This window comes from Siphateles boraxobius, unplaced genomic scaffold, assembly GCF_051911475.1.
Source record: "Siphateles boraxobius isolate OS27281-9 unplaced genomic scaffold, OSU_SipBor_1 19, whole genome shotgun sequence".
NCBI lineage: Eukaryota > Metazoa > Chordata > Actinopteri > Cypriniformes > Leuciscidae > Siphateles > Siphateles boraxobius.
The window spans coordinates 27,832,626-27,891,106 of NW_027508799.1; the positions used below are offsets into that span (position 1 = coordinate 27,832,626).

Genomic DNA, 58,481 nt, shown 5'->3' on the forward strand with positions numbered 1-58,481 from the left:
CCCCTAGGCGACCCAGCCGGGGTGATCAAGTCCCAGCTTATGTCCAGGTAGCGCTACTACCCTACACGCCATGCCTCTCCTCTCCTGATCCACAGCCACCTTGATGCTACTTCTGCAGCATCAGTGGCCAACTTGATGGCCCTTCGCTGACTCGCCCCTGTGATGCCAAGCATTTTGTAGGCCCTGCAGAGGGAATGGCCCACAAACCCTCGACATCCCACTTCGACAGGTTGGCATATTGCCCGCCACCCATTGCTCCGGCAACCCTCCACAAGCTGGGAGTACTTTGCCCTTTTTCTTTCATTGGCCTCCTCCATACGGTCCTCCCAAGGCAACAATATTCTGAGAAAATATTTTAAAATATAATTAATCGCATATCAACTTCTTGTTTATTGAACTGTTATATAAAATATAACGGCCTATCACATTTGCAATCATGCTGATATTCGAGAAAACAGCACACTTGATTGTTGGGTATTGCTTAACTATATTCTGTCATAAATATTAAAAATAAGAACTTTTGCCCCATATCTTGAATTCCGAGGACATTTTTGCTCCAAGCCCCCCTTAATTTTTTTCCCTGGTGTGTGCACAGAATGATTTTTTTCGAGCACAAGCGGAGGCCCCTTCTGTTGCGAAGCCCGTTCAAGTGAAACGAGTGAAACCGAGCAAACGCCGCTAATGGTTGCAAAATGATGTAACATCTGTCGATTTTTTTTAGTTTACACTCTAAGCTACAAATAAAGCAGCTTCAATATACAACACAGTGTAAAATACACTTTAACAATTTATTTAATTAAAATACATTTGAAACATCCAGTAAAATTATATTTCAAATATTTACTGCTTTTTTCCCTTTTTTTTCCCCCTTTTTTTTTTTTTACAAAAGTTATCACAAACTGTACACATCATAACAACATACATAGCAATCGTTTTAGTTGTCTGGTGCAAATATGACAAAAAAATCACTGAGAAGCAGTTCATCAATAGGTCAACAAGAAATCATCTCAGGAAGTTGAGTGCTAATCAAAACAGTTGTACAATTTTTAGAAGCCATTACACAATATATGCAAATTGTGTATAAAGTTATTCAAGATCACGAGCCCATAGTACAAACCAACCACCAAACGATCCATAGAAATGCACTTCAACAAGATAACAATCTGAAGAAATTCTCAAGTATATACACACATGCCAGCAATGGCAAGTAAAATTAAATAAAAATACTACCTCTCAGAAATAATAGGAGTCTACATTTCTAAACCATATTTAGTGTACTGGTATCAGCATGCTACAAGAATACTTGATCTTTGTTCTATCACTCTGACCGATCTCTGGGGCAGAAGCACTGTCTTCATGTGCAAATCAAAGTTAACAGTACACAGCCATTTGTGTAATTGCCATGATTGCATTATTACTTAATGGACACACCAGAAAACACTCAGAATACCAGCTTTAAAAAGTTAGGTGTGCAATTACCATGGTATACAATATTATTTGCATACTGACTGAATAGATGCTGGATGATTTAATTAATCAACAGTTAATCAACAGGAAAATTTCTATTGTCCATTCATTTTTAAATGACCACAACATGTAAATATTGTATCAGTTGAGCCTGTAGTTTGTGTGGATGGCAGTGCTTCACCTGTTATTTCACAGTTGAAAGAAAGAAAGACGTTTTAGTGGCTTTAATTGCTTTAGATGTTATTAATTTGGTTAAAAAATAATATATTTTTTTCCCCTGAACCAATTTATCTATGAAGAATGCTAATTTTCTGAAATCATTGTAAGCACCGACAGTCCAATAATACATCAATGACTCTAGGACGGGAGAACAGGAGTGAAAGAGGGATGATTGATTAATTTTAGATTTGAGAATTTGATGTTTAGCAAGTGTTTCATATATTTAAAAATATTAAAAAATCCTAATGTGAATTGATATGAATATTATCTTACATGTTGGTTATAGGGCATAATCAACAATTGTATTATTATGTTTGTTCTACTCTGACTTGAGAGAACCATCCTTCTAAACAACAACAAAACACGCTACAACTTTGGCTACTGTGTGAGTCCCTTTTGAACATAATTTTCAGCACATGCTAGCTAAGAAAAGCATTTTTTGTCACATTATGACCTCTCTTAAGTTAACTTTTAGTGACCTTCCAAAACATTTGCCTACTAGCTTTCAGTGCCTTTATGTACAGTATCTCATTTTTATGTCAATCGCTTCTTATCCTGTGTACATGTACAGTATTACAGCAATTAGAGTATTGATTCTTTTCCATTTATTTAACAAATTTGAGACGTTCAAGTACAATGAGCATATCATTAAATATTTATTAATGCATAATTTAAGTATAAGTTTAATTCAATTTTAATGTCTTTAAATCAGTATACCACAGCAGTTTTATTCAAATAAAGATTCTTTAGAAGCATCAATTAACAAGCAAATTAGGTAAAAACAGGTCTTGATTTCATATACAAACACCTCTTCTTTTCACTCCCCTAACCCTGCATCAAATTTGTCAAATATTTTCACCAGGCAGGGGAATATATAACTGAAACGTTCAAGAATATGAAATGATAAGCACTGTCATTTCATGTGTCTGTAACATGTCATAGCATCATTATACTGTCAAACAGCAAGAAGCTTCACATTATTTCACTGTCAGCTTCAAAGTGACCTGAAAACGATTGTTTTAGGAGCTCATAAACTCAGCACCAGTAAAAGCAAAATGTCAGAGAAATTGTGAGATTTGGATACATGATTGTGTCTGTAGCAGAAATACCAGTACTGTTTAATCTTCTTTTTTTTCAGATTAAAATGCAACATTAAAGGCTACAACTAGAGAAAAATATACCGTATTAATTATACAAACCAAATGTGTTTTGCGGTTAGGATTGTGTGGATTCCAGGATATTATGGGGTCAGTGGGGGTTTTGGGGATGGACATGATCCTTGACTCTCAAAACTGGATGCTCTTCCTGGCCACTGCAGGGACAGATGATACCAAAATATTACAGAAGAGTATAGGACATATTAGACTTGAATGCACTTGGCATATGGATCCAAATGAGCCCAAAGCACCACATCCGGGCTCAATCTACATAACATTGGCCCTGTTTACACCTGGTATTAAGATGCAATTTGGTCTGTTACATGGAGTTGTTATCTTATCTTTTTAAATGAACAATATTGAACAAGTCGAAATGTTTAAATTTTTCATGGTGTAAAAACAGCAAAATATTGCATCACTTTCCTTATGGGCAAGTGGCATTTGCGCCCTGCTTTCTCCTCGGATTTCTAGTCTCTCACCTCACAAAGTGCATGCCAGTGGGTGATGGGCTTGCGTGGATAAGCTAGCATTTCGTTCCAGTGGTCCCTTCCAAGACCCTCCGCATCCGGTCCTGTCCTGCACACCCCTATCACTTCATTGTGTCCAACTCTGAGAGAGAAACAGATCGCAATACTTTGTTTTAGAAAAAGTTTTCATTGGTGAGTGGCTTGCTAGCCTGAAAAGGATGTACATTTTAGATCCAGATGCAAAATAATGGATAAACAAAGACTGAGGAAACCAGTGGAACTATAAGCGATCATACTTGATCAACAGGACCATTGCTTAAAATGCTCCCACATTCACCAGCATATATATTTTACCTCTTCATGGCTCAACAATGTTTTACTGGCATAATTTGTCTTTAATTACACCGTAGCTGCTGTCTGTCTGGTTTAATAAAAGTGCACAGCAGAGTTTTCAGACTGTCACTTAATGTTCTCAATTGAGATGTTTTCTGCAAATATTTAAATACCAACTTCCAAGCATGTTATCTGACTTAATATTATAATTATCATCATCTTTCATGTCAGAATAATTTATCTTCAGCATGAGTTTACACTGGGATAGGCTCTAGTATCGCCTTGAGGGTACATAGGACAAGCGGTTTGGAAGATGAATGGATGGAGGTTTTGAGTTTGAATGGTAATTGTTTTGATATTATCTTAAAAGGCAGGGACTGACCTGTCGTAATCCATCACCGTGATTGACAGGCTGACCTGCTCCACGTTCTCAGGTGGGATGTCGAAAATGATGGCCTCATTATAGACGGGGTTGAGTGTGTTCTTCTTGGTGGTTGTCTTCCGCTTCTTCAGTCTCCGACCGTCACATATGAGGGAGACTTTAACATATGGATCTGTTGGGGGGGGGCAAAAGAAAATCAGTTTGGAGCTTTTCAGATTCAGAACACACAAAAAATAAAGCTGGCAATTTATCATATTCCACCACCGATTTTTTTTTTTAGACCTAGGTAATATTTTATGCATAGAAGAATTACATTTACATGTCTTTTCTTTTTTGCTGTCTTAACCCTCATGTTCTGTTTGCGGTCTGACAGACCCCACAGGCGTTTTAATATCTCAAAAAAACATATTTGCATTGATGTGTCAGGTTGATGACTTTGCCTCCTCTTATGCAAACTGATTATGTACAAAATTTTAACTTAATAACATGCATCATATGTCCTCTATGACAAATGTTACATATTTTTGGGGTTGCATAGACCCTAGGCATAAAACAAAATGCAAATAAATTTCACATGAGATTTTTTGATTTATGTACACAGTGTAGAAGGAAACTCTTGCCAATAGTCTAATTTATTTTATTGTGTTTTTCTACAATACATTTTTGTATTTAAAATACTAATATATTCGATTTCAGTGACAATTTTAAATCTACCGTGTGATACAATGTTAAAGTTTCAAAAATGTTTGTTTATATAACATGAGAAAAAAGTGGTTAAAACATTACAGTTATTGTTTTCATCATCATTTAAGTCAACGGTGTCCAATCCTGCTCCTGGAGGGCCACTATATCCTTCAATCCTAATTAAATACACGTTTGCCCCATAATAAAAATTTACTCGTAAGTTCACAGTAAAAATAAACCTAGAATATACTTAATAAAAGTGACACACTTAAAGGAATTAGGTAAAGCCTATCAATACATTTACATTATGCAACTAATTACTGATAGAAAGGGATATTACTTGATAGTTGCTTGACTCTTTAAAGTTACTGTGCATTTTAAATAGCTTCTGTAACTAGCATAACACATGTTTGCAATGAACAATTAGGAAGTTACTTGTTACATGGAGATGAGCAACATACATTAGAAACTTAATTAATGTAAAGGTGCTGTATGTAATTTTTAGACTGTAGTAAAGCATAAAAATACCATATGTTTGCATAATATGTTCTTTAGCAAACATGCTAAGCGCATATTCTTTTTTTCTCAGAAAGACAATTCTACTGCCAGTTATTCTATTTCAAATGTGCGTTAGAATGTCTGTTTTTGTTTTGGTCTGTGAGATCTCACCCACTGCCAATTTACCCAATAGTATTTGGACATCCCATGTTGCCAGTTGGTGGAAAACACAGCGTATTGCAGCCATGGAAGCCAACAAATGAACTGGGTCAGAGATTGCAGATTCTCCCCGACCTAAAAAGCCTCGGTATCCATCTAAAAAGCTCTATGACCAGAGGCAAATTAAAACCCAGTTAAATCAACTTATCAACTAACATGGACTTGTCACCTTCCATTGTCAATTGCGCTCATTCCTGTTGTATATCCTCAATCTGGCAACCTCCGTGAACTTTGAGTTTAAGGAAGAGGGGGCAGGGCAAACAACTCTCTAATATTTTGAATTGGGACTGCAGTACTCATTTCAACCACTAGCTGTCAATGTTACATACTGCACCTTTAAGTAAATTGAGGAAAAGTTCAGTTTTACATATTTAGATTGGACCCCCAAAAATCTAAGAAAATACATGTTTAGCAATTGTGTTGCTTTTAAACTCATTTTAATCACATTTAAGTAAATATAACAAGCAGCAAATCTCAGTTTTACTGTGTGTTTTGGGGTAGGTTGGAGCGAAACTGCAGGACATTGGCCCTCTATTGGAGCCGGATTGGACACCCCTGCTCTAAGTGCCCAAACATTAAGATGGTAAAGTCGTTCTCGACAGATTATGAGGGTTAACACTGACCAGAGTAGCCAGTTATGTCCATTGCTTTTAGATTGCGACATTTGATAACGGTGAGGGTCATGCGTCCAGCCGTGGGAAGATAGCAAAGGGAGTACATAATTTCTCCCAGATCCACACTCTCCTGAAGGAAGGAAGGAAGATATGAAGGTAGGAAAGTTAGATATAAAAACAAATAGAAAACAAGTAGATTGCAAACTATTGATTAAATGATCTGCAGGTATCATCCTTTTTAGCAAATAATGTAATATGATTTTCCTCGTGAGAGTCTTTCATAGAGCCCTTGATACGACTTCAAACAAAACCCTTATTTACTGACCAAATAGACTTCTGTTTGCCTCGCCAACAACAACTAATGTGAAATAGCATGTGAAATATTGGACTAATGTTTGCCCATCAGGCATAAACATGATCTACTCTTTATTAGATCTAGAGAGTGGATATAAAACTCATTCAAAAACATTAGTGAAAAAATTAAATAAAAATAAATTAAACAGTGACTCAGAAACAAAGTTGTGTACAGAAATATGGCTCTTCTAAGAAATTGAGCTGTTTCCAAGAAGACTTTCATAACAGCTGTGTTTGTGTGGAAGTGTTACTGTAGGACGTATGTTTTGGGTGGCTGGTTCTTTTTCTCAGTTTTGAATGAGACAAATCTAGCTTCCCTGACCTTTATTAGCTTTGCAGAGGCGGTAAAGATTATTCTAAAAGGCCAGTGTATATTTTGGTATTTACAGCCTCTCAGTACTGGAATAAGACGGCCATTATTCTTTCAAAGGCAACTAAAGATAGTGATTAATCTGTCCAAGTAAAGATTAAAAACAGATTGCGTAATAGGGAGAAACGTACATACTTAATCACTGTCGTACTGTAGTTACTGTGTTTAAATTTCAGGTGTACCACATGCCTATTTTTTAGCCCTCCAAATCACATGTCATTTCTCAATAACATTAATTAAATACAGTATTATTTTACACAGTTTATTTTTTGTGTGATCTAAAGGAGTGCAATATCCGTTAATTGAATTTAATTAATATTTCATCAAATGTATTCATTTTACTCAATGTTACTCTACAATTACACTGCTGATCAAAGTATTGTTTTTGAAGTGTCTTGTGCTCATCAAAGGTTGCATTCATTTGATCAAAATACAGTATTAATATTGTAATACTGTGAAATATTGCATTTTTAAATAACTGTTTTATATATTATTATATTTTAAAATAAAATGTATTCCTGTGATGCAATTTCTCCAGTCTTTAGTGCCACGTGATTCTTCAGAGATCATTCTAATATGCTGATTTAGTGCTCAAGAATAATTTCTTATTAGTTTTGAAAACAGATTTTAGTGGAAACCGTGATTCCCTTTCGTAGTCACTCCGAGTTACGTCGGATGACGACAAATGGGGGTTTCGCTTAGAACACCTATCGACTTCGAGTATTACAAAACGAGCCAATGGCGATGAAATGCCATGGGTCTGCGGAATTTGCATGACGTATAAAGGAGAGACGCCGGCAAAGGCAGATCATGTTTTCGCTTCGGAGCCAAGAGTATTTCTTCACTCCACAGCCATCTCTGACTTCGCTCTACGAGACGAGCTTCTCTCTCCGGTGTTGGTGTGACGGCGATCTGCAGCGAGCTCACAGTGCCTGCTGATCTGTGCAGTGATCTGCCAGTGTGTATGTGTCTCCCTGTGCGCTTCAACATCGCGGAGTTATTTCTCCTCTCATAAAAGAGCACGCACGCGGCACGTATTTTTAAAGACGGCTCGCCCGTGCATTTCTGGTTGCAGCGGACTGGCATCGGAATCTGATGGGAACGAGCGCTGTCTAGTGTGTTTGGGCTTTGATCATGCTTGAACAGCGCTCGTGGATGACTCATGTTCTCTCTGGGAACGTGATCATCGCGTCATATATAGGTCGAGACTCGGTGAACTCACAAGAGTGAGAGTCCCCTCATCCACCACCCGATCTTCGGCTGGTGGCCAGGGTGACCTGAGGGTGTTGGTCTGGAACAAGGCGCCGACTCTGTGTCTATAGCCCAGCCCCCCCTCTTTAATGACGGTGCCCGCTAGCGAACTGATGATTCCACGAGTCTACCCTCGGTAGGCCCGTGTGTTTTCATTTGAAGCTACAGAGGACTATGCTGTGTCTGTAGCAGCATCACTAGGTGGGCTTGATTCTTCTGGAAATGACGACTCGTCACAGCTGCCACCCTCTGGTGTGCATACGGCTGTACATGAGTCTGATCCGGAGATGACGGCCATGCTTTCCCGGGACGATTGGTTTTGGGTAAGGCCGCCGACGCGTCCACGGCAAACCCCAATATCTTTCTTCCCGGACGTGCATGATGAGATCACGGGTCCTCTCGTCGGTCTCATCCGCCTTTCCTCCCCTCAGGGGCCGCTGCCCATGGGTACACTGGGGTCCCCCCGGTCTCGTGTACTCGCTTCAGTCAGCTAGTACTGGACCCGCTCAGGTGTCTTCGCTTGCTCGCCATTCCACTCCACGGACTGGATACGTGCGATATTCCTCAGGTGAGCTTTCCTCTCTGAAGCCCTGAGTTCCTCCAGCACTGTTGACGCTGGAGCCAGTGTCTATTGCCTGTGCATCGGCTAGGTGCCTCCGTGTGCATGGTTCCTCCCCTGAGTAACCCCCACATGTGTATTTCCACTGTAAGCCTCCTTGAGCATGTGTCTTTCCCTCGGCAAGCCACCTTGCCACTTCTGGAGTTGAAAGTTGCCACCCCTTGGGCTGGTTACTCCAGCGTTCCTCCATATGAAGCCCTCCGGTCATATGTGTGTTCTTAAGTCCTCCCTACGGGTAGGCATGCTGCGGCATATTTCCTCTGAGATATGCTTCCCAGTGTACCTTGGTATTCCTGTGTTAAGTAGGACTCCTTCGTCCGTGCCAGTATCACGACAGGGGGATCAGACTTTCGCAGGGCACTGGAAGACAGCTGTGAAGGTGGCGTGATTTCACGGGGACCCCCATTCGTCGTCATCCAACGTAACTCGGAGTGACTACGAAAGGGAACGTCTCGGTTATGTATGTAACCCTCGTTCCCTGAGTAGGGAACGGAGACGTTACGTCTCCCTGCCACTTCCGCTGTACCGCTGGGTAGACGCCTGAGTTCAGTCTCGCCTCCTCAGCGAAGACATGATCTGCCTTTGCCGGCATCTCTCCTTTATACCCACGCGGTGGGGCGGAGATACGCTATCCAAATTCCGCAGACCCATGGCATTTCATCGCCATTGGCTCGTTTTGTAATACTCGAAGTCGATAGGTGTTCTAAGCGAAACCCCCATTCGTCGTCATCCGACATAACGTTATTATTTTTTTCAGGACTTGATGAATCCTGAAAAAAAAAGACAATAAAACATTCCCACCTTTACATTTACTGTTCAGCTTTAGCTCTAGCAGGTCAATGGCTGACATTTATTGCTTTTTTTTTTCATTGATTCATTTGAAAAATATAATTAATTACAGATTTGTTTTCTTTAAAAATATTCTTTAGTGTGATATTCATATATTGTGGTGCAGTGTTTTTTTTTCTCTTATATTCTCATCAACAGTATATTTTAATTCTCATATTCATGTTGCACATTTCTTTATCCAGTCTTTATGTTTTACATTTTTGTGAGAAATTTCGTTGACGAGATTAACCCCGATGTGGTACCGACTCTGTGTAGTCTGATGCCAAAACCCTCTCTGTCACATCCTATCCTCTCCTTCCACGCCTCTTCTTATCCGCACCACAAATGCTGAGTACAGAGAGCCACGGGCTAGTTCAGGAGTCACGTCTCCTATTGGCGTTTGTGTCCCAAACCATTCACAAATCTTTTTGGGGAAATAATACCCTTCCTGTTTTGACTGTCCAAGTTCCCCTCCTCCAGATCTGAATGGCCTTACCACCACAGCAATGTGCTCCAAAAACAGAGGACAAAATTAGACCTCCAAACGTCAGAGTAAGATAAAATAGAGGGTTTCAATGTGCAGTCGGAAGTGTAACGGAGCAAGCCTGCAATCTATGGCTCCGACTATTTTAGGAATTGAGAGTTACTAGCTTCTTTCCACAGTCGGGGGCCTAAGACCAGCTGGTCTGGTTCTGAGTGAGTTTTTGTCCCTTAAGGGCAGTTTTGATACTCTCATAACTGAGAACAACAGGTCGAAAACTACCCTACTGCTGTTCCAACACTACACATCAATACTTTTATATTGTAGCTATGAGTGAAAGCTATAGTCAGTGGAGGAAATGAGAAGGAAATAGCATGAGAGAGATCCAAATGTTATAGCAAAACACAACATGAGTAACTTGACAGGTGCAGATATGTCAACCACACAACAGGAAAATGAATAAATATGCTGAAAACAACACAATCAAGAAATTAATGAGCCTGAAAGAGACTATTACGTCAAACAAGTAGGAGGAAGAGATTGCTTTTCCCAAGCAGGAATGACTCACCACAGAATCTCTGTGGTGAACAAAATGAAACGCTGTCACCATTCACTTTTATTTTTGTAGCAGGAAGCCGGTGGAAGGTCATTTTTAATGCAGCCGAATCACTGTACGTGAAGTGGGTATGACGGACAATGTCTTTAACCTCTACAAATCGTCTAGTTATTGAACAAGTGTGCAGATTAACTAGCATTATAGTTTGATGTTCCAGGTCCTGTCAGAAATCAAAGATATAGCTTTTTCACTAAGTACACATTCCTTTTTTCTTTATCCTCCAATCAGATATCTTAAAGTATATTCTCAACTTAAAGATAAAGTGCTCAATATTCACACAAAAATGTATTTCATTCTATGATACGATTGAAACATTCTTTAAATATCTTATTTGTTCTGCTGAAGAAAGTCCTACAGGTTTTGAATGACTGTGAGTAAATAATGACTGATTTTTTGGTGTACTGTCCTTAAAAATCCCCCATAAATACCATGACTGGTGCAGTCAAATAAGCTCTGATATATTAACTGAGGCATAATGAGTGGGTGTCATTAACATGAGGGCCAATCTGACTAAGAAACCTAAAAAAGGGCGGAAATTACTAATGTTCTTTTGTCATAGTCCTGAAATGTAGTGCCGGTAACATTTTTTTAATTGTACTCTGAAGTCAGTGGGACGGTAGGACAAACTCAATTCCACACCTGTTGTTTGAAGGCTCTGGCTTGATAATCATGCTTCCTGTGCGTCTGGAAACTGGCAATTGGATCTATTTTTGGAAGGGGGGTATGTGGGTGCCCTGAAAGGGTGAGTCAGTTTAGAGATGAGCCCTCCCGCACACCTGGCTTTACATAACAGATCGATCTATCCTGTTAATGAGATCTTCACACTCATGCAGTCAATTTTTCTGTTTGGTTTGAAGTACATGACCAGTTAGTAAATATGTGAATACAAATGTCCTTGTACTTTCGATGATATAATAGACAGTTGTTGGCACTAATAATACTTAAGCCATAGTTTTTAATATTCAGCCCTGTCTATCTCTCTATCTCTCTATCTCTCTATCTATCTATCTATCTATCTATCTATCTATCTATCTATCTATCTATCTTTCTATCTGTCTATCTATCTATCTATCTATCTATCTATCTATCTATCTATCTATCTATCTATCTATCTATCTATCTATCTATCTATCTATCTATCTATCTATCTATCTGTCTATCTGTCTATCTATCTATCTATCTATCTATCTAGTGTTCTATTGTTCTATCGTTCTATCTATTGTTCTATTGATTGTTCTTTCGTTCTTTTTATCGTTCTATCATTCTATCTATTGTTCTGTCGTTATATCTATCTATTGCTCTATCTATTGTTCTATCGTTCTATCTATTCTATCTATCATTATATCTATTGTTCTATCGTTATATCTATTGTTCTGTCTATTGTTCTATTATTCTATCTAGTGTTCTATCATTCTATCTATCTATTGTTCTACCGTTCTATCTATCATTCTATCAATCGTCCTATCTATTGTTCTATCATCCAATCCATCGTTCTATCTATTGTTCTATCATTCTATCTATCATTCAATTGTTCATTCTTAAACCTCCAATGCTTTTTAAACAAGACTTTATACTTGTCAAGCCATCATTCAAAGCTTCACCTCAAATTCAATTCAAATTCAGAAATTGACTTTAAAGAAGGTAATTTAAAAGGCATTCTAAATACAACCCTGCCAGAATCTGGTCTTATTGAGGTATCTGAGGGAAAGTATGAACTATGCTTTCTATACACACAAGGACTGTACTTACTGTAGTAGCTGCGAGGATGTCCTTCCAAACCACAGCTTCACGGGAAAGGTCAGACAGCTCAAACAGGTTGTCAACCACCACCTCACCAATCATGTCATGACTTGTAAAGCGGTCAAAGTCGTACACGCTGAAGTGCAACTTGCGATTGCACAGCTCACTGTACTCCACAGGGAAGCGGAACGCCTCGTCGAACGTGGGGTTGAGCGTCTTGCGGTGGACCCTCGTCTGAAACTTCTTTTTGCGGTCTGGAAGCAGGTAGATCTTCACGTAAGGGTCGGAGGTGCCTGTGAAGTCTTTGGCGGGCAGATCCAGGGCCTTTAGAATGCGAACCATAAGAGCTTGTTCCTCATAGTCGTAGCTCAGGGCAAAGCTCAGCTTTCCGCACGTCTCCACCGGCTCCTTGTTTCCTTCTTCAGAGTCCACAGACTTCTGCTTGTACAGCTCAGGTTTGATCCGGCCGATACTGACTGTAGAAGACTGACGCACGGGTAGAGTGTCCATGGTGAAGTCCACACTGGTCACATTCATCTGCCGCGGCAGGTGTCGGCGGAAAGAATTGTGCCTATGAAGAAGGAGAACTTTTATAGCTACTTGTGAAAAAAATAAATAAATAAAAATATTAGTTTGGTCTTGCCCCTTGTGTTGGGGAAATTACTCTAAAGCTATACTAGTCAAACTGCTCTTTTAAAAACTTAGAATACATGCTACTATCAAAAAGTAGCTACGAACAATGCATTTTAAAATATATCAGTTTATATAATTTAAAATTTAATCAAAGCAGTATTTATGAGGGATTTTGAATGAATTGAATGAATGAATCAATCAATCAATGAGGGTATTAGCATTACATTTAAACAGATAAACATTAGTAAACACGTTAAAAAATAATAATATTGCTGAGGCACTTGAATCAGTGAATCAATTTGATTCTTTTTGAATTAAATAATTTACAGGTTCATCTCAATTAAGTGACTCACTAAAATGAATGGGCACATACAGTATACTGTATGCAAGAGAGGGTGTCACTACTGAAAAATGTTAAGTTAGTAGCAGTGCTTCTTTTAGTTAAAGTTACTCCTCAGAACTTTAGTATGGACCCTTTTCACACACTGTGAGAACACGATTCCACAGTTATCAACATTGCAAATCTTGTTTTTCAGTTTTTCACATATTCATTTTTATTAAATTGAATATAGGCCTACATAACTGCTAATGACTGCTGCAAGGGACCTTTTAGGGAGTGATGGCAAATTTCACATTATTCTCTCTTCTGACCGCTGTTATCAGTCTCTCTATTTTTGCTGTCGTCTCTCGATCATTCACCGCTAAATAAAGTTAACTGTGAAGACTTCCGCTTCTGAAAACCCTGGAAATGTGGGAAAAGGGTCCATCGTGTTCCTCTTCAAACTTTTTTATTCCCTTTTTAGCAACTTTTATTTTTGTAGACTTCACAATAGAATATCACAATAGTTAGGCCTGGATCTTTTTTTTATTCTAGAAAACCTATTTTGAACACTCTTCATGACTCCTGAGGAAATCATAGTTCTCTACTTATCCTTGGTGTTTCCTAGCAACTAGCACCTTTAGGAAGATGACAACAAACATATGACAATGACATTGTGTTAAAAAAAAAAAGTCATGGATTGTATCATTTAACTGACTTAAATTTAAAAAAAAATTAAAAAACTCTAAAATTAAAATTTGCTAAATTATGATTAATATATTCGTTTTTCCAAATTAATCTTTCCACCATTTTTTTCACTTGGTCTCTTATCATCACTGTCAGTCTGTCTCTCTCTCTTTCTACTTTGTCCAACTCTGTCTGTCACCTGCACATGTATGCTGCACATTACGCCTTGCAATTTGCACAAACGTCCCAGAACAATGTGATGATAAATTAAAGAGAGACAGAGTAATTAACTGCTGTCTTCAGATGTTTTGAAGAGCACTTCTTTCGAAATCCAGTATTTGATGGCAGTGGTCCTGAAATATCTTGCCAAGCGTAATGAATGAGTCTGCAAGTCAATGCCAGTATTCACAATTTGTATTTCTACTCTCCCATATAAGAGATTACAGAAGATGAAGGTGGAAATGTTCAAGTCTTATTAGCCAGTCACCTGTTGCAGAATACACTGAACTACAAACTATTCTCTCAGCTCAATTGATCTTGGTTTTAGTTCATGTAAGCTATCTAACAATAGTGTTTTATCATATTACAGCAGAGGGGCGTTCATTTTTGCAGGCATGTCATAACACGTGCTCATGCATAGTTAAATTGTGCATTCTTCAATAAAGCTTTTGAGCACTTTAGAAACGAATCTGAATTCCAGCTTAAATACTAAAGGCATTTAAAGCTCCAGTAGGTAGCTTTTGTAAACAAATATTTGTTAAAACTGTTATTATGTCCTGAAAGTAGAATATGAGACAGATAATCTGTGAAAAATATCAAGCTCCTCTGGCTCCTCCCTGTGGTCCTACTGCCATTTGCAGAAATACACCGCTCCCGGTCAGAAACAACCAATCAGAGTCAGGAGGAATGTCTTAGCAGTGTCAATCACGCTCGTGTACGCGCTGATCACCCCTCTCTTGCACAGCGCGAGCATTTCCCGTCGTTCGTGACTCTCCTGTTCAAACTCGTTCATCCAAATGAACGAATATTTTTTCGAGTCATTTCGTTCATTCAACGAACGAAATGACTCAAAAAAAGATTCGTTCATTTGGATGAACGAGTTCGAACAGGATCACGAACGTGCATCACAGAACAGAGCAAGGCGAGCATTTGTGCTTATAAAACGTAAAGTTTTTTATTTATTTTTGAAATGACTGATCGTTTCACTAGATAAGACCCTTATTCATCGCCTGGTATCGTTTAAAGCCCTTTGAAGCTGCGCTGAAACTGTCATTTGGTCCTTGAAACGTTTGTGTCCTATTGAAAGCCATTATATGGAGAAAAAGCCTGGAATGTTTTCATCGAAAACCTTAATTTCTTTTCGACTGAAGAAAGAAAGACATGGACATCTTGAATGACATGGGGGTGAGTAAATTATCAGCAAAAGTTTTTTTTTAAAGTGAACTAATCCTTTAACGTTATCTTAGTAGCTATTTATTACTTATAGAAAGAGTGCAACCTTATACAGTTATATGTATTGCAAAATACATAATGATTTGAGGACCAAGTTTGTAGACAAAGTATGGGCAGGCCATAGTCAATGTAAAGCATATTGTTGATGTTTCGTCCCTATTAGTGAATGTTCCATAACTGTTTATAATCGTCATCGGTGGTCCTGCTTACTAGCCTGCGCGTTCACGGCAGGCTCTGCTGTGGGGGAGGAGCTGTGGAGGGAGGGCTGTAGCGCAGCAGAGAGCAAGGGGGTTGGACCTGTAAGTTGTGCTTCTTCAAATTTTCAGGCTAAGTCAACATTTTCAAAAAACTCCCTACTGCAGCTTTTAAATGGATATATTACTTTGATATGTGGAAAATAATGCACTGTATTACTGCACCCAATGGTTTGTGGCTGGAAACCGTTTCTAAGACATCTTCACTTGAGGCACCGTAAAACATTAAAGAGTTATATAATTATAATAGCGTTTCATATATCCTCAGTTTCTTCCCCAGAAAGCTAAATGATTTAAAAACCTCTTAGTAGTGCATTAACTCGTTAGCAATAGTTTAACTATCCTCTCTTCAGTCTAGTTCAGCTCACTTTAGTGATCAACCTACCATGAAATGACCATTTCTGAGAAACTAGCTTCACATTTTAGCCTATTTTAAAGACATTTGATCAAGGTTTGCCATCATCTCATGGCATATTCGCCTACTTATTATTCAATTACTATATTTCTTAATAGAGGGAAAATAGACAAGTCAAAGTGATGTACTTCCAAAATGATATAGTGGAAGTTATATAAGAAGGAATGAAGGAAGAATAGAAAAAGAAAACAGAAAATGTGCCAACCGAAAGTACACCTAAACGGTCTTTCACAATGACATTTAGGCAGCTTTATTTGGCCTTTCCGTGCAACTCATTAACATGAAGACACCTCATTTGTTACGCTGCATTGAAGTTTTTTAATGATATTTCTGTAGCTTGTCAATAATGGATTCTACTACGAAGAATTGAGCACAGCTGTTCCTCCTTTCCCCAGTCGGACAAACAGTCGCAGCATGTCAGTGCTATTGCGTGGCAACACTAATTACATCCCTGCTTACTTTAAACATGGTGCCACGCGAAACAAAGAGAAGAAGAGCTGATTGTTTAATTGCTAAGATCACTTAATGTTGTTGCCATGGCAATGTGACACAAGGGCTCTGATTGGTGAGCTGCAGTGGTTAATTTGCGTATTCAATTACCAGGAGATGTGCCATAACCCTGTCAGCGGGTATGTGAAAATAAGTGATTTATGATAATAGTAACACCAGAAATATAGAATAATGAAAATTTTAAAGCCCTAATTAATTCCCATTAATTGAAATGCTGGACATTATTATTATTATTATTAATTGTTATTATTGGTAAATTGTTAATTGTATAAAATATGGACATTTTTTATTTGTTTTTTAATGTGCATTTAATTGCGCAATGTGCATTGTTAAATTGTTAAAATTTGGGGAAAATAATAGTATATACGCTGTATTTTTCTTTTGTTTTTATAAATATAATATATAAACGCTCTATATTGTACATGTTGGTGGGGCTTAATCTACTTTGTAGGTGTGCATTGGCTTAGATCCGGTTGATTTATTTCTAGCTGGAATTCAGCCATGGAAAACATAAATGTGGATATTTCATAAAAGAAAGAAAAAAATAGCAGCTCTATCATTTCCTGCATTTAAAGGCACACACTGATAACAAATCATTCAGTATGTGTTTATCATTCAGTAAAGGCAGCCCATCATAAGCACATCCTCTCAATTGCACCAAGTATATGTTCTGTTTTTTAAACTAGATATGAGTTAACTCGAATAGTACTAATGAAATTTAGTGTCAATCAACATGCAATCAAGCATCAAAGGTAGATGTAATTCATCATGTAATTGGCGTATCACCTGGAGGACGAGGTAGGTTCAGTGGTCTGCCTCTGGATTTTGGCCTGTTTGGTCAGACACCCACGCAGAGCCTGCTGCACCTCAGCAGGGATGTCTGGGGACGTCTGGCTGATCTTCATGGCCGCCTCCAGGATCTTAACCGAGCTGCGGCCATTGACCTTCACTTCTGGTACCTTCCTTCTTTTGTCGTCCTCATCCTCTTGCTGGACTTGCGATGGCTGTCTTCCCACCATTGCAGTTGCCTTGGTCTCAGGATGAGGAGAAACAGAACGAGACAGTGGAGGTTGGCCCGGGGGGGCCTCAGGCAGCACCCCCGGCGGGCAGCGGTCAGCATTGGACGAGAGCGCCTTGCTTCTCCAAATGGGCCAGCACAGCTTCCAAAAGACAAAGAGTGAGACTACCAAAAGGGCGAGCCCACAGAAACCTACGACCACAGCTAGGAGACTTACAGAGATGTCTACAGGCAACAAGAGGAAGAGAGAGCAAAGAAAAAGAGGCAAGTATGTGAAGATTGGAAAGAGATAGAGTGTGTTGAGGAGATCATAAAGAACAGAGGGTGAGGGAAAAAGGAGACGAGGATAGGTAAAGAGATAAATGAACATCAGACGGGCAGACAGAGAGCACCAGCAGCAATAAATGATGCATGACAGACAAACAGGAGAAAGAGGGAGAGAGAAAAAGAAAAGAAAGAGAGGGCAAGGTATAAGAAAAGGAAGACTGAAATGTGCTTGTTTAGTAAAGCAGAGTTCAGAGTAATTTTGCTCGCCTTTTCATACAACCAAAGTTAATATAGAATGAAAAATAGAGCATAAAAAGTAAGTTCACCTGCACTCAACCAACCTGATTCAACTTTTTTTTTTTTTTCTTTTTTTTTTGCTTAAAAACATTAAGTATATCACAGTGTTGATGCTGAAAAAGGTCTCTTAATGAGTGGCACTGTTGAACTGTCACGTGTTCAACAGGTGCAAGAGTTTCAGCTGCCTAATGCACTGCACAATGCAATACATAATTATAGTTGTTTGCTGTATCATTGAGTGAGTTTTAACACCATACTGCTATTGGTGATACTAACCAATAAGAAATGAACTACAGGGATGGAATCACTCTCATATATGACCACCACCCCCCTGAGATGACTGTACAATGATAAAATATCATCTGCATCAGCATGTGGTCATTTCATTTAATTAATTTATGGTTTCTGCTGCACTCAAGGCCATTATGACTCTATCACACAATATAGCACAGCCTGTACTGTGTGATATGTTTTGAAAGTTGTTAGCCTATGACATAGGTATTTCTGTATTTGTTTCATTTTCATTTTCTCTGGATTAGGCTACATGTAAAAAACAAAAACATACTGACAGATTTAAACCGATTTCAACAATGAATTAATGCACAAAATGTCCATGGTTTGCATTAGTGTTACTTGCAAACTAGTTTTGGAAACTACTTTAGTTAACAATTTATTTTACAGTGTCCTACGTTACATGTAGTTAATAACTAAAAGTATGCATAATTACATGCGACTAACCCTAAAACAAACCCTAACCATAGTAAGTACATGATTACTCAGTACTTAAAAAGGACACCTTAAAATAAAGCGTAACCCTTCTTTATTTTGTTGCCAACAAATACGAGCAAAAACCCTGAGTTACAAACGTTGTAACAAAATGTGTATGCACGTTTCTGTCGATTAAATGTGTGCCTTATTCTAACGTCTCCATTTGTAGTACAGTTATGCATTTACTGTGTTTTATCGGGAAAACTCGCGAGTTTTGCTACAGTATTTCATGAAAACGTCTTGCGCGTAATATTATATTATTGAAACAAAACTCAGTAAACGAACAGAGTTTCCAACTTGTTGCGCATGATACGCTACAAATAAAACCATCTCCTGATTGTATGCTGGCTGATTTCAGGTAATGTTATGAATATGAAAAATGTTTCTGTGACTGCGAGCGAACTATTCAAACTTTCAGTGCTCTGGATTCATGCACTCGTGCTTTGAAAAAGTTTTCTCGTTAACTGGCTAACCAAAGTTCCTGGAGAAAATATATTTGTGAGAGAATAATAGATTGTCGTTTATGTTAAATTTACCTGAACTTCCTTTACCTGGTATGTTGCTCTCCAGAGGAAATATATCCGCGCATTTTTCCCTGTCGACGTGCCCCGCGAGACACAGCTCCGTCACTATTTGGAGAGCCCTTTGGCACAGGCTGACGCCGTCCTCTGTGCGGACATTCATGTCTTTCCTGTTAATCCATTGTATGTTGGACGATGCGTGAGGGCGAGGGTTCATTGGGGCACCATGTGAGCTGCTGAGTGCAGCTGATGCGTAAGGGAATGAAGAGAGAGTGACGCGTTCAAGTCCATGTCCTTCGCGCAAAGGCGCACCAGATTCTTTGGCGCAGTGGAACATTGTAGGGGCACATCTACACTGCCCAATAGGAAACACGCGTTGTCTAGAGAGGGAGGATCATACTTTCTAATTATTTAGGAAAAAACAAAGTTTTTATAGGCTACAGTAGAACATGGATTTGCTTTATCGTAAAATGACAAAGAGACCGTTGATGTTGTCAACAGTTTTTGTCCATGGCTTTCAACCTTGAGATGAATCTGTAAAGCTGTATGGCTGCAAGAATTACAACACACACACACACACACACACACACACACACACACACACACACACACACACACACACACACACACACACACACACACACACACACACACACACACACACACACACACACACATTATTTATATACATATATATATATATATATATATATATATATATATTATTTTTCTTTTTATACACTTTGAAGGTTGTAATTTCTATGACGTCTTGCAGTCTAAAATTTTATATCTGTTTATCAATCAAATAGTTGTCAGATAATTAACTGTACTTGTCTTAACATCTGTGCACACATTCTTCTTTTAAAGCTCTTTAAATAAGTTTTGCTTAATAGTTTTGGGAACTGTCTCTTTTAATCATTCCATTATCAGATTTTTCAAATGTACACTTGTGTTGTCAGATGTAGAAAACATGTTAAATATGAGTAGAAATTGTATTTAATAGAACAAAAGAGGAATGGGAATGTTCGTCTGATAAAAGAGAGAACATTATGTACTTGGCTCAGTGCTGTTCATAGTCTGACAATCTCCTTGACAACCAAACGCAAACTGGGGAGCAGTTGAGGCATCATCCTCATGCAGACCCATGTTCTTATAGCTTTGCCCTGTGAAACCACTGGCTTTAGAGAATGCGTTTGTCTCATGCTAAACAGGTGAACAGAGTTTTGCCTGAGTGGTAATGTAGGCAGATTGAATACAGATACAGAAAAATTAATGCGTTTCCACAAACACTGATTGACCCAGCATGTGGACTTGGCAGATTTGCTATTTTATCCCATAAAAAAAAAAAAACTGAATTAATTAGGCTACTATAATTTAAAGTTTAGTAAATCTTCACATACATGTCAATACAGTCTATTATTGTTGTTGTTCTTTTTGTTCTTTTTTTTTGGTTTCTGTTTCATGTCCATGGACTTCGAATACTTCCCTTCTATATAGTATGCGAAAAACAGTACAGGGAAAAGAGTAGTATGTCTGAATACATAGTATTTGGAAAAAAATTGGAGAAAAGTTCACTGATGACCTGCTACTTTCGGCGAGATTTTGAAGTGCGCATTTGATAGACACTTTACTATCCCATTAGCCCATGAGATAGGATTTATGAATGGTAGTGAAGCAACACAACTGACACGGTTTCACAGACAGGGCTTAGATAAAGCCAGGATTAGGCCTTAATTTAGTTTGGACATTTAAGAAGCTTTTAAACACATGCCTTAGAAAATAAAACATTACTGGTGTGCATCTTGAGACAAAACAATGGTACTGACATATTTTAAGATATCAGTGCAAGTTGCTTTCAGATAAAACAGCTCAAGCATGCATTTTAGTCTAGGACTTGGTTTAAGCCTTGTCTGTGAAACCGAGGGCTAGTTTCTTAGAGGTGCATGAGTGTGTGTGCGCGCCATGTGCTGGGAATGTCTCTTTCCAGGAATGACAACCATGAAAAAGATTGCCATCAAACTGTACTTACTCTCAGGTTTAAGTGGCATGTTATTTGCTCGTGAAGTCTCCTCAGTGTGCTAGCAATAGGGGCTGTCCATGCTGAAATGTAATTATAACAGGCTGTACTTAAAGCTGAGAGCCACTCTTGTGCTGCATAAAGTTCAGATGAATGTTAATGTGAGCAAGCCAATGCAATAAATACACCACTTACTACTATTCTACTCAAATTAGCATAGATAATGGCAGGTGTCTCACCACATTGGTATTCAAGTCAAGAACAATGGCCAATTTTCTCAATAGTCATTGAATTTTATTAAGTGAAGTGAAGTGACATGACTTGAAGGCAAAGTATGGTAACCTATACTCGGAATTTGTCCTCTGCATTTATGGATCATAGCCTCTGCTGTGTGTTCTAATTCCATCATTTGAAATCAATTCTTAAATAAGTATATTATGAGGATTTTCATTCATTTCAGTGGCACTGTTCCTATGGCACACCATTAAGAACAGATGCTCCCATGGCTCGCATCTCCGCAAAAACATCCATTAGAGCAGCAGGAAGATTCTCTTTGCAGAAACCCAAATTACTTTTTCAAGTTGCTCTTTATTTATAGTGAAAATATTACTCTCTTACCATGGTGTGGTGGAAGTTTTTGGAACATTGAAAGCTATTTGAGAGATAAAACACTGTGCAAGGACTTGTTCTTCGATGTTAGTACATTTCAAGCATGTACAAAAGGGTATAATTGCGTTTATGAAGTATGGCATTGATTTTTTGTTGTGTCCATTTTCTGACCTCCTTTGTGCAATCATACTCCATAATTAAGATACAAGGATGGTTCCCTTATAGGCTTTTATGTTTTGTGTTATACATCAAATGCATGTTGAAGTGTGATGATGTGTTTTTTGTTGTATAGTATAAAAGGTGGAAAAAGATTAGATTGGTGTGTGGTAAAAAAAAAAAATCATGCTGACCTTTAACCAAATCAAATGTGAGTACTTGTTTCTCCTGCAGCTGATGGACCACTAATTACAAGCTGTTGTTTTCCTTTAATCACATGCTTAACAGACACTATCCTAGGGCCACGTGTATAATTTGCTACATCACTTCTCATTCCTTTAAAGGTTAAATTAATTCTTCATCTGTGAGATGGTTGACTGCCCAAGAATCATTGTCGAATTGTTGAAGTGATCCCTGTTAAATCGAAGAAACAGCTTACAATGATCTTTTAGACATCATTTTTATGTTTCCCTATCTAACAGGTGCTGATTCAGTGAAAAAAGAACAATTACACATTGAATATGCATTCCTGAAAAACTGTACTGTAAATACATTAGTAAAAGCATGTTAGTTGTCCTCTCAGAATAACTGCTGTTTGTCTATCAATGGAGAACCTAAGCGCACATTCACAAACACGCCCTAAGATTTCAGATCACATATTCATGCACGCACGCACACACACACACACACACACACACACACACACACACACACACACACACACACACACACACACACACACACACACACACACACACACACACACACACACACACACACACACACACACACACACACACACACACACACACTCGCACATCTAAAGACGGTTAGTGAGAGCCTCATACTGGGCTGTTCTGAGTGATTACCTCTGCATGGCTAACCCTCCGGACACCCCCTGGGATGTCATTATTCATAAAAGCGGTTTTCACAGGACTATAACATTACATACTGCATGTCTATCAGTTATTTTCTGAAATAAAATGTATAATATGTATTATAGCCAAAATGTATAATAGATACTAGCTGGTAATATGCTTCTTGCCAGCTATTAGTATCCTGGAACAATGTTTTGAAGGCTGACATTCCGGCAGCCTTCAGTTTCTTTTGATCATTCATGGCCATGCCATTGTCAGACCAACATGTTTGCCTGATTCATTTAAAAGCGTTCCTTCCAGCCAGTTACTATTGCAAGTGTGCCAATGCGATAGCACAGCCATTACAGAAGCCAATATAGTATTCTCATAATTGACATAATTACCTGAGTGTACTAATTGTTTTGCCATTTTCAAACAAAAAAAAAAACACAAATATTTCATTTTCATTACAATGTTCCTGCTTCAGCCATTGTCCAAGAGGATTTCATCAAAAGGAGAGAGCTTGACTAATAAAAATCAATTCTTGCATCCTTTTGTTGGTGCTATCATTTCAAGGATCACCATGGTAACAAATGACATTAAAATGTCAAAACAGAGCAAATTGGAAACCGTGTACAGACCGTTACAACCATGTCTGGTTGTTTAATAGTCGGTATTCGACAGTGTATAGGAATATCTAGATTTTTCTAACAATGTGTGATTGTAATGACAGTAAGATGCTTTTTATAGTAACTATGTTGGCAATGTCTATTTTGGAGATTTGTGAAAACAAAACAAAAAAAACAGATGTAGGTATTAAATTTGAAGATATCCTTATCAGTGTTTAAAAATGATGCCCATATATCAGTTTTGTCAATATAAAGTACCCTCACAAGTATCCCAAAACACATCCAAGGCTTAACATGTGTGCATGTGTGTTTGTTAATATCCCCATGCAAGTATGCTTTGGACCACAGCTTTCCTCTGAAACAGACATTCACCATACATCAGCCTTGCTCTTTGATTGCCCCGTTGCCAAGGCAACCCTGTCGCCAGTCAATACTGGTTGGGGACTGCCAGTGGAGGTCTTCCCTACCGTCTAGCTAGGCTATAATTAAACTCAAATTAGACCGAGCCTCCACCGCTAATCTCCACCACCGGCTTTTTGTACAATGCGGTGGGCAGAGATTGAAAGGAGTGTCTCATCATGAGCAGTTCAGCTGCTAGTGTGCTTAATGGATGTGGACGAGCCCTACACGCCACAATAAACTAGCAACAATCACCCTGCAATGCATCTGATAGGTTAATGGAGATATTTACAGAAGGAACAAGGAAATTTGGGGGAAATTGGCCATTTGCTGCTTTTATATAAATCAGTTATTAATGTGGCCAGTCGATTGCAAAGTGAGACCTTCATGGAGTGGCTTAGCTTGAAGCTTAAAGGCAACATGATGGAAAAAAGAGCAGTAACTCTCCAGCGACTCTCTCAGCCCTCTCAGTCAATGAGAGATTAAACCCTCATCCTTACAGCTTCCTGTCCAGATCTTTGACTCGAAGGCAAACATCACCATATTTATTATGTTTATCTGCGCTCTCACATGTTTCTCTTAATAGTGTCCTCATATGACTCATTGGAAACAGTAATAAATCAGAGAATATTGAATCATTCACAGGGTCATCTCTGTGTGAAACAGGCTTTGCAACTCTTGAATATCTTATAGATGACAGAAGTCTTCAAAGTTGCTGGCAAGTGTAGTTATTATCCTCTCAGCATCTGATTTTTAAGAAAGCTAATCAAGAGTAAGAACTTCATCTTGATTAAGAAGTTAAAGGGCACATAACACACTCCGTTTCTGCCGATATCCTGTTTATCTTGAGTTCTTATGGAGTAGTATCCACCTTTTTCCTAGTTAGCGAATTTACCCATGATTCATAGCGGGTTTGAACCAGAAGCCGGTTGTCTTTTTCCGGTTCGAAGCTTTATGAAGATTAAGCGCCGCTTGCTCAGAACGCTCGCAGTGATGTGCTGGTTAGAAAATATGTGAAATAAGTAGGGCTGGCCCTGCCCGTGCACGACTGAAGTTGGGTTGGAAGTTATGTATACTATATGGGAGAGAATGCTAAACCATAATGAGCGTTTTCGTAATATATTGCCTATTCTGCATCTCAACGCACGCATAAGCTTGCCACAAAAAAAACGGCAAAAGTAATGATTATGCATTAAACATTTGAATTGTTTATTAATAACTAGTGTTTTCTGTAAGTGTCGACTGCAAAGATAAATTTGATGATGCTGACGCCATCTTCGCAGTAGTGAACGCGCCTATAGAGAGAAATGCACACTTCATACGAATTAACCTATACATAAGCAGAGAGCAGCCCATTTCTGCTCGTTTTTAATTATTTTGTTTAAAAGTACACATTTCAAGCTTTATATAGATATACTTATCATTTATGTGAGGCAAGTAACTTATACGCTGAGTTTCGTTGTTAATAAGACGCGCTCCAGTTCACGCACCCGCGCCTCCGTGTCCTGTAGCTATATCTACTATTTGTTCTTCTTATTTATTATTCCGGGCAATTTGTTGATAAAACATTGATAAAAATGAAGATACTGTCATGATCCAGGTTCCTCCCTTCTCTGTCTCCCTCTTGTGGTCACATTACACACTCATTCTCTACACTATCACTTTAGTCTCATCAGGTTCAGCTGTTCCCGTTTACCTTAATCTCCGCTCACCTGTTCCTCCTTTCCCCTAATGCCTCTTACTATTTCTAACCCTCTCTTTGTCTGTCTCTTTGTCAGTTTATTGTAAGCTATTCATGCAGAGTACATTCCTCTTACCTCTCTGTTCGAGTCGTGTCTTGTCTCGTCCTGTCCTGTGAGATTCGTGTGGAAGCCTCTCCTCGAGCCGGTATATTTATCTGTTCTCTTACACTCTCACTGCACTCCGCCCTGCCAATTCAGACGCTGAGTTCCTGACCAGACGTGGTATCCAGTTGACAGTACCCTCGCTCTCGGCGGGTCTATTCTCCCTCTGCAGTCTCCACTGGGACCTCAACTTCGCCTAACGCGTTGCTGCGCATCAGGAGATCCTGTGACAATCTACTCGCAGTTTATGTTCTATTTTCTACGAGCCAAGTTTTCTGTTTTGACTGTTTCCTGAGAATCCTAAGAAGATTTATGTTCCTTATTGATTCAGTGATTCTCTCCTCATTTTCATTAAAGACTGTATTATTGTGAATCTCGCCTTTTGGTCCTCCATCTCTCAGCTCATAACAGAATAAACTGACCAGTTATGGACCAAGCGAGCAGCAATCCCTTTCAAGCGGCAGTCGAACTTCAGGTTGCCATGCTGGGCAGACACGAGCAGGAGATTTCCACCGCTCGCCAGGCTGTCGACTCCCTCGCTAACCAGATGGCTGATCTCTCTCAACGGGTTCATCAGATTCGTCACGAGCCGCCCACCTCTGAGACCCGCGAGGTTTCCGAACCACGTATCAACAACCCTCCTGTCTATTCCGGTGAGCCTACTCAATGCCGCTCCTTCCTTACCCAGTGCGAGGTAGTTTTCTCGTTACAGCCTGCTACTTACGCTCGGGACCGAGCCAAGGTCGCCTATGTAATCTCCCTCCTCGAGGGACGGGCTCGAGAGTGGGGAGCGGCCAACTGGGAGGCAGAGGGTGATTACGTCTTCGACTTTACGCTCTTTAAGCAAGAGATGATCCGTGTCTTTGACCGGTCAGCACACGGGGAGGAAGCTTCACGACTCCTTTCATCCCTCCGCCAGGGGAGACGTTCTGTTACTGATTTTTCCATTGAGTTCCGCACCCTTTTCACGTCCTGCTGGTGGAACGAGCCGGCTCTGGTTGCGCGCTTTCTGGAGGCGTTGAATCCTGACCTCAAGGACGAGATCTACATGCGCGAGGTGCCTGCTCGCCTTGATGCCCTCATCGATTTGGCGATTCGGATTGAGAAGCGGTTCGACTTGCGCCACAGAGCACGTCGGTCCGAAGCCGCTTCGTTCCCGAATTCTTGTACCGTCGCTTCTCCTCATGCTTCTGACATGGACCCTGAACCCATGCAGCTTGGTGGTCTCCGAATTTCTTCCAAGGAGCGTGAGCGACGCATTGCCAATCGCTTGTGTATGTATTGTGCCTCGGCTAGTCACTTTGTCACTAACTGTCCGGTAAAAGCCAGAGCTCGTCAGTAGGCGGAGGGTTACTGGCGAGCGCGATGTCTAGGAACTCTCCATCCAAGTCCTGTACAACTCTTCCTGCACTTCTTCGGTGGCCCATCTCATCTGTCTCCTGCGTGGCTCTGGTCGACTCGGGGGCGGAGGGGAATTTCCTCGACGAGTTGTGGGCTCGGAAGCAAGGTATTCCCCTCATAGACTTAAAAGACTCTACCCCTCTCTATGCCCTAGATGGTAGCTTCCTTCCTAGGATTATGCAAAAGACTGTGCCTCTGACGCTTACCGTCTCGGGAAACCATAAAGAGACAATTTCTTTTTTTATTTTTCGTTCTCCCTTTTCTCCTGTGGTGCTTGGTCATCCGTGGCTAGTACAACACAACCCCCACATAAACTGGTCCGACGGATCCATTTTGTCATGGAAATTGTCCTGTCATGTTGAGTGTTTAACCTCTGCTGTTCCACCTGTTTCCTCTGTGTCTGTTTTTCAGGAGGAGCCTGGTGATTTGTCTGGAGTCCCGGAGGGTTACCATGATCTGCGGTTGGTCTTTAGTCGAGCCCGGGCCACTTCTCTTCCTCCCCATCGTCCGTACGATTGTAGTATCGATCTTTTCCCAGGGACCACGCCCCCGCGCGGTCGATTATATTCTCTATCGGCTCCCGAAAGTGAGGCGCTGGAGAATTATCTGTCCGATTCTCTCAATGCCGGTACTGCCTTCCTCGTCACCCGCCGGAGCAGGGGTTTTTTTTTGTCAAAAAGAAGGACGGTTCGTTACGTCCCTGTATCGATTACCGAGGGCTGAACGAGATTACTGTCAAGAACCGTTATCCCTTGCCTTTAATGTCGTCAGCCTTTGAGATCCTACAGGGAGCTAAGATCTTCACCAAACTTGATCTTCGTAACGCATATCATTTAGTTCGTATTAAAGAGGGTGACGAATGGAAGACCGCCTTTAACACGCCCCTCGGTCACTTTGAATATAGGGTCCTCCCCTTCGGTTTGGTCAACGCCCCCGCCGTGTTCCAAGCCCTTATCAATGATGTCTTACGAGATATGCTTAATATTTTTGTTTTTGTCTACCTCGATGACATTCTCATTTTCTCTCCCTCGCTGCAGGTTCATGTCCAACACGTTCGTCGAGTCCTCCAGCATCTATTAGAGAATCGACTCTTTGTCAAGGCGGAGAAATGTTCGTTTCATGTCCCGTCGGTTACGTTTTTGGGTTCAGTCATTTCGGCAGAAGGAATTAGTATGGATCCGGCGAAGGTCCGAGCGGTCACCGAATGGCCCGATCCTGACTCTCAGGTTGCGCTTCAACGCTTTCTTGGTTTTGCCAATTTTTATCGTCGTTTCATACAGGGTTTCAGCCAAGTTGCCGCGCCCCTCACTGCGCTGACGTCTGTCAAGTCCCGCTTTAGATGGTCAGAGGCAGCTCAAGCGGCTTTTGTTCAGCTAAAGACTCTTTTTACTTCCGCTCCTATCTTACTCTCTCCTGACGTCTAGGAACAATTTATAGTCGAGGTCGATGCCTCAGAGGTCGGGGTCGGGGCCGTCCTCTCTCAACGCTCTTCTACGGACGGAAGGGTGCATCCCTGCGCTTTTTATTCTCACCGCCTCGCGCCCGCCGAACGAAATTACGATTTTGGCAACCGTGAACTGCTCGCCGTTCGTTTAGCGCTAGGCGAATGGAGACACTGGTTGGAGGGCTCCTCCGTTCCTTTTGTCGTTTGGACAGATCATCGAAATTTAGAATACATACGTTCGGCTAAGAGACTCAATGCCCGCCAGGCTCGCTGGGCTCTGTTTTTTACGCGTTTTGATTTTTCCATCTCTTATCGCCCGGGCTCCAAGAATGTCAAGCCTGATGCCCTCTCTCGCCTCTTTGACTCCCCCACCGCAGCTGTAACCCCTGAGGTTATTATTCCTCCCGGTCGTATCGTGGGTGCTACCGTGTGGGGAGTCGAGAGGTTGGTCAGACGCGCACTATCTCAGGTTTCCGCGCCGCGTAACTGTCCTAGGGACCTCCTTTTTGTTTCCCTCGTCCGTTCGCCACGCTGTCCTCCAATGGGGACATTCGTCCAAATTGTCTGCCCATCCCGGCGTGCGGGGCTCTCTTGCTTTTATTCGTCAGCGCTTTTGGTGGCCCACTATGGGGCGCGATACGCGTCGCTTTATCGCTTCTTGTGTAACCTGCGCACAAACCAAGACCGGTAATTCTCCCCCGGCTGGTTTGCTTCGACCACTACCTGTTCCAGCTCGACCCTGGTCTCATATTGCACTTGATTTTATTACCGGGCTTCCCCTGTCAGCTGGCAATACGGTTATCCTAACAGTTGTCGATCTTGAGTTGTCGAACAGTCACTCTCTAAGCTTCCTTCTGCCAAAGAGACTGCCCAGATAATGGTGGATCATGTTTTTAAGATACATGGTCTACCCACTGACGTGGTTTCTGATAGGGGTCCGCAATTCTCCGCCTTTTTCTGGAAAGAATTTTGCCGTCTCATTGGGGCTACTGCCAGCCTCTCGTCGGGTTTTCACCCCCAGACCAATGGGCAAGCCGAGCGCGCCAATCAGATTGTTGCCCGCATTCTTCGCAGCCTTGCTCATCGTTGTCCCACGTCGTGGTCTGAGCAACTGGCCTGGGCAGAGTACGCACACAATTCCCTCCCATCCTCTGCTACAGGTCTTTCGCCTTTCCACTGTTGCCTCGGCTACCAACCTCCTTTGTTTGCGTCTCAGGAGTCTGCGTCCATTTCACCGTCGGTCCAAGCCTATATTGGCCGTTGTAAAAGCACTTCGAGGAGGGTAAGATCTGCACTTCGTCGATCTAACACTCGCATGAGCATCACTGCCAATAAGCGTCGGGTCAAGAGTCCGCGCTACGTTCGTGGGCAGCGTGTGTGGCATTCCAACGCTAATTTACCCTTACATTCTGAGTCCCGTAAGTTGTCGCCCCGTTTTATCTGGCCATTTCGTATTATTAAGATCATTAATCCTGTCGCGGTACGGCTTCGCCTTCCATCCTATCTCCGTCGGGTCCATCCTGTTTTCCATGTTTCACATATTAAGCCCGTCGTTCGCGCGCCCTCTCGTCCTGTTTGTCCACCTGTTCATATTGATGATTCTCCTGTCTACAGGGTTCGTCACATCCTTGACACGCGCCGCCGGGGTCGTGGTCACCAATACTTAGTCGATTGGGAGGGGTATGGGCCGGAGGAGAGAAGCTGGGTACCCTCCCGGGACATCTTGGACTCTTCGCTCATTGAAGATTTCCTCCGTTCTCGCCAGTCCTCCTCCTCGGGAGCGCCAGGAGGCGCTCGTTGAGGAGGGGGTACTGTCATGATCCAGGTTCCTCCCTTCTCTGTCTCCCTCTTGTGGTCACATTACACACTCATTCTCTACACTATTACTTTAGTCTCATCAAGTTCAGCTGTTCCCGTTTACCTTAATCTCCGCTCACCTGTTCCTCCTTTCCCCTAATGCCTCTTACTATTTCTAACCCTCTCTTTGTCTGTCTCTTTGTCAGTTTATTGTAAGCTATTCATGCAGAGTACATTCCTCTTACCTCTCTGTTCGAGTCGTGTCTTGTCTCGTCCTGTCCTGTGAGATTCGTGTGGAAGCCTCTCCTCGAGCCGGTATATTTATCTGTTCTCTTACACGCTCACCGCACTCTGCCCTGCCAATTCAGACGCTGAGTTCCTGACCAGACGTGGTATCCAGTCGACGGTACCCTCGCTCTCGGCGGGTCTATTCTCCCTCTGCAGTCTCCACTGGGACCTCAACTTCGCCTAACGCGTTGCTGCGCATCAGGAGATCCTGTGACAATCTACTCGCAGTTTATGTTCTATTTTCTACAAGCCAAGTTTTCTGTTTTGACTGTTTCCTGAGAATCCTGAGAAGATTTATGTTCCTTATTGATTCAGTGATTCTCTCCTCATTTTCATTAAAGACTGTATTATTGTGAATCTCGCCTTTTGGTCCTCCATCTCTCAGCTCATAACAGATACAATTTATACTAAACGAAATTCACTTTAAAGAAAGGCTTTCTACATAACAAAACTAGATAAGTAGTCAAAATCATGTCTGAGCCAATCCAAATGATTTCCGATATATTGGGCATCTTATGATCATATCTGACTCATCTTATGCGGTTCCCTTTTCATATAATCAACATTGATGAAATAATTAAAAAAAAAAAACATTATATTGTGAAACTTAAATATAAAACGTATGTTTTTTTTTTTTTTGTTTAACTTATATTTAAGCGTCACACTGCTCCGCTTTGCTCATGTGCTCTGGTGTGTAGCCTATAGCCTTTACATGCATGTGTGCGTGATGTGATGGAGGGGTGCGATTCTCTAATATTAATTGCATAATACCCAGCGATCTTCGAATATTATTTTTGCTTGAAATGCCCATCCCTACTGGTAACGTATTACACCTCTTTCGTTGGATGCTTCAGTTTTAGCGCAGCTAACCAAAAACGTCTCTGGTATTGAATGTAGCTGATACGAACCGGACATAGGCATTCCTTTTTATCTTATGCTCAAAGCACCCAGTTTCTAAAAAGTTGTTTTATCTTCTTTGAATTGTTAAAACAACTGCTAACTCTCACTGCTAATACAGTACGAACCGGAAGTAGGCAACCGGAGTCGTCGTCATGGCGGCGCCCATTGTTTGGAGCAGAATAAGGTGGATAGCATCCTTCATATCTCCGAAGAGTCTTTTGTTTTATCAGATTTGTAAAAGACTGTTACGCTGTACCGACTCTTTCCGAAAACAGCAGAGCTCCTGGAGGCATGCCATGTGTTGTCTTTCTTTAAAGTAAAGTGTGCTTGGTTTGATTTTTTTTATATATAAAGTGATGACTTCAACACATTTTTGAGTGTTGAGGGAATGGCCAAGCACTTTTCAAGAGTTTTAAAATTCTTTGAATTAAGCTCTCTTCGAAAGATATCTGACAGAAGCATTCACCTGAAACATTCACCAGTGAGACATTTGACCAAGCTTGATTCAGATCAGTGGGTTGTCATTACTAACAAATCCATACCACATAAAACCTTCACTCAGCGTCAGTTTACGGGGGTGAATTATTGAAAGATATTTTCATTCATTCTCCACTGATACCAACCCACCATCACAAACAAGAGAGTCTATTCATGGATGTCAAGCAGCATGTTCAATAGAGGATTGTGAGAGCAGGTCTATGACAGAGGTGTGCATGTTAGTTATGGTGGTTCTGAGACTGTTTAAAAGTTAGGCCTAACTCTACACCTTATGTAATCAGGTGCTCTGGGTTATATAAGAGGAGCTTATATGAGATCACTGGACATGAGTGAATGGTTTTCTGTGAATGATCAGGATTGACATTCCGATCACAATGTTCTATTGCACATCCCTCTTGTAAACACTGAGGTTTAAGAAATGTATTGTGAATGCTATTTCTGCTCTTTTTCTGTCTATTTTCCTCATCTGGATGGAACAGTGGGTTCAACAGGAATTCATCTTAATAATTTATAAGTAGTTTATGGGAGTAACTAAATAGGTAAAAGATGACACTGTTTATCTAATAAATGTAAATCTTTCTTTCTTTCTATTTAACTATTTAACATCTAGTCATTCAGTCATTTGTTTCATTATTATTTCACTAAAGAAATTATTGTTTTTTGAAATTAGGTATGAGAGGCTGTGCTTTATTGTGAATACAATTTCTTTTCACAGCTGTTTATATCATCTATATCATTGGTTTTAGCGCAGCTGAAACACTGTATTGACCATTAAGAAGCTAGGACCAGAACTTTCCATTTTATAATTGATAATTACAAGTATTCACAGAAAATTCCATTTAGAATGTTCTAACATGATTACAAACCATTAAAACATGAAGAAACATGGATTCCAAAACCAAATGTGTGCCATGATTTAAAAACCATGTGCAAAATAACTAACTAAAAATAACACAGCTTCAGTATGCTCTTGTCTTTAGATGCAGTAGCAAACACTGGAGCTTTTCTCTTTGTATGCATGTAATGTGTTGTGCTGCTACTCTGCGGATGATCTGTGACTAGAATAACCACTGGCAGCAGCTGTAGTGCATGTTCCACCGCAAGCCTTTATGTGCTCACTGCCCTTTTGGGTCCACTGTCGATGTTATCAGACCTTTTCCTTCTACCTGCCCTGTCACACCTGACAGTGAGACACTTTTGAATACTTTGGAGACCAAAGGTGTGCAGAGACTGTTATCATGGTTGACTTTTGTGGTTTCCTGTTTAACTTTATCTGTTCACACAGGTTTATCTGTACACATTCCCACTGAGACGGATTCTTTGAGGAAAAAAACCCCAGAAGCTGAGAAAGAGTGAGTAAACATTGTAGCCGGTTGCATTAAAATGCACATCTGTTTAATACTTGTTTTTTAGTGATTAGACATCTTAGCACATGGGATATAAAATAATTTTTGTTGACATCTTTATGAAAAAAATAAAAAAATAAAAAACTTTAATTACACAATATTCTTGTAAAGAAGACACTGAAATATTATATTGTTATTTATATTTTAATGTATAATTTAAATGTAAATGTAATATTTACATGATATATATATATATATATATATATATATATATATATATATATATATATTTTTTTTTTATTAATAATATTAACATTAATATTTTTAATACATTAAATATTAAATAAAATCATATTTACAATAAATGTAAAGTTATTCCTTAGACTTTACACATCTACACTTTTTTATTGCTGTTACTATTATTACTATTATGTATACACCCTTACATTTTAGAATGATAGTAATGTCATAAAAACTATCCAGTCCAGTTCATCAATTGAAAATAAATAAATAAATAACATTTTCAGATCAGTCTACAAAAATGTGCCCACACCTTTGACTGGACATGTGCATTAAAACATGATATTATAGGTAGTGGTTCACTGTATAGACGTCATATAAGCTGTCGTGCTGATCGATGGCTATACGGATGTTTCTATCTGGATGCCAGGAGGTCAGCAAAACAACATCACTACCAAGTCAGGCACAACAACACAAAATCAATACAATAAAATTATAGGTACATTTCAGAATGTACCAACAGTTCAGGTAAGGTTCTCAAACCTCACTCAGACAGAATGCAACATAAAAAAAATATCTGGATCTGATATTGATCCCACAGTCAGTGTATTCAGCTGTCGAGTTTTCTCTGAACTCGCGTCCGGTCAAACATGAAGGTTTTTGGTGACAGGAGATGAATGGACCAGGCTTTCAATTTACAGACAATGTCGTTCAGAAAACGTCTAGGACAGGACGCTCTCATTCTGTGCCCCTTGACAGAAACACCATGTTCATGCAGAAACGGCACATGCAGATACGAAGAGGCCGTAGAGATGCGCAAGGAACATACAGTAATAGTTCTGAAGGAAATCAGGAGAAAGACTACACCTTTTTTTTGTGATATATTTTTTTGTATATTCCAGTAAAGAAAACCCAAACCCAAACATATTCATCATCATCATCATCATCATCATCATCATAACAACCACCACAATAATCAAAAAATAACACATATGTTAGAAAGTAATAGTTTTTAATTATTCATTTTAAAATTAACGATTAAAGTAATACTTTGTGTGCTTTATTAAACGATTTTGAAGTAGAAGTAATCAGTTTTGATATTTACAGTATGAGCATAACTAGATAAAATAACTATTGCTAAATATAGAACAAAGACTTGGACCTCAAATACTTGAGACCTGACTTGGACGTGGATCTCAAAAACTTGAGACTTGACTTGGATTTGGACCCCATAGACTTGAGACTTGACTTGATAGAGACTTGGATATTATATTATATTATATTATATTATATTATATTATATTATATTATATTATATTATATTATATTATATTATATTATATTATATTATATTATATTATATTATATAGAGAGCATATTTTGCTTAAAAGTGAGCTTATTCTGAACTTTTAACGCTAGCCCTATTTTTTTGGTTCCTTGTTTTTTGCATCTCTTAAATCAAAGTGTGCTACATAATAGGCTCAGAAAACCAATAATGTTTTATCTACACATAAGTGGTTTCTAGCGAAAACAGAGAGATAAAAAGCAAATACTCCAATTAAGTGAAAATCAATTTAAAATAAGGTACTTTAAGTGATGGATCATGATATGTACAGAAAAGACTGCATCATTGCCTCTTATAAAAGCATTCAATGTAATGTTTGGTGAAAAGAGCCTACTGTGAGAACTGATTAGAAACTGATACGATAGAAGTCCTAACTTCACCTCCGGCATGGCGTAGGTTTTGCAATAGGAGAGCATTCTGAGAAACTGCAAAAGTGTGTGTAAACTGAGAATTGCAAACATGAAAAAGGCAGTCAGCATGACATTAATAATGGTCTCTGATAGCTACTCCAAAAAAAGACTTTAGCGTGGCGTGTTTGCTCTTTCCTCTAGCGACAGTGAGTTTCTCACTGGTTTAATTGGACTATTTAATGGATTAGAGGATACTCAAGAGCTTGACACTCAGCGTAATGTGATAAAACACACAACAAACCTTGTCACTATATAATAGGCATGACAATGACAATAGATAGGACTGAATGATTTTGTTTTTTCATAGACTCCACTATCTAGTCTTATTGAAAAGGCATTCAGGGTTTTCTGAGATTCGGAAGTTTCATGAGCTCTTGTTTCTCACCCTCATCCCCTCTAAGGGGTTTTGCTTATGAATTGCTCCAACGGATAACACAGTAATCATATTTGGGTTATGAAACATGCTTAAAATGGCAAAGATTGTGAGTCAGAAAATTCTTCTATGCTCAGAGCCGATGCATTATAATAAAGGCCTCATTATGCTTCTGTGTCAACTCCACGGCGTAGCTACGCCGTCACTCCTACGGCGTTGTGGCTGTTTTATGGTTCTGCGTCAGGTTGCTTGCATCGCGGTGCATCTGACCAATCACAGCCCTTGGGGTCTGCGTCGCCTCGACGCATAGTTACAATTTTTTGGAAGTGCACGTCGAGCTACGGCGGAGGGGTCGGAGAGGGGTTTGCGGCGACGCAGAGGGGTCTGCGGGGGTACGCCGTCGATTCGACGCAGAAGCATAAAACAGGCTTGAGGCAGTTTATGAAAGCTGACCTGGTTTCACAGCTTGAATATGAATATTTGTATTATGTTCCCATATTACAGTGCCTGGCTTGATACTAAATCTCAATTTTAAAAGAGATAATACTCAGTGTTGTGCAAATGCATGGAATTGGTGTTTTTGTGACATGATCTTATGACCAAATCTTTGTATACAAGCAGTTTAAAGGGGCTACAGTATATGTACAATTCAGATACCCTTGTTGTTAGCAACACTATTGGCCGTTAAGTGAACTGCAACCAGCAACTTGTTTGAGACTATAGATTATATATCTGGCTATGTGAGACTAGTTTGAATTAATCCCTTTTATTTGCATGATACATTACAGAATAGGTATTTCGGCATTATCCTGAACATTGTATAAGCATTCGTTTCATGTGTCAAAGAGCGGACAAGAGTCTCTCATGTGTGTGCGTAAATGTCACATCCTTTTGATGTACCTGGAAAAAACGTCCCGAGTCCTTTACGTAAAAATCAATCTACAGGCTTCCGCGGACAACCTAAGAAGTCGCGGAAGGTCTCGTTTTTTACAAGCTATTCACTCATTGGCTATAAAAAGCTATTAATCCATGAAAATTCTTACATATAGCCCCTTTAAAAACAAAGGCAACGACTTTCTGTACATTTCATTCATAATTATGTTCTTATGTTCTTATGTAGATAGTTTAATTAAATGCAGTGGGTTTTATGAATAAGAGTCAGGTTTTTCTTTTAAAATGATGTGCATTTATTATAATTGCCACAATGCTATTCACATACTAAAGGCCTTCATAGGATATCAATTGAATTCATTAATTCTGTCAGTGTGCCACTAGTAATGTAAAGACCCAAACTTTATCTGTTCTCATTAAACTGTGAATCAAATGATCAAATTATGTGGTTAAAAGCAACCCTTTCCATGGTCATGTCAATTGGCTGAAGTGAGTCAGAGGGGACATACAGCGCTCTAGTATTCATTCCCATAGATACATCCACTCAATGCATCAAATCTTTATTTTAGCAGTGCCAAAAAGTAATCTGATTTATCCACAGTATGATAACCCTCTCAAATCCTGCATAATGTCAAGAGCTCCTGAGCACACATAGTGAGCAAGCCCATAGTGAAACAGAATGATTGGGACAAGCTGGAAAACGGCTACAGATTTCTTGAGCCATTTGTTGTTCAAAAGTGCCATTTTATTTTTAAAATATGAAAATGCTGTGACAATGCTTCCAAAGGGAAGCTTTTACATGCAGTTTAGTGAATGCCCCATTCTTTAAGCCACTTAAACCACACTAAAAATTGCATGACTGGCATTGGATTGAATAATAACGAAATATCAAACTGTGGCATTTATTTAAACAAATAAAATACATGTACAGGCAAACATTTTTTTACAAGAATGTGGCTGTAAATTCTCTAGCGACAGAGCACTGTCTCTAATAGTATCGCACTACAATTAAATAATTGCAATGCACTCCACTATCCAATTAATCCAAAGCATGTTAAAATTATAATTATAATTATAATTATAAATTGCTTGATTATTATTTATTATATTATTTTAAAAAATAGTAGGCCTACTGTTTTAAAGTGAACTGTGAGCTTGTTTTGATGTTCTTCATCTACTCTCAATGTTTCTTATTTTTCTTTCTTTATATAAATCAGACTATTATGCCCCTTTTCACAAGATGTAAAATAAGTCTCTAATGTCCCCAGAGTGTGTATGTGAAGTTTTAGCTCAAAATACCCAACTGATCATTTTCTACAGCATGTTTAAATTGTCACTTTTTGAGGTTCAGAAAAACGCACTAGTGTGTGTCACTTTAAATGCAAATTAGCAGCTGCTGCCGGCCCACAGGGCGGAGACTCACGAGCTCGCAGGACGTGTGTCGTGTGTCAGGACAATCTCTCATCGCACGGAATGATAATATCAAAACATAAACTCTCAGTAGCCGTGTTCATTTCGACCCGGAGTCGGACAATTATGCCCACAGAGCCAGATAATATATGCTGTATGGAGACTGAACAGATAGTCTAGTTTAATTACGGTTATAACTTGTTTTTCCATCTTTCTTTTATCCACTATTAGTACAAGCCTGTTGTAGCGGACCGCGTCCGAATTTTGTAAAAATATACTGATGAGTTCAATGAAGTTTATTGTACATCACACAAAAGATGAAGCCAATTTCACTCCAGAAAATCACTGTAAGAGCTGATTATAAGAAGTCCGCATTAAAGTATTATCCATAAACTCTCTCCCTTTCATTATTATCAACATACACAGCGAAGTACAAAAAACACTCGTTACAACAGTAAACAAATATTATACACACCGTTTCAGGGGGTGCTTAATAAACTTTATTTATTAGTGACGTCACTAAAGCCACATTCTGAAAACATGTCATTGGGAGACACTGCTTATGATTTATGGGGATTTAAAAAAGAGAGAGGAGTGGTGGATTTTTATCACTGCTGGGTGGTTGTGTACACACACTGCCATCACACATTTATGTCCAAACACCATGCAAAAGTGAATTTTGCATAATAGGTCCCCTTTAAAAGCCGAGCTTTATAAAAACAACAAATTAGCATAGCTCTGCATTTCATTCCAGGCTCAAATGTATTTATTTGTTTGTTTGCTATATTAAATCATACTTATTATTATTATTATTATTATTATTATTATTATTATTATTATTATTATTATTATTATTATTAAGATATTATATAGCTTAAGTGACCAAATATGCTGTCAGTAAAAAATATACTTTTAGGTGTACAACAACTTGTCCCTAAGGCAATACCCTCAAAGACTTGTACCTTATCTACCCCTAAAGAGTGCACAGAAGTACATCAGCTACTAGGTGATACCAAAATGCACCCTTAAGGTATTAATATGCACCCTTTAGAGGTAGATAAGGTACAAAGGTGTACCTCTGAGGGTTCTGCCTCATAGACAAGTTGTTTTTCTGCATTTTGCTGATAGTGTAGTTGTGGGGGCCATTGTATAATTAATTCTCGGGTGAGTGCAATCATGGTCTCTTTTCATTTGACTTGTGTTTAATTTGGTCACATTCTACTTTCTTTGTTATCATGCCAAGTCTAGCAGAGTTTTTCTCTCCATCAGCCAGCCTCCTCCCCGAGTTCCTCTCATTATTGGATCAAAACTGCTTTTGCATAAATCCTGCATCATACATAAACATCTTTTGTCCTGGCTTTTGGCTACCCTCTAATATTCAAAACAGTGCTGGTGACCCATAGCCCGATGTTATTCATTACAGCCAAGTAGAAAATGCCCTTTTTTCAAGGTGTTTTGAGCTGCAAGATATTTACTTTACAAGCTCCCTTATGTCTAGTGCAGGAACAGTATGGATAAAGCTTCTGCTCCTACAAGAAAACATATTGCATAATGACAACAAAACCAAAAGAATTTTTTTTTTTTTTTTTTAATGATGTGTTGTAATGTGGATGAAGCACGGGGAAAGCAATTATAGAAATTAGTGAGTGGCATGATTTGTGATACTCATTTTTGTTTTTGTCACACAGATGAATCACAAACACGTGCAAACATGAAAGAGCATGACGGTGACAGAGGGTTTCACCCCTCTAACCTTTGTATTCATTTCCATTTCTCAAGCTGGGCGGTGTCTCTCCTATCACCCTAAAGGTTAATTGATTTCTCCCCTTGAGCACCGCATACTCCGGAACACTGACATGAATAATAGAGCAGGACTGTGAATGGTGTCGACACACCTGGTGAATCGTGCAGATCATCTGTGTATTATGTCAAGATCATGTAAAACAGACGTTTCCACTGAGGGGGAGGGAAAATTATAAACCTCAATAAGCTGGCTAAATCATGATTTGACCTAAAGAAATGCTCATTTAGCATTTGTGTATGTAACACTTTATTTCAATAGTCCACTTTAGATATTCTACTAACTATAAATAATATTGTAACTACATGTCAACTAGTAGTCATTACAGTATTAGTAGACCGTCTGCTTAATATCTACTAACACTTTATTGTGATGCTCCCCACAGACAATCTATTAACTATAAATAATTTTGCATGTACATGTCAACTTATTATACTAACCCTAACCTAACAGTCTACTAAAGCTCTATTGAGAGTTAGTTGGCATATAGTTGCAAAGTTACTTTAGTAGAATGTCTAAAGTGGACTATTGGAAAAAAAAAGTGTAAACTTTTTGCTATGAAGTAGCTCCAGGCCTGTTAAAAAATAATGCATTTTCACCTTGGGTGCACATTATTTTTCAATAATTCAACTGCCCGTCGTCAGTTATTCCTCACTTATTGTATTTGTTAATATTTTCAGTTAGCTTTTATTTTTATATTTTCAGTTTTCATTTTAATTTTAGAAATTGAATGTGTTTTTGTCATTTTAATTACAACAAAAAAGAGAAGAAAATTCTATTTAGTTCTATTTCAGTTTTACTTTTTATAATTTGAGCAGTTCAACTTAAATTTATTTATTTCAATTAACAAAAACAATTAATATTAATAATGTTATTTGAAAACTGAACTTTTAGACATTTTCTCTCTTTTTTTACATTTAAGCCATTTCTCTTATCAAGAAGTTACAAAAAGCTGATTATCTTCCTATAAGAGGCTGTTGTGATTAAAAGACGATAATTCAGGAACATTTTGTCCTAAGTGTTTTATTTTTTTGTATTATTATTTTTTTTTTTGTATGTGATCTCAAGGCGTCCAGCGAATGAGGGGATGGAATGAAAGGTTTCGTCTCATCTGAGTACATCATTTTTTACTTAATGGTCAAAAGTATTACTAAATATTTTAGAAGTAAAACTTTGTGAAGTGGGAAAAATTTTCTGATTGTTCAGGGAGCTTAGCAAGATACAAGTTCTACGCAAATGGTGCATGTAAAGGGCAGACACTGCATGTTCCTTTTCCATCAAAAGAGGTTTAAATCTCACCGGGGAGCTGCCACATAATGAAAGATGAAAATCTTATCCTTCAGGCCACAAAGTAAAGGTCACCACGGCCAGTAATACTCTGCCTGGGGTCAAATAAATGTCATGAACAAGGTTCCTAAACTCAAGCAAGGACTTCTATTTGCGTGTTTGGTCTTGCAACGCTCTTGCTCACCTGCTGCGTGCGTCTCTCACCTGCTTTGAGTCAGTCAGCGAGCAGGTGGCCAAATCTATGCTATTGCCCTGCAAGTGTCCAGATCGATTGGTGACACTTTAATGCCTGTGGTGACTCTTTCACACAAAATATGTGTTGAATGGTTCAAGAGAATCCAAATGTCTGGGTTTAGCAAATCAGATACACCTATACAACAATATTTAGCCTCAAGTCTGAATCTAAATGAAGGGAGCCAAAAAAGAGGTTTTTGAACGGAACACCAAAGGAAGGCAGCAGCGCTGAGATGATGGGCTAGTTAGCAGAAACACCAGGCAAATTGATTTCCTGGCTGACAGCAGCAGTAGCAGCAGTGTGGCTGTGCATCATGGGTTGCATAAGCGATCTGCCATCATGATCAAGCACAGCAGGAAGAAACATGCCAGCTCTCCACCGCCGGCGAGATTGACAGAGACAGGGTCGATGGCATGGGTTACAGGAAATGTGAAGTGGAAAGCGGCATAATACCTTTAGACATGCTTTGATGCCTTTGACATCATCAGGGTCTTGTTTTTTTCTCATGTCTTCATTGGTGGCTACAGAGTTAGCCTTGCTTAACCTCATTAGCTAGCCAGTTTCACTTCACTTTAAAACACAGAATATTTAAAGCTGCTATATTTTCTTTTCCTTCTTTTTTTTATTAAAATGGCCTAACGTCTAAAATGTATGCATGAACTGGCCTCGAAAATGTACTACTGTCAAGAAAAGTTAGCACTGACAAAAATTCTTAAGTAATTGTTTTAGCATTCTTTGAAACATTTTAGCACTGGTAAAGCAATATTATTTGAAAAAAAGTTTGTTTATTTTTTTGATTTTGAAAAAAGTCTCTTATGCTCAGAATTTATTTGATCAAAAATACAGTAAAACGGTAATATTCTGACATATTATTGCAATTGAAATGAATTGTTTTCTATTTGAATCTATTCTTGTGATGCAAAGTTGAATTTGCAGCATCATTACTCCAGTCTTCGGGGTTACATGAACCTTCAGAAATCATTATAAAATGCTGATTCAATGCTCAAGAAACATTTCTTATTATTATCAAAGTTGAAAACATTTTTGCTGCCTAATATTTTTGTGGAAACCGTAAAACACTTTTCCAGGATTCTTCAAAACTTTACAGCAATTATTGTTTTTTTTTAAAAAAAAAAACGTTAATGTCTTTACTGTCACTTTTGATGAATTTAATGCATCCTTACTGAATTAAAATAAATAAATAAACGTTAGAGTATATGCTAAATTTTACCCTTAAAGGGGTCATGACATGAGAAACCAAATTTGCCTTGATCTTTTGGTATATAAGAGGTCTTTGTACCATTAAAACTCCCTGCAAGTTTCCTAGCTTAAGATGTCCTCCCCATTATAAACAAACAAGTTATTTAATCAAGCTCTAAATACAGCTCGTTGGGGATCCATGGTACGAAGTGACGTCACGGTACGAAGTAACGTACCAGTCGTTTGCATATGACTGCCTCAAGCGCAAGACAACTACGCCTCATTTCGCATCATCGCATCGTTGTCGCGCCCACAGGTGTTCAGTCGACATGTAGCGAGTGGGTCTGTTTACAAGAAGATCGCAACGCCACACAGACGTACTGTTCCTGGCTGTGAACAAATTACTTGTTTGAATACACTGCCGTAAGATCCAGACGTCAGGGAAAAATGGATGCAGTTAATTTTTTGCGAACGCCTCAGTCACGGCAGTGTTAATTTAAGCGTGTGTTCTCTACATTTCAAGGATGACTGTTTTGAGAAGAAATCGCAGTATGATGCTGGCTTTGCCAGAAAATGTTTGCTTAAAGATCAGGCCGTGCCGACTATTCTGGGCCCAACAACGACACCGCGAACTGTAAGTAATGTATTTCATCTTAAAACTACTTTTTATGCATAAGCACTGACGTTAGCCAATCATAACAGCGGGAGTTAACACTGAACTTTTTGAATCAGAGGATGAGAAAAAGGCTGGGAAAGGGTCATAAATCACTACATTTTAAAAGTTTTTTGTCCGAAAAACTATAGTAATACTATAATTCCACCTAAGGGAACATAATAAAACAAAAATCAAAAACCTGTCATGACCCCTTTAATAATCCCAATCACATTCGTTGCGTCATCATCACTTTGTGTCAACTACCTTATTTGTGAAATGGCATATGCATGCAAAAATGTTTTTGAAATCCATAATTAAATAAAAATGCATCCCTCTTGGCAGCACATTTGCACTTTAATTGCAGTACTTTGGCTTAAAAGCTCTCACTGTTCACCAGCAGCGTTAGACTGTCTTCTCTGAGATGGCTTACACATCCAGTGACCCTACAGAGAGTTCAGTGGCAGAAGAAAACAAAGGCGAATGGAAACAGAAGTCTAGTAGCTGACCACAGGGGCCAAATAAAACGAAATCAAGCATAGAAGAAAGCAGCCGCTGGCTGACAGGTAATAAGTATCGAAGTCTGAGGTTACGCTCCGGTGTGCTCAGGATACCCGAGTCAATAACCACGAGACGTCCGCATTCAGATGTTGACATTCAGCTTGACTGACATGCTGGAAAAGGGAATGCCAGTTTCTACTGTAGAGTAACACACAAACACAGTTGTCCCTCTGGGTCTCCTGCGATGAAGACAAAGTGGCAGTGGCTTTATTCAATTGATCCTATCAGCTGAAATCAATGCCCGTGCACACAACATGATCTAAACTGTTACAACCCTCTGCACAAGATCAGATGGCAGAAGGGCATTCAAACCAAGATCAGATTCACAACAGGTGAGCTTGTGTTCTTGGCCCCACATTGTCATCATTTAGTGGCCCTGAACAATATGTGATTTGTTTCTTAAAATGATGGCACAAAGCATTCAAAAAGCATTTGAACAAGAATACATTATGATTGTTATGGTTTTAACACATTTTTCTTTTTCAGTTCATTTGTTGAAACTCATTAAAACAGCAGGAATTAAGCGCATGCTAATGATTCAGGTCCGTCTTAAGCCATCTAGCAAAACGCTTCGGGTATTAGGGAAATTTTTCTGTCTATTAATATTATTTTGTTTGGCTCCTGGCTCTTGGCGCTTAGAAACTTTTCATTATAACTTTCCTCACATTTTAGGATCTATGTAAAAGTAAATTTTTTCATGGCTCAAGCTAATGTATATGTGTGTGTGCGTGTGTGTGTGTGTGTGTGTGTGTGTGTGTGTGTGTGTGTGTGTGTGTGTGTGTGTGTGTGTGTGTGTGCGTGCGTGTGTGCGTGTAGGTTTATATTACATTGTGGGAACCAAATGTCCCCACAAGGATGGTAAAACCTGAAATCACCTACATTGTGGGGACCATGCAGTGGTTTTCACAAGGGAAATGGATTAATAAACATACTACATTAGTTTTTTTTTTTTTTGTTGAAAATGTAAAAATGACGAAAGTTTTGTGTGATGGATAGTTTTACGGGTAGGGTTAGTGTAAGGGGAGAGAATATACAGTTTGTACAGTATAAAAAGCATTACACCTATGGATAGTCCCCACAAAGATAGAGAAACCATCTTTTTTGTTTTTGTTGTCAAACAAGCTAATTAAATAAAAAAAATCAAATCAAAGCTAATGTTTGTTTAACAATTAACTTGACATATAAGGCCAAACTCTATTGAAAAGCCTAATAATTATGCGAGTAATTATGCATAATTTTATTTTATTTTTTTATTTATGCTTTTGTGTCACTATACAAATTAATTTTAAAAAATCAAACCACTTTTAACTACAGCAGGAGTTTCAAGCCAAATATTCTGCCTTCAGAGAATCATTCAGAGAATCATTCAGAGAATGGGCATGGGCAAATATTTTGTAGGTCTGTTTGTACCCTTCTCACTGCCAACCGGTCTGATAGTCCTGCCAGCATAATGTCAGTCACACAAATACACACGCACGCGCACACACACACACACACACACACATTTCTTCTCTCTCCTCTCTCTGCCCTTGTCTCGCCTTTTTAATTAACCTCCAGTCCACCCTTAAATCAATTCACACTGCTGAGACCGTCCTGTTGATAAGCTATGGTTCCTCTCAGAGCCCCTCCATGATTGGCTGCCTCTCCCCTCAGCACTTCCTGATTGCTTGACAAACACCCATCCTGTTTGTGCGGCTAGAGGTGGCAGAAATGTTTTTGTGGCATATAGGGGACAATTCATTCTGATTTTACTGCATTTAAGTATATAAATGGGGTCTGCACTTTTGTACCACAGAGATACCAATTCTGGCCTTTGCAGGTCAGTGGGAGCAGGGATTGTCCCCTTTGGACCCCTGTAACTAACGTAATAGGTTTCTACTTTTGTTTTAATTGGTCATTGAGCTGCTCTGTTGCATATCTGCAGTGCAGCCTTCAGAGCTATTAGAGCTGATTGAGGTCAGATGTTAATAGCAGACTAGTTCTCATATGTGAATCTGTCTGTGAGACCCATTATGCCAGCTGAGATCTACGTTACAATATCAACCCAACAGAAGCAGGGGGCAGATGAGACTGTGTAATGATACAACATGTGACAGGATAATATACTTTCGGTGTTTAAACTACTCTGATGTGACAACTTTAATTTCTAGATACAATATTTTTTTTTTGCTGATATTGCTGATGTCTAAGCAATTTGTCTTAGATGTTTGTGTGCTTTCTATACGATGGGTAAACGGTCTTGTTTTTTTTTTCTTTCTTCTTAGTTTCATGATGTAATAGTTCTGATTGGATTTTTGGAAGTGACCTCTAAGATGGATCCGAGCGCTTAATTCTTACATCCAGCAGAGAAACACCTGGTCAGGCCAAACTGAGCTTCTATTTTAGCATTTAATTGCTGTTTTCTCTTTTTTTTTGTCTTTGCATTCCTATGTGTATTTGAGGCAGGCCCGCATGAAAGTCTAAGTATAGGACTTGAACTTCAGTCTTTCACATTTCCCAGCCATTTTCTGTGTTTTTATTGATTTCATTAAGCTTTCACCCTACCACTTTTTACCCTGTTTAAATCCATTCCACATTTTAGTGCAGAAAAGAATTCAAAATCATTTATGCAATATTTCTCTTAGATTTAAAGGGTTTGTTTCCTCCGACTACTGTTGTCTCAGCTGCATTGTTTGATAAAAATGCAATAGTGCCAATATGGCCACAACTGCCTTTAGAAAACCAAGAGCGGACATCCATCTTTGTCCTAGGGATATGTTGTCTAAGACTCAGCAGGTTTAGGTGTCTTGCCAGGATTTATCTGTAGCTGGTGCTGGATGCACAGTAGGTCCTGAATGGTCCTGTGAATGTGCACTTAATATGGTACTTTCCTTGTTAGAGCTGTTCGCTCACACAGAAGGGCAAGATGGGAGAAAAGTGTAAGTGTGAAATGAGTTGCCAAAAATCATGCTTTGCAACCTTTCAAACATTAAACCAAGTGTAAAAAAGTAGAAAACACCCAAGGATTGAGATTAAAAGAGGTGTGTGTGTGTTAGGGGACTTTGAGCAGGCGAGAGATTACAAAGAACAAAAAAAGAGAAAATAAATCATTACTAGAAAGAACAGGAAAAAATGTGTGTGTGTGTGTGTGTGTGTGTGTGTGTGTGTGTGTGTGTGTGTGTGTGTGTGTGTGTGTGTGTGTGTGTGTGTGTGTGTGTGTGTGTGTGTGTGTGTGTGTGTATGCGTGCGTGTGCATGTGTGTGTGTCTTATTTGTCCTGGTGTCTGTCAGTTTGAGTGTTTTTCTAAGAGTAAAGAAGGACAGAAGGGATATTGAAAAGGTTTCAAAGTGGCGCAGTCACTATGTGCTCTCTCTCCTCATAAACAAGGAGGGCGGCTTGCACGTTGCAGAGCTAATAAAGTCTTTCTAATGGCCTTGAAATGTATTATTTACTTCAAAAAGCTGGGTTTTGTCCTCCTCTGTGAAAAACAGTTTTTCAAAATGATGTTCCACCATTTTCAGTGTTGACATGGTGTGTGCTACAAAGCAACATTATTAATAATTAGTTACAAAACGTAATTAGAGTTTTGAAACGTAAAAGTTGTAAAGGCTACAGAAACTTATTTAAATTGGATGATTATAATACACATTTTACTTGACGAGTATAATGAAAACCCTGAAAAATATTCTTTCCTCATACACAGGAGCAACAGAGTTTATGTGAAAATAAAAAAGAGGTTTATTTTGTTGAATAAATGGTTTAAAATCTTATAAATGTATGAGGGGGCAAGGTGGGCCTTTTACCCCACACACAGAGTAAAAGTCTCACCAGCATGGGGCAAAAGGCATGCCTTATTTATACAAATATTTTAGCTAAAATAATATGTTTTAACAATGTCCAAGTTAATTCTTGTTCAAAATAATCTCTTTAGCAAAGTTTGTACTATTTTCTGTTTGTTTTAATAAATAAAAGTATTCATTTTTGTTAAAAAAATATACTGCCATTAAAATTTGTTAATATAAAAATATATTCTAAAAAAGAAATAAACAAAATTATTTTCAAAAGTAGAGATTCTGAAAGCATTGAATGAGATCCTATAATAGATTAATTTAGATTTACAGTAGTAATAAAGAAATAAATAATATTTTATTATATGATATGATTAATATCATATTTTTAAATGTGACAGTTTCATTATAAATATGGTGATTATCTCTAATGTGGACACCCAATTTAAAATATGATATTTACCAAATGATTGTAACCATGTTATGTCAACAAATGGAAAGTTAATTATTTTGCCTTTTGCTTTTACTTATGCTTTTACCCCAAATACCATCATTTTGCATATTCTTCTGTTATTGAAGAATTGTTCCATTAATTAGCTAATAAGCTAATTAATTAACACAACTGAAAATCATTAAGAAGACATTTGCCTCAAAATATAGTCAATAATTGTAGTGATTCTCATTTGTTACTCAAATATACATTTTAAAAAAACAAAATATTCTATCAAATTAGCACAGAATCAATGTTGCGCTGCTGCCTTGATCGCGTCAAGGATCAGACAAATTTATAAAGAATGATTTCAATGGCATTAATCTAGAATAGAAGAAAGTATTTTTCATTAAAAAAAACCCACCTTAGAAGTCTGCCAGTTTACCCAAACAGAAATGAATACTTCCTTCCTGAAGTGAAGCAGCAGCTTGACCTTTGCAATTACAGAATTTACCAACAATGCAAAAATACAAAGAATACAATGTATATACTATATACTGAGATTTGTTAAGTGTAATTGAGTATACTGAGACACTTAAGATTTCAACTTGCCATTAGGTCAAGTTATGAAATTTATCCAGAGGCCAATAGCATATATTCCTCAAACAGATTTATGGTCGAGACTTTCAGAGATTGCCGTACAGGGCGGACAGACAGAGGGTTGAAGTCATTACCATTTTCAGCAACACAAGGAACAAAAGCACTGCAAGCCTTCTGTCACTCCTCTTCAATCAAGTGTGGTTCTTTGTGTGCATATGCAGATGTAAGTGCTTAAAACCTGGAACATTTTCTTGGGAAATCAGTGACTTTCCACTTGATGATCCCTGTATGAAAGTATACTCAATCAATCAATCAATCAATCAATCAATCAATCAATCAATCAATCAATCAATCAATATCCCAGAAGACTAGAATAGCATTCTTTTATTTTAAATCAACAACTTATATAAGTTTGTATTTACTGCTCTGAGCTCAGGAAGACTATCTGCTTTGTAAAGATGTCTAACATGATCAAAGAGTAATTCGATTTTCATCTTCCTTTTTTATTTGTATGTTTGGATTTTTGTCATAATTTTTATCAGAAATTAGTTTGTTTTGCTGGCATTTGGTTAAGACGACGAAATGCTGAGGATGTCTAGACATAGCTTGACCTTTATGATGTTCTTGTTGGGTAGACCTCAAAGCATTTGGCACAGTATTAGCATAGCCGCTGACGATCGTGCACATGGATGACCTCTTTTCCTGCTAGACAACAGTCTTGTCTTGTGGTATGGTTGACTTTGAGATTACAAGTACTTGCGTACCCTTACAAGAATATCTCATCGTTTGAGTACTATCAGTTGTTTGAGGTCAACCATATGGGTAGTTCTAGAGATAAATATTATTTATTAAAAATATTCAGTTTGCAAAGTGATATTGTAAGTTGAATGTTGAATAAATTTTCATAGGACACAACAAGCCTTAAGCATGGCTTATTATGTGTAACAAAGATCAAGGTTCAATATGTTGAGGATGGAAGAAGACAAGGGTCGGTGTGACTGGGTCTCGTACACTTTTATTAATAACTCGGAACAGGAATCACAGTTGCGCATGAGCGCCTTCACCATAGATAACCTATAGCACGTTCCACAAACAGAATAACACAGCATCAAAATCTCAGTCCATGTGTGCACGAGATCCCAGTCCCTCTCTCTCTGACATCCGGCTTTTATCCGGTCTCCCCACGCAAATCACTGCAATCAGAAACAGGTGTTCGTCATTTTGCACTTGACCCACTTACTCACCGCTCGGCTCCGCCCTCGCTCTCCGCTACAGACTCCGCTAAACCACGCCCCCCTTGCCACATACCCCCACCGCCCGACTCAGGCCGGGGAGCCATCCGGTCTGCAGGCTACCCCCCCCCCCCCCCCCCCCCCCTCCTCCTTGAGAGGAAGTCAGCCACAGCCATCTGTGCACCCGGCTTGTGGATCACCTGAAATGTAAAAGGTTGTAAGGCTAGATACCACCGGGTGATCCGCGCGTTGGTATCTTTCATGCGGCGGAGCCACTGCAGGGGAGCATGGTCCGAACAGAGGGTGAACTCCCGTCCCAAGAGATAATAGCGGAAGGTGAGAACAGCCCATCTGATGGCAAGACACTCCTTCTCAATGGTGCTGTACTTAGTCTCTCTCTTGGAGAGCTTCCGGCTAATGTACAGCACCGGCCGCTCCTCACCCTCCATCTCCTGGGACAGGACTGCGCCCAGCCGTCTGTCCGACGCGTCTGTCTGTAGAATAAAAGGGAGAGAAAAGTTAGGAGCATGTAAGAGCGGTCCGCCACATAGAGCAGCCTTTATCTGGGTAAAGGCCTGCTGACACTGCTCCGTCCACTGGACGGTATCTGGTGCCTCCTTTTTAGTTAGATCAGTCAGCGGGCTAGCGAGGTCTGAATAATTAGGTACAAACCTTCTATGATATCCCGCCAGCCCCAGGAACTGTCTAACCTCCTTTTTGGTCTTAGGTCTTGGACAGGTCGCAACTGCTGCCGTCTTATCAATTTGGGGACGTACCTGCCCATGACCCAAGTGTAAACCCAGATACCTAACTTCCACTCGCCCAACCGCACACTTCTTTGGGTTGGTCGTGAATCGCCCCTCGCAGCGCTCCGAGGATGGCCCGCAAATGCTGCATATGGCGCTGCCAGTCGTTACTATAGATGATGATGTCATCCAAGTAGGCAGCGGCATATGCAGCATGCGGACGGAGAATCCTGTCCATCAAACGCTGAAAGGTGGCCGGAGCCCCGAACAACCCGAAAGGAAGTGTGACAAATTGGTGTAAACCAAACGGCGTTGTGAAAGCGTTTTTTTCTTTATATATTGGAGTTAAGGGGATCTGGCAATATCCTTTCGTTAAATCCAGCGTCGAATAAAAACGAGCAGTACCCAGCCGATCAAGAAGCCCATCAATCCGAGGCATTGGATACGCGTCGAATTTCGAAACGGCATTCACCTTGCGATAATCCACACAGAACCGAATCGAGCCGTCCGTTTTAGGCACTAAAACTATCGGGCTAGCCCAGTCACTGTTGGACTCTTCTATTACCCCCATGTCCAGCATAGCCTCTAATTCCTCCTGAACCACTTTCTTTTTATGTTCAGGCAAACGATATGGCCGGCTGCGCACTACTACGCCCGGATCCGTCTCAATGTGGTTCTGAATGAGATTTGTTCGACCAGGCAGGGGCGAAAACACGTCAGGAAATTCTGCTTGTAGATTACGTATGTCAGTGATCTGGATCGGCGAGAGGTGGTCTCCTCCAAGTGCCAGAGCGAGATATTGTGATTTTGAGCTCGTCTCTGGACCAAGATCCTCCTCCCCACTCACTACTGATGCCAACATCACTGACTCCACCTCATTCCATTTTTTTAATAGATTAAGGTGATACATTTGACGTGCTCCGTTCCTGTCTGTTCGAATAACCTCATAATTGAGATCCCCAACTCGCCGTGTAACCTCAAACGGTCCTTGCCACTTTGCGAGTAATTTAGAACTGGACGTGGGGAGTAATACAAGTACTTTATCTCCCTGTGCAAATTCTCGCAGTCTAGTCCCCCTGTTGTACAGCCTTGCTTGTCCTGAGCCTGTAACAAATTTTCCAGAGAGAGCCACCCCAAAGTGTGGAGTTTTGTTCTCAGGTCCATGACATATTGAATTTCATTTCTGCTATCCGAAGGTCCGTCCTCCCAAGTTTCTCTAAGCACGTCCAGCACCCCGCGGGGCTGGCGCCCATAGAGAAGCTCGAATCTCTCGAAGCTCTAACCCTAACCCTAACCCTAACCGTGGAGGCCAAAAAAATCGGGTCATTAGACGATTGAGTGTAGTCGCCTGCCCTAAATGCCCAGCCATTGGATTACAATGAGCCGCCTGAAAAAGCATTTCCCGGCGGCTTTTCGGAACTAACAATTGCGTTGTATCTTGCTTTGACTGGGTGTCCTGGGTCACCCGATACAACTTATCTTTTATAATCGCGAAATAAGGATATGAAAGAGGCCGGTCTGGGTGAAGAGGCTGCCCGTCGATTGTGCAGACCTGATCAAATGCGTTTTTAAGCGTTTCGTCCCGGGACTGCTCCAGAGGAAAATCATCACGCTCTGAAAGTTCTCTTCTTTCAATCGCGCTCCGTTCCTCCGTTGAACCCTCCTGGCGTTGAACCCCCGAGGTGCTGGCCTCGGACCCGAACCTGGCTCCATTGCGACCCCAGGCCTCCATCGTGGTGCTGGTCTGGGTGGAGCCGACCCTCTGAACCTGGGAGCAGGGACAGTGGGAGAAGAAAAAGTAGAAGAAAAAGAAGAAGAGAGAGAAGACGATGGCAGGCTTTCTTCGACCCCTTGGCACGCCACCAGCTGGTCCTCCGCCAATTGGATGGCCTGGTTCAGCGACGTCGGGCGGTGGCACTGGACCCACTGCGCAGTCCTCTTTGGCAGCCTCGCCACGAACTGCTCCAGCACCACATGATCGATTATTCCCTCGACGTCGCGATCCTCGGCCATCAGCCACTTGTGGCACGCGTCCCGGAGCTGTTGCGCAAACACGAAGGGTCGGCCAGACTCCCCGAGTTCCAGAGACCGGAACCGTTGTCTACTCTCCTCAGGGGTCCGACCGACCCGCTGGAGAATAGCGCGCCTCAGGTCCCGATATACCAGGAGGTTCTGGACTGGCAGTTGTTGTGCGGCGATCTGTGCTTCTCCGGACAGCAAGGGGATCAGCCGCATTGGCCAGTCCGAGATGGGCCAGCCCCCAGCCTCGGCCGCCTTCTCGAACAAGTCGAGGAATGCCTCCGGATCGTCATTCGGACCCATTTTCTGAAGGGGAATGGATACGGCCGAGGCGGATGCTGGTGTTGAGGAGCTGGCCCGTTCCTCCCGGTCTATCCAGCTCCGGAACAGCTCACGGTCCTCTTGTTGGGCCCTGAGGAGCATCTCGAAGCGACGCTCCTGCTCCTCCTTTACATCCATCAGGGCCTGATGTTGCTCTTGGTGGAGTCCCGCGAGCGCGTGGATGATATCCTCAAGTGGCAACCGAGTTGGTCTGGCGGCGGCTCCTTCTTCCATCCCGGGTTTCGGCACCAGTGTAACAAAGTTCAAGGTTTAATATGTTGAGGATGGAAGAAGACAAGGGTCGGTGTCTCTGGGTCTCGTACACTTTTATTAATAACTCGGAACAGGAATCACAGTTGCGCATGAGCGCCTTCACCATAGATAACCTATAGCACGTTCCACAAACAGAATAACACAGCATCAAAAACTCAGTCCATGTGTGCACGAGATCCCAGTCCCTCTCTCTCACTCGATCTCTCTCTGACATCCGGCTTTTATCCGGTCTCCCCACGCCAATCACTGCAATCAGAAACAGGTGTTCGTCATTTTGCACTTGACCCACTTACTCACCGCTCGGCTACGCCCTCGCTCTCCGCTACAGACTCCGCTAAACCACGCCCCCCTTGCCACAATATGCCTTTCTGTGTACGATCTTCTCTGCTTCCTCACAAAAACACAGATTTGATGTTTTTATTCAAAGCATAAATGATCAATTGTGCTTCAAAGCAAACCAATTTCCTTCAGAGTTGCCTTGTAAATCTGGATAATCAAATCCTAACCTTGAACATGCAAATTGCCCCTTCTAAGAGTTGCAATAAAGAGCCTGCATAATATATTGGGAGTAGGGTTATTTTCAGCCAGTATCAGTGTGTTTTTTGTTTGTTTGTTTGTTTGTTTGTTTGTTTTTGTTTGGTATCGGTTGATTTTGAAAACTGATCATTATTGTATATTTAATTGTGCTAACTCTCACTTAAAGTTAATCTGCAGAAACACTAATAATCTACTAATATGATTTAATGTAATCTTTAGCAAAACTCAGTATGTAATTCTATTTTCATAATGTACAGTGTACATTAAAATTATGTGATGCCATGTCACATTGTCACATTCTCATTTAAAACTATTTCTGTCATGACAGTTCTCTGAGTATTTTGCATGGTAATGGATATGACAATGTTGATATGTTTGGTCTTGGTGGAAGAGATCCATAAGACATGCTGCTGCTGTACAAAATAGCATACATAAATTACCTATAGCAGATCTATACAGGTGGAGCTGGGGAAGGTGGAGGGTTTCTGAAAGCACGCTGAAACTAACAGATAATGCTAACCAGTATTTGAAGGTTTAGCAGTGAGCTCATTGGCTGCTAATACAGCAGGAACCAATCAGCTGTGCCATATAAAATCTAGAGTTTCATGATAGAACTTTGTATTTTTATTATTTTTTTGTGTATTTTACTTTCATTTTTTTCCACAAAATATTGTGGAATTTAATAGCATATATTTATTAATCACTAACATAAAACAAAATAATAATTTATTTATTAAAAAAATAGTTTGTATTAATAATTCAATCATAACAACTATGGGAATAGTTTTAGCATGTTATTTAAAATTGCAATGTTAATGAACTTGCTACTGCTAATAGATACACAGACACGCTGCTGTGAGCATGTAAGATATGCTGCTGCTGCATAAATGAACATGAACATGAATCCTGTAGCAGATCTAGGCAGGTGGAGCTGGGGGAGGTGGAGGCTTTCAGGGGAACTCTGATAGCATGCTGCACTAATAGCTTACAGCAAACAATGAACCTTAAATGTTGAACAAGCAGTCTTATTGGCTGCAGGATCAGCAGAGACCAATCAGCTTGTGTCATGTGGTAATGATGTGATTGCTTGTAAACTGCAGGTAAAGGACCTTCCACATAAAAAGGTGCATTAGGAATGCACTGATATTACAAATCTGTCTGTAAATTAAATATATTGTTCAGTCATGAAACTGAACAAGATATTTAATTTACAGACAGATTTGTAATATCAGTGCACTCCTTATTCACTTTTTTGCATACTTTATTGCAATTTCAGCGTTGCATAACTGCATTGCATACTTTTACATTGGCCTTTTGTTGATAGGTTTGTTTAGTCTGTGTTTTTTCCCAGGTGTTTTTTCCCAGGTCTGCTATTTAATTATTGGATATTTAAACTTGGGATTTTGCCCAAGCCTTTTATATGGTAGAAATGGAATGGTTTCAATGAGTTCAGTGTTTTTGGCTCATATGCAGCAGCGAGCTGAATCTGTGGCCTTTACAGGTGAGCCAGAACCATCATTATATAACAGTTAACCTTCAAGGTGGTTGCTATGTTGACACAACTTCAAATGAGCATTTGAGCAGGATATAATGATCTTGGTTAAAGTAATTATATAATACTGACAGGCAATCGTCTCATTGCCATACCCCCCACCAGCACCTGAGCCAAACAGCATCCAACACTGTTACATAATCGGCTTCGGTCATTAAACACTACAAATGTTTGCACAGGAGCCTCATGTAGTATATTGTTGTTTTGTTCACATTGTTTTCTTTAGGAGGATGTGGGATGTCTAAAGAGGTTTAGGCTTTACAAACACTCTCTGCAGAAAATCACTATGAAGTCTATTTCTTATCAAACTGAGCCCCCATATCGCCTGCTTCCAGGCTGATACTAGAATTAAAAGCTGCTCTGTTTTTAGGGATACTGTCATTAATCATGCCATTCAAATTCAAAGTTGAGTAAGAATCATCAGCACAGTACCGTAACTCATTCAAATGTTAGAAGGCATTTCGTTTGGATGCTTGTGAATGATTGATGACAAATCTACACAGATTGGGCTCCAACATCAATTACAAAATTGTGTCTGAAACCTAAGGTTTTGCTGTCTAGTCAATGTCTAAGCAGGCAGTTTGTTGAATATGATTATTTTCACCAACTGCCAAACTGTATACACAGGGTCAACTATTATGCTGTATCACCAAGGTCAATATATCAGCTGATATTTCCCATTGTTAATAATCATATCTGGCAAGTTTTTTATTTTTGATCGATTTGGCAGGAGTTTTAGTGGGACTTTTATTTTGACAGCGCATAGAAACCACAGAGAAATTCGCTATATAGTGTTAACTGGTCTTTATTTGAGAAATTGTGATTCCCAATGTGCACAGATTTATGAGAGCATTATTGGTTACTGTGTTTACAGTCATTTTTATTTAGCAATTTCTTTATTTGTGAAAAAAATGTCCTTACAGAACAGAAAATAAATGTTAGTTTTATTTTATTTAATTTTTTAAATGTTAGCAATGTTGTGCGTGTGTCATTTACTATGTTTAAATTAATTGCTTTTAAACCCCATCCAGTTGAATGCATAAACAAGATGTGGCACAACATTGAATTTGGATGTGCTTTTTCCCCTTCCTGCCAATACCAATTTGCAAAAGTATCAGTTTCAGCTTTCAGATGTAGCCAAAATCAAGTGTTAAAATCGGCATGAAACAGAAGTTGTGATTGTCTTCTATATTGTGACGTATGTCTGAGTGAAACGGGTTCTTGAAGAAGAAAAAATGTAGGGCGGGACTTGATTATGTCCATCGGGAATTGAGTTGTGGTTTGCTATTGCTGTGATCTCATGTGACTGACAGGTTATCTCGCCCTCACGCCAGTAAACACGTCATCAGAGAAGAGATGGAGAGGGGAAGGAGCTTTAATGAAAGTTTACTAGGACACATGAATCCACGAAAAAGAAAATGATGTATGCGGATAAATCATTTATAATAAATGCTTCACAATTCTATAAAGAAAAAAGATTTTTGATTTCATTCATCTGAGGCCATACCCACATGAAAGAGGCCTCTTTAAATTCCCCTCAACGTGTCATTTGTTGGAGTGCTGGACAACTGATCTAATGAGTGATATGATATTGGAACAGGTGGTCTAATGCGAGCCCTTCTGTAAGCATAATTATATTTATCTTGCAGATCTGTCAGTTTGCATAACTCCAGCTGAATGAAAATGAGGAGTGATTCGGTTTAGCCTATCCCGACGGCATGAATACTCCCCTCAGATGTAGAGGCAGCAAACGCCACCATACAAAGATATCGAATTCCTTTCATTTACATGATTAATTAATTTGTCAATATTGTATGTATTTTTCATTTTTTATTTTGTTTTCAATGTGGCAATTAGGCAGATAAGTGAGATGACTTGTTGGCAGCATATTGTGTTTGAAAGCTCTAGGGACAGGTTATATTTCATGCATTTACCCTTAAGACAGGCATTACTTAATTACAGTGTAACTTCAAGACAAACAGATTTAAAGTTATTAAAGCGAATAATGAATAAAGGATCAGACTTATAAATCTCACCAGCTCCTACACCTTTATGTTCCATAAGTATGTAGACAGTTTTATTCTTTATTCTTTCACATCATCAGAAATTATGTAATTACACAGAGTAGCAGAGCAGAGGAGATGGACTGTCTGAGAGGCTGTCTGTCGACATCATTTATTTCAAAGGACAAATCATTATTATCACAAAAGTATTATGCAGGTTTGAGTAAAAGAAGTCAAGGAGACTTATGAACAAAGAATATGAAAAAAGTACAGCGGAATTAGCACTAAAGACACTGGAGAAACGGTGTCATCGCTTGTTATCACTAAGAAACCATATCGTTTTTGAAGTAAAATTCACATGCACATTTTGTAGATTTATTTTTTATTCGTTAAAATTCATGCATGTTATAGGTTGAGTTTATATAAACATACAGAGAGAGAGAGAGAGAGAGAGAGAGAGAGAGAGAGAGAGAGAGAGAGAGAGAGAGAGAGAGAGAGAGAGAGAGAGAGAGAGAGAGAAAGAGAGAGAGAGAGACAGATAGATAGAGAGAGAGACAGATAGATAGATAGATAGATAGATAGATAGATAGATAGATAGATAGATAGATAGATAGATAGATAGATAGATAGATAGATAGATAGATAGATAGATAGATAGATTAGATAGATAGAGATTTTTTTCATCAGCTTCTTTCTTTTAAACCATAGTAATAAATAATTATAAACATAAATGTTCTTGTGTTATCAGTGGGTGCTTGTTATTGTCAACAGACAACTCTGTCTAGTATATTTGTTGCTAGGTGTTCTATGTGCACCCAGAATAAAATGGCTTTTCACGTACTGTAAAAGGACACTTCTGTCTCGCTTTCATCAGTAAAATGAAAGGGTACGTACATGTAGCATTTGTACATTTTGGTCAGTGGTGACCTGTTAGAACAGAGATGTGCAATGTCTATTTCATTATTATTAGC

General features: G+C 39.6%; 1 protein-coding gene across 4 annotated transcripts; it reads right to left on the reverse strand.

The window, feature by feature from the left end:
- Window positions 1-776: 776 nt before the first annotated feature.
- syt10 (synaptotagmin X) lies at window positions 777-19,744 on the reverse strand. Of its 4 annotated transcripts, XM_077234659.1 has the most exons (8): window positions 19,456-19,732; window positions 17,356-17,812; window positions 12,309-12,870; window positions 6,050-6,170; window positions 4,026-4,197; window positions 3,323-3,452; window positions 2,886-2,998; window positions 777-1,648 (listed from the first exon to the last, which is right to left on the reverse strand). In XM_077234659.1, the coding sequence occupies exons 1-7, from the start codon at window positions 19,655-19,657 to the stop codon at window positions 2,927-2,929; spliced, it is 1,716 nt and encodes a 571-aa protein (XP_077090774.1). In that variant the 5' UTR covers window positions 19,658-19,732; the 3' UTR covers window positions 777-1,648; window positions 2,886-2,926. The 4 variants fall into 4 exon arrangements, with proteins under 4 accessions (XP_077090774.1, XP_077090775.1, XP_077090773.1 ...); XM_077234660.1 differs by having other exon boundaries at window positions 777-2,998; window positions 19,471-19,744; XM_077234658.1 differs by having other exon boundaries at window positions 777-2,998; window positions 19,456-19,736.
- Between the last annotated feature and the right edge of the window lie 38,737 nt (window positions 19,745-58,481).

Excerpts from the sequence above, each read along its gene's own strand:
- syt10 (XM_077234658.1), bottom strand. The coding sequence starts at position 19,657 with ATGAACCCTCGCCCTCACGCATCGTCCAACATACAATGGATTAACAGG. Across the intron at positions 12,871-17,355 it reads GAACCTACCTCGTCCTCCAG|GCACAATTCTTTCCGCCGAC; the intron begins GTGATACGCCAA and ends CCTTCTTCATAG. Across the intron at positions 6,171-12,308 it reads ACATCCTCGCAGCTACTACA|GAGAGTGTGGATCTGGGAGA; the intron begins GTAAGTACAGTC and ends TCCTTCCTTCAG.